The 72,089-nt window shown below is 40.2% G+C and overlaps 1 protein-coding gene across 3 annotated transcripts; it reads right to left on the bottom strand.

Moving 5' to 3' along the window:
• Window positions 1-22,432: 22,432 nt before the first annotated feature.
• On the bottom strand, window positions 22,433-67,025 carry LANCL1 (LanC like glutathione S-transferase 1). 3 transcript variants are annotated; one of them, XM_007524515.3, is made up of 10 exons: window positions 66,967-67,025; window positions 66,550-66,646; window positions 60,686-60,803; window positions 41,389-41,596; window positions 33,484-33,619; window positions 32,648-32,794; window positions 29,007-29,189; window positions 24,062-24,238; window positions 23,208-23,280; window positions 22,433-22,616 (listed from the first exon to the last, which is right to left on the bottom strand). In XM_007524515.3, the coding sequence occupies exons 2-10, from the start codon at window positions 66,628-66,630 to the stop codon at window positions 22,540-22,542; spliced, it is 1,200 nt and encodes a 399-aa protein (XP_007524577.1). In that variant the 5' UTR covers window positions 66,631-66,646; window positions 66,967-67,025; the 3' UTR covers window positions 22,433-22,539. The 3 variants fall into 3 exon arrangements, with proteins under 3 accessions (XP_007524577.1, XP_016044280.1, XP_060049955.1); XM_016188794.2 differs by having other exon boundaries at window positions 66,833-66,970; XM_060193972.1 differs by lacking the exons at window positions 32,648-32,794; window positions 66,967-67,025 and having other exon boundaries at window positions 66,550-66,960.
• Window positions 67,026-72,089: the final 5,064 nt, after the last annotated feature.

The following is a 72,089-nucleotide window of genomic DNA, read 5'->3' as shown; positions in this document are numbered from 1 at the left end:
TGCAAGGACCAGCATAAGGATCCCCACCTGCAGGGGAGTCGCTTCACAGGTGGTGAAGCAAGTCTGCAGGTGTCTATCTTTCTCTCTCCTTGTCTTCCCCTCCTCTCTCCATTTCTCTCTGTCCTATCCAACAACAATGACATCAATCATAACTACAACAATAAAACAACAATGGCAACAAAAGGGAATAAATAATAAATAAATATAAAAAATGTTCTCGTTAAATTGACTAATTTCACTGGGAAATTGGGAGCAAGGGTACCTAAAAGTGCAGGCCTGGAGTGCAAATTTAATCTAGAATTCTTCAGTTTATGCATAATTAACAATAACCCTAAGTTCTCAGACCACCAACAATTAAGAACTTCTCATATACCAGGAAATACCTCAAATATCTTAAGGTGTGTGAGAAGCTACTGTCAAATCGAATTGTGGGAACTAGAATTTAGGATAAGACCTAGCTTCTAGCTTCTGCAGCTAAGTATTATCATTCATTCATAACTGAAGCTAGGTCTTTTCATTCATTCATTCATTCATTCATTCATTCATTCATTCATTCATTCACAACTGCAGTTAGGTCTTTTCCTAAGTTCTGGTCCTCACAATTCAGTTTGACAGTAACTCTGCATTACATAAATGATACATGAATTCTTTTTAAAAATCTTTTTAAAACGCAAAGCAGAAATTGACTGAGTTTGGAGTATGGCACCAAAGTAAGAAAGCAGAAGTATACTAGAGTTTGCAGTGAGTACCTCCCTAATACTTCCTCTCCACTTTTCCAAGCTTTGGGTCCATGATTGCTCAACAATTTGTTTGGCTTTGTATGTTAACTCTCTTTTTAGTCACTAGGTTCCAGGTGTCATCAGGATGCCGGCCAGACTTCCCTGGATTGAAGACACCACCAATGTGTCCTGGAGCTCAACTTCCCCAGAGACCCATCCTACTAGGGAAAGAGAGAGGCAGACTGGGAGTATGGACCGACCAGTCAACGCCCATGTTCAGCGAGGAAGCAATTACAGAAGCCAGACCTTCTACCTTCTGCAACCCTCAATGACCCTGGGTCCATGCTCCCAGAGGGATAGAGAATGGGAAAGCTATCGGGGGAGGGGGTGGGATATGGAGATTGGGTGGTGGGAATTGTGTGGAGTTGTACCCCTCTTACCCTATGGTTTTGTTAATTAATAAAAAAAAAAGATGAAAAAAAAATCTTTTTACTTTATTATTGAAAAGAAACAGAAATTGAGAGGAGAGGGGAAGAGGGGAAAGGGGAGAGACAGAGAGAAACCTGCAGCCCTGTTTCACCACTCGTGAAGCTTTCCTTCTGCAGGTGGGAACCAGGGGCTTGAACCCGGGTCATTGCGCACTGTAATGTGAGTGCTTAACTAGTGTGCCACCGCCTGACCCCTGGTGCATGAATTTTAACTTGAGTAGAGGCAAAGGATTAACCTACTCTAGGGTTTTCTGCATTACACGAAAAAATTCCATGTCATGAAAAAGAGCTTAGTTCATATTTGTTACTTCCCTTGACATATTTTTTATTATAAATACTTAGCATTTTCTTAATTAATTTCATTATGCTTCTACATGTAACAATTACATGTTTTTTTCTTTAATTGAAATATAAGTAGTTTCTTTAGGATAATGTTTCAAGTCAATATACATAACTTTAACAAGAATATATGCCTCCAATCAGTTACTTTTTTTTTGCCACCAGGATTATTTCTGGCACTTGGTGCCTGCATATGAGTTCACTGCTGTTAGTGGCTACTTTACCTTTTTTTTTTTTTTCCTTTTTATTTGACAGGATAGAAGGAAATTGAGAGAGGAGGAGAGCTAGAGAGGGGGAAAGAGAGACACCTGCAGACATGCTTACATATTTTTTCTTTTATTTGTAAAATAGAAAATATCAACAAAACCATAGAAGAAGAAGGGTGAAATTCCACACATTTCCCACCACCAGAGTTCCATATCCACTCCCTCCATTGGAAGCTTTCTCATTCTTTATCTCTCTGGGAGCATGGACCCAGGGTCATTATGGGGTGCAGAAGGTGGGAGGTCTGGTTTCTGTAATTGCTTTTCCGATGGACATGGGCATTGACAGGTTGATCCTTACTCCCAGCCTGTCCCTAGCTTTCCCTACTGGGGCAAGGCTCTGGAGAGGTGGGGTTCCAGGGTAAACTGGTGAAGTCATCTGTCCATGCGAGTCAGGTTAACATCATGGTAACATCTGTAACTTGGTGTTTGGAATGTGTATTCCTTTGCTTCCTCTGTGTGGGATTCGGTTCAGTATTTCTTGTAAGGTGGGGTTGATTGTGGCAAATCCCTCTAGTTCTTGAATATTTGAGAAAACTGTTATTTCTCCCTCATATTTGAAGGGTAATTTTTCAGGATACAATATTCGTGGCTGGAATTCCATCTCCTTTAGAACTTTGAATATGTCATTCCACTGTTTCTTTGCCTCTAGAGTTTGTAAAGAGAAATCTGATGGAAGTCTTATAGCTCTGCCTTTATATGTAACCTCTTTCCTTTACCTAGCAGCCAGCAGAAATTTTCCCTTGTTGGTGACTTTTGATAGTTTTATAATGATGTGCCTTGGTGTTGGTCTTTTTGTATTTACAAATCTGGGTGGTCACTCTGCCTCTTGGATGAGAATGTTCTGATGGTTTCCTAAGTGAGGGAAGTTCTCAGCTAAAATTGCTCTGAAAATGGACTCTGGGTCTTTGGCTTTGTCCTCCTCTTCAGAGATACTCTTATTTTTGATGGAGTCTGCAATTTCACAAAGAGTTGCTTCAGTCTTTCTGAACCATTCCTCTCCCTCATCATTGAATTGATAGAGTGGCCTGGCTGTATCTTCTGGACTGGAGATTACTTCTTCTGAATGTGTGGATCTATTTGCTAAGCCTTCTACCTGGGCACTGGTTTTTGTTAGGGTGTCTTTTACTCCCTGGAGTTGTGACTGAAGTTCTTCTTTCAAGAACATAGTGATCTCTGTTGTAAGTTCATCTCTCATGTGTTTTAATTCCATAGTAACATGCTCTTTTAATTCTTGCTTAAATTCTTGGAGAGCCCTCATAATGAGCTCTGTGTAGTCTGTCTCTGACAGTCTCTCTAAATCTGTAATTCCTTGGATTTCCTGTTTCATTTCTGTCTAGCTGATACGGCATAGTTGGCTGTTTAGTTCTGTTTTTCTGCTTGCACATTTTTTGTGCTGGTTATTGATGGCCAGCAGGTGGTGCTATTGTGACCTTTAGGTTTTTTCCTGCTTGTATGATCTGCGGCATGTGGGATGGGGTGGTGGTGGTTGCTTTGTGCTGTCTTGCGGTCACAAATGCCGTTTTATGTTGTGTCCTTGCCTTAAGTTCAGAAGGCTAAAGCCCCCCCGAGTCAAAGACTGAGAGGTTTTAAGCCCCTGTCTCTTTTCTTCCAACACTAGGAACAATGCTACTTGTTTGCTTAAAGTGAATTGCCAGGAGTCAGGCTGTAGTGTAGTGGGTTAAGTGCACATGGCACAAGGCACAAGGACTGGCATAAGGATCCCGGTTCGAGCCCCTGGCTCCCCACCTGCAGGGGAGTCGCTTCATAAGCGGTGAAGCAGGTCTGCAGGTGTCTATCTTTCTCCCCCTCTCTGTCTTCCCCTCCTCTCTGTCTTCGCCTCCTCTCTCCATTTCTCTCTGCCCTATCTAACAGCAAAGACATCAGTAACAACAACAATCACTACAACAATAAAATAACAAGGGCAACAAAAGGAAATAAATAAATATTTAAAAAAAAGTGAATTGTCAGAATGGCATGGCTCAGAGCTCTAATTTGACTTTGCTGTCCCTCACCTGCATGCCTTTTCACTCCAACCGCATGTGAGCACCCACCTGAGGCTGCGTAACTTTCAGCTGTAGCTTATGACTCCAGTTGGGTCTCTTGTTGTATATATTTGTTGTTTTGGGAGATGAGGTGATTTGGTCCCACTTATTCCATGGCTACGCCTCCCAGAAGTCCAATTACATCTTTTTTAAGGCATCAAAAATACCTTTAATAACCACTCTTAATGACAAGTATTTATAGATTTTTGTAGGCCTTTGTTGTTACCAGAACTTCACTGCTCCAGACTGAGTTTTTCAGTTAAAAAGAGACAGAGGGGTCTACTAGAGGCTCAAACATGGGTTCTCACATGGCAAATCAAGTGAACTATCTCACTAGCTTCCTTTGTAAATCTCTTTAAAGATATTAATATATATATATATATATATAATAAATGTAATTCTGGGAAATGAACCCAGTGCTACATATATGTGAGACTAACCAGGGACAAAGTTTCAGCAATGCAATTAAAATGAACACTTTTTTCCCCCCAGACTCTATTTGTTCTCTGTTCACAGAGATTATGTAAAAAGAATCTTTTCTCTTACACAACTCAGAGTAAAATGAAAAAAGGGAGCAGTCCAAAAAAGAGTAATTCTCATATCAGTAAGACATCTGGAACTGGGAAGATTTTCCTACCAGAAATCTAAAAGACTCAAAAGACGGTGTTATCTCCTGAGTAGATACTTCTGTGTAGACGCTATTGATTGATGTCAAGGAAATAGCAGGGTCGCTCAGTCATCGCTTTAACAAATGCAGTGGTGATATCTGTTGTATTTGTACTTGCCCTGGCGAGTTTGAGTATGAGTCTTATATGTATATGTATCAGGAATCAGGATTTTTTTTTTTTCCTCTAGAGTTATCGCTGGGGCTTGGTGCTGGAACAATGAATCCACTGCTCTTGGCGTCCATTTTTCATTTTATTGGATAGGATTGGGGGAGGGGGAGATAGGGAGAGAGAAAGATAAGAGACCTGCAGACCTGCTTCACCGCTTGTGAAGTGAACCAAAGCAAAGGACACTGGGGAAGCAGTGGGAGTGAGTGAAGAGAGTATTAGAGCCCTGGTGCACCATGGTGGAAAAAGACTTCAACTGGGAGTGAACATATTTTTCAGACACTTATATGGGTAATCAATAACAACAGTTATTGATTCATGTACCCATGAATCAATAACTGTTGTTTCAAATTATCCCCCCCCATAAAGTGATTTGCACTGAGAGAGGAGAAAGGGAAGAGAAAGACATTTACCCTAATTTATTTATCTAATTGCTTCCAGTCACTGGGGCTTAGTGCAGGTACTATGAATCCAAAATTCACTGCTCCTGGCAGCCATTTTTCTCTTTCCTTCTTTCCTTCTTTCCTTCCTTCCCTCCTTCCTTCCTTCCTTCCTTCCTTCCTTCCTTCCTTCCTTCCTTCCCTCCCTCCCTCCCTCCCTCCTTCTTACATTTCTTTCTTTCCACCTGAATTTCTTTTCCTTCTTTCCCCGGTCCTTGTGTGGGTTCTTGCACATAGTACTGTGTGCACTTCAGTGGGTGCACCACCACCCCTACCCCATATATAGAGAGACTCTGTTACTAAATGACAAGAGATGTTAGAACCTGTTGAAATGTAATTTTCTCACATATAATACAAAAGATGGACTTATTAATGAAATGTGTTGATTGACTCTGGCTGTTTCCAGCTAGGGAGAGAACAGAATTAGTAGTGTTATCAATAATGCCTTTCTTTATTCCCTGTTCACCTGCCTACAATTTCTTTCTCATATTTTTGAGTGCCAATTAAGAACTTGAGGAAAACAAACTACTTTATGTAGGTGCCGTACCAATGCTGTAGGAGCGTCTTCCTAGTAACTCTCTGGTTATGAGTTTCATTTTCTTATTAGGAATTCCAAGTGTCTGCACAAGAATGTGAAAAGAGAGGCATAACTACGTATGTGAACTGTATAAAATTGCTGTTTTGTAGGCCAAAACAAGTAGAATACCAGGAAGGTGATATGATTCAGTTAAACATTACTGCAGTGGGAGAAGATTTGTCATCTGAGTAGTAGCAGCTCTCTCCAAAGAGGAAATGAAGTTGTCGTTAAGTCTAAAGCTGTGCTATGGGAGTTGGGCAGTAGCGCAGCGGGTTAAGCGCACGTGGCGCAAAGCACGAGAACCAGAGTAAGGATCCCGGTTCGAGCCCCCGGCTCCCCACCTGCAGGGGAGTCACTTCACAAGCTGAAGCAGGTCTGCAGGTGTCTTTCTCGCTCCCTCTCTGTCTTCCCTTCATGTCTCCATTTCTCTCTGTCCTATCTAACAATGACAACATCAATAACAACTATAATAACTACAACAACAATAAAAACAACAAGGGCAACAAAAGGGAAAATAAATAAATAAATAAGCTATTTTGTGTCTATAACTAGCGGCAGTGTGCATTCGCCCTGTCTTGATATATACCCTCTTCACTCTGAGAAATCACCTGCTGTATTCTCTATGGAAGATGTCATTATTTTATTTCTGATGGGAGCTGGTTTTAAGCCTGTCAAGACAAAGAGTAGCCTCTGTGATGTTACAGAACAGCTGCACCATGGGTTCCTTGGGCACTGACTGTCCCTCAGGACGGATGTAGCATGTGGCTCTTCTACTTGAGGAAGCTTCTCTCAGCAATGAGGTAGTGTGGGCTTCTTCCATGAAGAAGTGCCAGACCTTAAAATGGGAGCAAAGGGACTTGGGGACTAAAATAAAACTAAACCAAATGGTGGAGACATGTTCAATTCCTTAATTTATCTGATGAAGCCAACAGGCGTCACCATGTAGAACATTTGCTCTGGTCCCAAATGTCATTAAAGCAGCAGTGGAGCTATTTCTAGGCTTGGCTCCAGATTGATGGGGGATGAACTGACAGTGGATTTGGTTTCAGCCTGGAGCCACTGTGAGATGGTGACAGACTGCAGTCTCTGCAAAAGTCTGTGTCATCAAGTGTTGCCCAGAGTACACACGCTCCTGCAGGGGGCCCACCAGCCTCTAAGGAGCATTACTCTAACCCCAGTCCCTGTCAACTCCTACCCTATATTATCCCACTTTATCCTTTTGATACAGATGCATGCTCGCTTAGGCTAACAGTTTTGAGTAGAGTTTGATCAGTGTGTACTGGTTTAGATTAACAATCATTGATGCTTAAAGTCACAGTAAATTGCTGTAGATGGTCATTTTCATCAATTCCCTTTTAGAGACGTGGGGATTCCTTTCACAGAAATATAATTAAACCTGTGCTGAAAACATAGGCTTGTGGGAACAGAACCTGAGATGATGTGAAACCCTCTTGACAAAAAAAGACAATTACAGGTATGAATTGAGGTGTAAAAGTGAGTGTTTGGAGAGAAGCAAAGAAATAATAAATTACTGGGAACTTAAAGATTTAAGTTCTGTTTTTTTCTGAATTCTCTTTGGGAAGTTTACCGGCTCTTTTTTTCATCAAGAAATGCTTATTCATTTTTTTTTTTTTTAACTTCTGAATCACTTTAATGGGGAAATGGTGACTTAAAAGATGGGGGGGGGGATAGTATAATGGTCATGCTATAAACATTCCTCTGAATCCACCATAGGGTCTTAGGTCCCTTACTGCTCCTCCTTTTCTTATGCATTGGATCGACCTTCTCTTGGTGCATCCTGTGAGTACCCATTCATTGGGGAAACTGACGATCCTTCCTAGCCTACTGAATCCACATGGATCCCAGTCACTTTCAAAGCCAGCAATAAGCAGCTCCTGACAGCTTTCAACCTGACCTGTTGACTGGCTACGGAAGAAGGGCAAACGCTAGAAGAAGCCCCCAAATCTGCTGCAACAGATGACACCCCTTTGAGGATTCATACTGTTTTGTTCATTGCTTTGTCTCTTAGGTCCCATCTGTGAGTGAGGCCATCTGGTATTCAACATTTTCTTGGTTTATATCGCTCAATATGATTCCCATTAGTTTCATCCAAATAAATGTTTCTTACTGAATTCTGGTTCCCCCACCTTGTCTAGACACAACATTCTCTAGCTCCCAGCTATTGCCAGCACTCAATATGTTCTTTGTAATGGAACAGCTGTAAAGTTTAAGCTTCCTGAAACATTGACATGAATCTGTTTCTAAGTTCTTTAGGAAATCAAGATATATGAAGATGGGGTTCCCAATCTCCTAAGAAAGTCCAGGAAAGGGGGGTCTGATGTGGTTGAATGTGCAGTTACAATGTGCAAGGATCTGGGTTCAAGCTCCGACTGCCCTCCAGTGAGGGGATGCTTCACGAGCAGGGAAGTAGTGCTGCAGGTGTCTCTCTCGCTCCCTCCCCTCAAGTTCTCTGTCTTTATCCAATAAAAAATAAAAATAATAAAAATTAAAAAATAGTTTATAGTGTATACTTACTGATATAAGGAAATTAATATTCTTACAGTTCTCACTGTACTCTTCACTAAATTATGAAATTTAATTTTTCTCAGTTTTTCATAAAAATGTTTCCCCTAATCTATTTCTGTTTCCTGTTCTAGTTCAGGTCCATACATGACATTTAGTTGTCATGTTTTCTCAGTATCCTATTTATAAAAGTCCTGATAACTTTCTTTAACTAACCTACCTGTCACTCACCTATCTATCTATCTATCTATCTATCTATCTATCTATCTATCTATCTATCATCTATCTATCTTACTTTATACGAGAGAGAAAGTCTCATATGAAACAGAGAGGAGAGAGAGAGCCAGAGCACCACACTTCAGTACATGTGGTAACAGGGATCAAACTGGGAACCTCAGGCATTTACCTCCCACCTCTCTCAGAAGGCAGGAGAGTGCCAAGGTCTTCTCAGTTTTGACTTCCCAGCACCGGGTCCTCAGGGCATCCAGCACTGTGTAAATGCTGAATTCTGATTTAAGTCGACACTGAATGAACGCTGCTGAGTGAAACGGCATCTTCGAAGAAAGGAGTATGCTTTTTATTTTTATTTATTTACTTGTCTCCAGGGTTATCACTGGGGTTCGGTGCCAACACTACGAATCCACTGCTCCTGGAGGCTGTTTTTCCCATTTTGTTGCCCTTGTTGTGGCTGTTATTGTTATTGTTGTGATAGCTGTTGTTGTTGTTGGATAGGACAGAGAAAAATCGAGAGAGGAAGGGGAAGACAGAGAGGAGCAGAAAAAGACACCTGCAGACCTGCTTCGCTGCTTGTGAATCAACCCCCCTGCAGGTGGGGAGCCAGGGGCTCCAACCAGCTGTCCTTGCGCTTTGCACCATGTGCGCTTAACCCACGGCACTACAGCCCAACCCCGCCCCATCAAGATTTCTTAATATGGGGAGTGGATAATATAAATAAGACAGTATCCTAAAGTTTGGAATTAGCCGAGTGACTTAATTTTAATAAAGGTGGTCATTAGAACCAGTGTCCTCTCACAAATTTGGGGTGGACATAGTAACATGGAGCAAAGTGAAGTGGATAGTGTACAATTCTGCTGGGATCTAAACAGGTAATTCTTAAATCTTCCATGGAGATTAATCAGCTTGCTAAAGAATTGTTAACCCCCCACCTGTGTATCTTATTTTTGGAGTCAACATGTGCCAGCTGCTAGAGTGACCACCCTTTGTCTTCTTAATTGCTCGACATCCATCTACTTAACTATGGAATCAGAGCTCTTAACCAGCTCTTTGTCATTAAATAGATTTTGTGATCTACAGAAAAAAGGAAATAATCACAGTACTTTTTATATAGTTCCCTTGAAGTGAAGTATTTCCCACAGTAAACATGATTCTATTTGCATGACTTGAGGCTTTACCTTTGATTTAAAAAAAAATTCCTGGGAGTCCGGCGGTTTTGCAGTGGGTTAAGCGCAGGTGGCACAATGCACAAGGACCAGCATAAGGATCCCGGTTTGAGCCCCCGGCTCCCCAACTGCAGGGGAATCATGGTGAAGCAGTTCTGTAGGTGTCTATCTCTCTCTCCCCCTCTCTGTCTTCCCCTCCTCTCCATTTCTCTCTGTCCTATCCAACAATGACGACATCAATAACAACAGTAATAACTACAACAACAATAAAAACAACAAGGGCAACAAAAGGGAAAATAAATAAATATAAAAAAATAAATAAATAAAAACTCTTACCCACATGCTACATGATAGTGTTTATTCTTATTCATTACTTTAAAATTTTAAGTTAAATATATTAGATTTTACTACATGTGTTAATAATAAGAACACACAATATTTAACATGTACAGCTGCGGATTTTTATATTTCAATATAGCTTATTTCCTTTGTAATCCTACCTATTTAAATGCTATTTATATAATTTCATATTTAACAAACAGAGTCACCAGAAAGCTGAAGAGTCCCTGTTGTAGGGGTAAGGTTTAACTTACATCCTGTTGACATTTACTTTGCACATAAATTTGACAGGAGGACTTCTATAAAGCAGTAGAAAAAAAAATCCCAAACAAGTTCACTCTGGATGCTCAGGCTTCCACTTAAGAAGAGTACATACAATGCTAGAATGGTTACTGTTTTGTTGCAGAATATTTTCTTCTGCTATTATGTGAAGACTGCAAGAGAAACATTCATTCTTTGATTTATTGGACTACAAGCACAGTAATAGTTAAATTAATTTCTAATATGTCTCATCTCATTATAGATCTATGCAATAGTCTTTCAATTTTAAATTGAGCTTCAGGGAAGATTAAATACTTAGGTATTTCCAGTTTGTATAAAATTTCTAGATCCATACGAATTAAACCTCCTCTGTCTAAATGACCCTAATCATTCTAATTTAACTAGATGGAGCTTATTTTCTTTTGACAGAGCTTGTCATGTTGAATCTTATCCATGGAAATGAACAGCATGCCAAATGGGTAATAAGTATCCCAGATGTTGCCTTGCTACTTTCCCAGCAAAGTTATTAATAAAAGTCAGTTGCTTCTTGTCTTTTTATTCTCTAATATTGCTGAGAACATAAACATCCCTTCTCCCCATTAAGATATGGTAATTTACAAGTCCAGTAAATGACCTGCTGTAGAGAAAAATGACTTTATAAAAGCACCTATCCCTGGGGTCTGGCACATCAGGGACTCAGAACAATCTGAGGCTTGAGAGTATAAGGGAATGAAGGAGGACACGAAGAAGGCTCTGAGTTTGAGACTGCGCATATGTGAGTGGCCTGGGCATGTGAATAAAGGTCCTTTTAAATGGGAACAAGAATTTAAAAAAAGGGGGACTAACTATCTCAACTGTTGCTCAATTAAAAGGACCCGTCTTTAAGGTGTGGTAGAACTCCTACAGCTCTCCTGATGCACCATCTATCTGTGTCTCTGCCCCATTCCTGCAGCAGCCTACACAGATCTTGTAGGCAGTGATACTAAGGTGCTTTGGTTGGTGTCGGTGTCCATGTGTCTGTCCTCAAGGCACAGGGAAGAAGGTGTGGTTGGAGTCCTGGAAAGGAAACTGAGACCGGAGGGGCACAGAGACTGGAGAGAAATTTGGGGCATAGATAAAAGACTTGATTCTAGGACACTCTGCTGGATAAGAATGTGACTTGTAAGGTTTACTAGAATGACCCAGCTTTTCATTTGGTATAAAGTACAAATAAATTAGATATTTAGAATTGGGAAAAGTCCAGCAACAGTAGCAGCAGCAGCAGCAGTGATGACAACCATTTCTCAGTGTGACAGGAGTCATCAATCTCTTTCAATACACATGGACTTGGTGGAGTTTAGGTGATTTTTCTTTCAATTAAAAAAAACAAAAACACACCCAGGGACCAGGCGATGGCACATCTGGTTAAGCATTCACATTACAGTGTGCAAGGACCCAGGTTCAAGTCCTTGGTCCCCACCTGTAGAGAGGAAATCTTCACAAGTGGTAAAGCAGGGCTGCAGGTGTCTGTCTCTCCCTTGTCTCTCTCCTTTCTCAATTTCTCTCTGTCTCTGTCCAATAATAAATAAAACACACACACACACACACACACACACATACCCCAAACAACTTGGCTCCCTTTTACCTTATTTGCTCTCATTTTAAATTTAAAGTGTGGATAGGTTTTGTTTTTCTAGAACTATTGAGGAATCGCTTCATTTCCTTCTCAAGGAAGAGGAAAGATCTAAAGAGTTAAACATGAAATGAAATTCTGGTTCTTGGGGCTGGGTGGTGGAGTGCAGCCATTACCAAGTGCAAAGGCCTGGGTTTAAACCTGCAGTCTCCACCTGCAAGGGGGCCACGTCATAAGTGGTGGTATAGCACTGCTGGTGTGTCTCTTCATATCTCTCACCCTCCATTAAAAAACCAAAAACAAGACCCTGCTATGGTCTTTAGAATATGGTCTCTGGGAGCTCCTCTCTGTCCTTATCCAGCTTTCTAGTCCTATCCTCAACTCTGACATCATATCCCAGGCAATATTCCTAGCCCACTTGCATGTGAGCTGTCGTGCCCAGGCAAAACTTAGTAAAGTCATGGTCCCCTTGGAATATACCTAAAATAGACCTACTAGTTATTTCCAAAACAGAGACCGCAAATATCGTCTGCTATATTCTTGCCTTTAGGTTCCTGATTACTAAACACTTTGTTCTGCTTTATATCTTAATGCGTTTCAGCCACCAACCTACAGTTGCTACCATGATGCCAATCTGATTTCCCTGGGCAGATGACCCCACCAATGTATCCTGGAAACCCACCTCCCTTGAGCCCTACCCCACTAGGGGGAAGATAGAAACAGGCTGGGAGTATGGATTGACGAACCAATGCCCATGTCCAGCAGAGAAGCAATTACAGAAGCCAGACAGGATTCCCACCTTCTGCACTCCATAAAGATCTTTGGTCCATATTCCCAGAGGTTATAAAGAATAAGAAAATTTCGAAAGGAGGGGATGGGATATGGAACTCTGGTGGTGGGAATAGTACCCCTCTTATACCACAATCTTGTCAATCATTATTAAATCACTAATAAAAAATGGTCTCAGGAGACTCTCAGAAGGCTAGAAATGGACCTGCCCTATGACCCTGCAATTCCTCTCCTGGGGATATATCCTAAGAAACCCAACACATCCATCCAAAAAGATCTGTGTACACATATGTTCTTGGCAGCACAATTTGTAATAGCCAAAACCTGGAAGCAACCCAGGTATCCAACAACAGATGAGTGGCTGAGCAAGTTATGGCATATATTCACAATGGAATACTACTCAGCTGTAAAAAATGGTGACTTCACCATTTTCAGCCGATCTTGGATGGACCTTGAAAAATTCATGTTGAGTGAAATAAATCAGAAACGGAAGGATGAATATGGGATGATCTCACTCTCAGGCAGAAGTTGAAAAACAAGATCAGAAGAGAAAACACAAGCAGAACCTGAAATGGAATTGGCATATTGCACCAAAGTAAAAGACTCTGGGGTGGGTGGGTGGGGAGAATACAGGTACATGAAGGATGATAAATGACATAGTGGGGGTTGTATTGCTAAATGGGAAACTGGGGAATGTTATGCATGTACAAACTATTGTATTTACTATTGAATGTAAAACATTAATTCCCCAATAAAGAAATAAATTTAAAAAAGCAAACATTAATTCCCCAATAAAGAAATAAATTTAAAAAAATGGTCTCAAATGAGGTCATAACCCACATTTGGTAAGCCCATATTTATAATCCCACATTTGTAAAAACATTTATTTTATCATATATATATATATATATATATATATATATATAGATAGATAGATAGAGAGAGCAGAACATCATTCAGCTTTAACTTATGGTGGTGCTAGGGATTCTGGGGACTGAAGGTGGACCCTCTGAGACTCAGGCATGAAAGTCTGATTTGATACTACTGTGTATCTCCCCAGCCCTGTTTAATTTTAGACATCTAGTTTTATATTCCTCTGATTGTTCATGATTCAATTCTAGTCCACAATAACCTGATAATCTAATTTATATTGTTTTAACCATGAAGGGTGAACAAAAATTAGCACGCCTATTTTGAATCTAATACTTTACATGTCTGAATATAGCTTTTTCTTTTTCTTTCCAGTAGTGTCATTTCCTCAGTTCTCAGTGAAGTAGTGCTGCTCTGAATATAAGTTTTCTTTCATTATCTCTATTTACAAAATTAATTAACCATTGCAATTATTAAACTGAACTCTACTGCCATCTTATGGACAATATTTGTTGTTACATTACCAACAGCAATGCTCATGTTTTACTAGTTAGTCACTTCTAGCGTTTGCCCTTCTTCCGTAGCCAGTCAACAGCATCAGGTTGAAAGCTGTCAGGAGCTGCTTGTTGCTGGCTTTGAAAGTGACTGGGATCCATGTGGATTCAGTTGGCTAGGAAGGATCGTCAGTTTCCCCAATGAATGGGTACTCACGGGATGCACAACGAGAAGGTCGATCCAATGCATCCCAGTTAGTCACTAATGATAAAAACTAATCAAAGACTAGAAGAAATAGTAGAACTAAGTTAAACATAAGATGAATAGTGATCAAGTAATAAATATAAAGCTTTCTAAGTACACTTGTCTTGCTGGCTGAAACCTATTTCAATTTGGTGATTGAATATGAATATATTTACAAAGTAAAACAAGGCCCCTTCTTGCAAGGAGCCGAGGGTCTGGATGAAAAGACATATATTTAAAGAGATTGTTTCTGAAAATATTTTCATGCTAGAGTATCTGTTCAGTAGCAAAACTATTGCAATATATTCCTTGTTCCAAGAATATCTTTGTCATAGTGTTTATCAGGCAATATAGTCTTAGGGATTTCTTATGAATGTACAATGTGCATGTATGCTACAATACAATAAATAGGACAGTGAAATAGTTATACTCTTGCTTTTTGATCAAACATTAAAATGAAAGATTTCAGAGATAGTTTTGTTCTTCTATGTGTGTGTAAAACTCACTGCACCTACTAACAAAATACCTGTATTCCCTGAATCCTTCCCTCTGATAACCACCCTGGTTTTCAGTCTGAGAGAAAATTTTGCTACAACCTTGTTGGCAAGCTTGCTTGTTTTAGTCATCTTTACTTATATTCCACATGAGTAAAACCACCTGGCAGTTGCTTTTTGCCTTTTTAATTAGTTGACTCAGCACAGTCATTTCCATTTCCACCTATTTAGTTGGTCAAATAATACAATATCATCTTTTAATTTGAAGAGTAGTGTTACACTGAATACATACCCTATAACTTCATCCAGTCGCCTGCTGATGATTGTTCAGTTCGACTCCATAGTTGACTATTTTGAATAGTGCAGATATGAACATGGAGGCACAAATATCCTTTCAAATTAGTGTTTTCATGTTCTTTGGATGTATGCTTAGAAGTGACATTGCTGGATGATGGGTTATTTCCATTGTTTGTGAAATAACTAAATTTCAAATTAAATATCTACAGAAAACCTTGTGAATTTTCTTTATATGTTGTGGTCTGCAAACTTGACTCATTAGAATCGCTTTGGTGGGTTGTTGTGTCAGATTACGGGAATCCACTACTAGTTTCTGATTTAGTAAGTCTTGACTGGACTGTAGAATTTGCATTTCTAACATTTCAGATTACACTAGTTAGTGTTACTGATTTAGAGACAAAAATTTGAGACCCAGTGGTTTGAGATAACATTCATCTTATTTTGCTGTCAGGGGGCTTCTGCGCTGGGCTGTCTTTCATAGATTTCAGAGAGACAGAAGGCAAAAGGAGAAAGCACCAGAGCATCTCAGCTTCTCCCAGTGCAGGAAACACTAACACACGGAAGCTCCCTCTTGTGCCATAGAACCTGTGTGGTATTTATACGATGCTGGAGCTCGAACTTGGGCAGTCAGCATGGTGGGACACATACCTACAAACAGATCTGTGGCCCAGAATACTTTTTTTCAATTACCTGTCTCATCATCTTTCTTTTTCTTCAGACTCCTCCAACCAGTCAGAGTAGGGATGTCTGTGTATCTTGTGCAGATAGAACTGCCCGGCATACCCTTTCCATACCGGCATACATGTATTTAATGAATTTGGGGAATAAAGAAGTTTTATATTTTTTTATTTTGATAGGACAGAGAAATTGAGAAGGGAAGGGTGATGGAGAGGGAGAAAGAAATCATTGCAGCACTGCTCCACGGAGTGTGAAGCTTTCCCCCTTGCAAGTGGTGGACCAGGGCTTTGAATGTTGGTCCTTGCAAATGGTATATACGCTCCACCTGGTGTACCACTGCCTGGTCCCATAGAATGGTTTTAAAGCATTGCTCATTGCATAATTAAGTAAAATGGCATGTCTGAAGTATGTAAACAGACAGTGCCAGAAGTTTGAATTATGTCAGCTAGGGAGTGCATGTGAATTTCTGAATACTGAATCATGAGTGTTCAATCAATATTAGGCATCAGCTTCCACAGTAAGCCACATCACTATTTTTTTTTTTTTTTTGGTCTCCAGGGTTATCGCTTGGGCTTGGTGCCTGCACTATGAATCCACTACTCCTGGAGGCCATTTTTTCCCTTTTGTTGCCCTTGTTGTTTACCATTGTTGTTGTTATTATTATTGTTGTTATTGCTGTTGTTGTTGTAGGATAGGACAGAGAGAAATTGAGAAAGGACAGGAAGGGGGGCCCGGGAGAGACAGACACCTGCATAGCGGTTGGGGAGATAGCATAATGGTTATGCAAATGCCTTAAAAAAGTCTGAGGCTTTGAGAAAGACACCTGCAGACTTGCTTCACAACTTGTGAAGTGATCCCCCTGCAGGTGGGGAGCCTGGGGGCTCCAACTGGGATCCTTACACTGGTCCTTGCTCTTCGGGCCATGTGCGCTTAACCCGCTGTGCTACTGCCAGGCTTCCCACATCAGATCCCTCTCTTAATATCCCAGCTCCATCATAAAAGAGAAATCAGGCAACTGTGATTCTATTTTATAAACTGATTTATCAAGAGTCCTTTCTCTGCATCATGACTAAGTGATTCACAAATGCTTTCTCTTAACATTTATTTGGAGAGAGAACATTAGCTGCAGATTCAATGTTACAGTGGTTGTAATTTGCATGTGGATGAAAAGTTAATATCATGTAGAAATGGGAAATTTGACTGGTTGGCTATCAGTAGCAGTCCTGCTAAGATCTATTTCTCGATCCTCATTATTTCCACTTCTTGGCTTATTGTGTTGGCTGCTTTCTCTCATTACTAACCAAATTGTCAAATAAGTCCCTCAGGATGTACTAGCATGAGGCTTCTGCTGAACGGTGTTTGAATAGTTTACATAATGGGGCGGATGGAGCCAATATGTTCTTCGTGTAAAAAAGCGAATGTTTTCTCACTTTAATTGACCCATGGCTTTAGAAGAAGAGAATGAGTTTACATGGGGAACAGAATGAGAAAACAAATTATCAAGGGGCTGACATGTAAGTTTTTCTTCATTAAGTGATGCTTATACGAGTAGAAGACACATAACACTTTTAATGATGCTGAAACCACAGTGGAAACTATCTTGGGGAAAAGAAATGTCACCCAAAATATTACTCTATTCAGAGCACATGAGAAGGAAGAAAGTAAAGTTTTTTTTTTGTAATGAAAGTTAGGAAAAAGTAAACCAAACGTCTAAAGGTAAATCACAAGAGATGAATTACTTTCTCAAGTTGTATTTGTTCATGAGATTTTAATTGTGGTACAATTTAATGTGCTTATCGTTTTTCTTTTAGTAGGCAGTGGTAAACCAGGGTATAGTTCTAGTTGACCTGACCAACTGCAATGGAATGCTGTGGACAGTTAGCAGGAATATCCTACATATCCCTAAAATCTCTGGTTAGCCTCTGAGAAGCATGTCCTCTCCGTGTTTCATGGTATACATCTAAAGATGTGACACTATCATCTCTACCTATTTCAAAGGAGTTAAAAACAACTATGCGGGAGTTCGGCGGTGGGTTAAGCGCACGTGGCATGAAGCGCCAGGACTGGTGTAAGGATCTTGGTTTGAGCCCCCAGCTCCCCACCTGCAGGGAAATCTCTTCACAGGCAGTGAAGCAGGTGTGCAGGTGTCTTTCTCTCCCCGTTTCCCCTCATCTCTCCATTTCTCTCTGTCCTATCTAACAACAATAATAACTACAACAATAAAAAACAAGGGCAACAAAAGGGAAAATAAATATAAAAATAAATAAATAAAACAACTGTGCATTTATCCTTCAGATTATGAGACATTCAAACAACAAAGCAGGGGTATGAAGGACATTCTAGTCAGACATACAGAGAGTACAATAACTCCAGAAAGCAAGCAAGCATGTTATAATGTGGTCTCTGCTATGCTAAGTGAGACTGCATAGCCATGGCATGAAAAGGTGTAGTCCAGAGTCATGTCCATGCCAGCGGAACTCCTTTCCCGGTCTACAAATCCATTTCTTAAATATGTCCCACTTAACCCCTTCCTTTGTTCAAAGTTCCTATCAGAAATGGTCAGCAGGGAAATCAATTTCTAGAATTAGGTCTTTTAGCTTTTTAGATTATCATATGTATGAGATGGCTATTATATTGCTCTTCTGGAAGTCTAGTAGATGTCACCCAATTCTCTAATGATCAGATTTTAAAATACTTCTCAACAAATCTCTGTTTTCAGAAAGTACTGCAAATCTTGTTTGAAGCAACAATGAAGAAAAAAGTCAGAAAGAAACCCTTTGGGATGTGTGCATAGAGAAATAGCTATCGCTTACCATTAAAGGAAAGTATTAGATTTAAGCCAGAGGAAATAAAAAACACATGAGAAATAGTATAATAAAATTTTATTTAGAACCAGTAAATCATATACTTATATTAGGAATACATATTATCCTAATCTTCCCCTATAAGTGACAAGGTGACATTGGGGCAGGTCCCCTGAATAATCTAAACGCTTATATATCTACAGCAAAGACTAGTACTACAACAGTATAGAATGGGGTTCTCTAGCCTAATCAGGCGAAGCAGAAATGGAATAAAAATGTGTATGAGTAACAGAGGATTAAAGATGAGTTCTGTTAGCCAAGAAGTAGATGCATAAAGGTGCCCTCAATTTTTTATTTCAAAGTCAGCTAGTATAAGATCAGATACAAATTAATGTGAGGGCATAAGAGCAGAGTGTGTCTTGCAATTCAGTTATTCAAAGAAGTAAAGAAAATAGCCCTGGACCCCTTTTTGCCTAAAATTTTACCCACCATAAAGATTTCTGGTAACTAACTAGAACAAACATCACAGATGAAAAGAGAGTTAAATGACTCTAAGGATTAAAGATTGACAACTCAGATGACCAAAGCTCAACTGATGGAAATGGTTATGATGATGTTAACAGTTTTGTTTTTTTTTTAACATGAAGAAAAGCTAAACACTGCAATTTCCCATGACTGCAAGAACAGGAAGGAATGGTAGGATAAGTAAATACTGTGAGACAGCCCTTTTTAAGGTTTTACTACTTAGTCTCTGCACGGAGACAAGAAATGGGAACTACAGGAAGGTTTTTACTCATTTTAATTTTTAACAAAAAAAGAAAAATGTTGAGAAAAAAAATGATATAAGAGAAATACAAATGATGATATTCCTCCCATTAAAAAACCAAGAGGTTCACCTCTCCAGAGCCCTACCCCACTAGGGAAACATAGAAACAGACTGGGGGTTTGGATCAACCTGCCAATGTCCAGCAGATAAGCAATTATAGCAGCCAGAACTCCCAGTTTCTGCACCCCCAAGAGAATTTTGGTCCATATTCCCAGAGGAGGAGAAGTGATAGTGGAAGGTAACTAGAGGGCTGAAACCTAATTCCATCAGGACCCAGAGAGAGAAGAGGGGGCAAAGGAAAGACATTGGAAGCAGTAATAGGTGTAGCTGTGATTTAAAATGGAAAAGAGGTCAGGACCATAGAAAAAAATGGATATATATATATATATATATATATATATATATATATATATATATATTTGTAGAGAGATAGTTATAGAAATAGTAGTTAATCCATATCTCTGACCTTGGGAGAATCATTGTAGTTTCCAGAGGAATAAATGAGAACACAGAACTCTGGTGGTGGGACAGTGTGCAGTTCTACTCCTGATATCATTTAATTTTGTAAATTACTAATAAAAATAAAATAAAGCAAAAATAAACTTAAAAAACCCTCGAAACCACCACCAACAACTAAGAGGTTTAGTGCAAAAATTTCTTTCTGTCTCTGTCATGATGTTATGGTTTTGGTTTTAATTTTATAGTCTTTCCCTGTCATTAAAATCTTATCAAAATTTCTTAGATCTTAAGCATTAAGAGGATACAGATATATAGTCCTGAGTTTAACACATCTTACAAAAGTAAAGGAAAAAAAAAAAACTGGAATTGTACTGCCAACTTTATTGATTGATGACAGTAGCTATGTCATAATCTAAATATAAAAAACTATTCAAAATAATACTCTTACCTTGAAGTTTTCCCGAGGTTAAATTAATCAAGATCAGGGCCCCAGGAGACAACACAGTTGTTATGTAAAAAAAAATTCCATGCCTGAGGCTCTGAGGTGCACCGGTTCAATCCTCAGCACCATCTTAAGCCAGAGGTAAACACTGCTCTGGTCTCTTTTTGTATATTTACCTCTCATTAAAATAAAGTGAACACAATGTTTTTTAAAATAATTAAGATCAGTGAAGAAACATTGTGATCAAGTTTCCTCTGGGTAGCAGAATGTGTGTTTTGTTCTTTTTCCTTGGTTCATAACTACAGTAGCAAAATCAAATGGACTTTATTCTTTTAAGGTGGACATCCCATCGAAGGCAAATTAGCTTTACTGTCAATGTTGACACCATTGATTTGAAACATTCTAAGAAAGGCACAGCTTGCATACAGCTTACCAGTAGCACTTCGGAAATTTGAGAGGCACTACGTTGTTTCAAAGTAGCACAAGCCACAGAGGAAGGAATTAATCCTAGGAATTGAGCAGTGAGCTATTTTTTTTTCTTTTTTTTAAGATCCTATTATCAGTAGCCTTTAAAGGGTCACACAATTTCTAGTAAGATTGGTTCTTTTGGTGCCAAATGGAAAACAACAGGCAACTGCTACTCATAGGAACCAACTTACATGCAAGTTGGGATTTGGTTCAAGGTTTCTAATACAAACAACATGTTTTTGTCACCAAGAAAGCCATGGAATAGGCACTTAAAAAAAATACATAGACCCTGTTTTCTAAGGATGCAAATGTTCTAAAAAAATCAGTCAGAACATTTACCAATAGGAGACATGTAAATAAGCCTGGGGAAGGCAGCAATGGAAGGATGTTGAGGAGGAACTGAGAAGTGAAAGCATCATGGATTCTGAAGCTACCACAGAAATGCTGATCATACCGCAGAAATGGCACAGCATCTAATGAACACTAAGTCTAGGACTTGCAGAGATTGAATGCATTTGTTATAAGCATGATCACTGAATACCACCTCTTGAGAGCTTGTTTGAAGGTTCTAGCAGGGGAGTGCAGCTACTCGACTGGTTGGTCGCTATTCGGGGAAGGACATCCTCTTTGCAGCTTCCGGAAGGACGCACATGGAGTGGTGAGGGAGGAAGGGGGCACCCGCCTAGGCAGCCAGATCGGCCGTATCAACCCTGGCGATCAGTGGGGTGACAGATGTCGCAGCCAGATCTCACTCACATCCTGAATACCACCTCTTAAACAACATTTCTATGAAAAATTTAGTGCTTTTTTCTTCAGGTTATCGACTCTCTAGGAACCGTTCCCTCCACCGACTTTTCAAGTGAAGTGCTATACTTTTTTGTGCAAGGACCAACGTCCATATACATAAGAAGGTAAATATCTTATGGCTTGTAATCAGTGGGTAGCTCGAAAGCACAGTCACTGCAAAGTCAGTAAACTACAAGTCAAAGTCTGGAGGTTCAGTCACTTGAGGAGGACTCAAATCCTAGATCACACCATATTCACACAGAGAAAACTTGCTTCCTGATCTTACACCAAATACAAAGAATGAAAAATTTTAAATAAGAAGTTTAAAAATACATGAGCTTATTTTATGGAAAGTAAATAATAAACTGGTGTTAATTTTACAACCACCATGTTTTTGGAGTTTTTGATATTAACATTGGCTTATAGAGACTGGATACTTCACTAGCAAAAAAGGGCAAAATTGAAAATATGTTTTATCTATCCCTTCACTAGACATTGTGAATTTAGGAAATAATACTTAGGTCCCTAGCCCAGTTTGCAACTCTTGAAATTTTTGTCTTGGAAGCATACAGAATATTTATTTTTAATAATCCAACACTTCAGAGTCAAGCAAGTCAGAACATTGTCTTTGTGGAGGAAACAACTCAAAAACAAGAAATGGATGAGGTATGTCCTACAGTAATCTTATTAGAACTTATTAGTTCATCTACATTTGGCTTTTCTTCAGCATTTTTTAAAGCAGTAGTGATATATTAAAAAGTTTAAATAAGATTCCTCCCAAGTTCTGAAATATTTATATGCGTCCTCCTAATTATATACGTATCACCTACCTTCCTGTTTGTCAGAAATTAGTGCTAAAGTTAAAAGATGTCAAATATTTTAAAAGTAGATAGACAAAGAAAAGGAACAAGTTAAAGACAAATGAAAAAAAAGTCAATCAAATCAAGTACAGTTTGATTCTATTTCCTTGAAAAGCCACAAAAACAGCCAACCCAGTTTAGACATAAAGAAAGGGTCATGCAGTGAGTTGCAGGTGGCAGGATCTCCTTTTACAGCTCAAATGCAGGGAATTTAGCTTTTGTGGGCACCAAAAGGTCAGCCAGGAAATATATTGTTCCAGCCATTCCTAAAAGAAGAGAAAGAGGCAAAAGTTATCATTCCAGGTGACTCACATAGCAGCTTCATTTTGCAGCACTGACAATATTATGACACTAAGAGCAGTGAAGTGAGAGAAGTGGGCATCATTCTCCATTTATCTGTGTTGTAGTTTGACACTGGAGATCACTAGTGAGATGATCAGCCTTTTTATCCAGGTGGAAGATAGGGAGAGTGGAATCAGGCAAGTCATGCACCATTTGCCAGCTCCTTTACCATGGCCACCGTCCTAACTGAGCCTTCATCTCAGCTGAGATATGAGGACAGTGAGTATATTGTTTGCTGAGATGACTTTTGAAAAATGCCTACCACATGCTTTCCTCTAAAAACTGTGATTACTATTATTATGCCTATGGCTATACACGTATACCTGTTAGTATATGTAAAATCTATCTAAAACCCAAACTAAAATATTCGGTTGTTGGAAAAGTCATGAGGCATTTTTGCCTTGAAAAGCACAGGAAAATACATTATGACTTTTCCAACAGTCCAGTGTATCAGTCACCAAGCAGAGAGGAAGATGCCACCATCTTGAAACAAATAAGTATTGTGTGAAAAATACCTTCGAAGAGGGAGAAGGGGGTGTCTGGTGTCCTGCATCCGTGCTCTCCATAATCTAAGCACCATTCAGCAAACTGAAAACGAGACCAAGTTAAATTGCTGGAGTGATTTCTTCCAGAGACCCACAAAAGTTGACCAAGAAGCCCCCTAAGAACAACTCTGAAAAGTTAAAACGATCTTTAAAACAGAGAAAAAGGAGAAAGTGCAGAGAAATGGGAGGTCTGAAAGAGCATATGCACAGGATAGAATGAAAGCTGTGACAGTCATACAGTCCCAAGGTTATCAAAGATAGAAGGAGAAACGGGAGGAGGAGAGAAGTAGAAGAAAACCACAACAAAAAACAAAAAAGATACTCTCCAGCTCCTCCCCCACATAAATACTGTTGAATAGAATTACATCCTTTGAAAAGAAATCTAACTCAGTTGAATTGTCTTTAAAGGCTTTTCTTTTTTTGATTATTTATTTATTTTCCCTTTTGTTGCCCTTGTTTTTTATTGTTGTAGTTATTATTGATGTCGTCATTGTTAGGACAGAGAGAAGTGGAGAGAGGAGGAGAAGACAGAGAGGAGGAGAGAAAGATAGACACCTGCAGACCTGCTTCACCGCTGTGAAGCGACTCCCCTGCAGGTGGGGAGCCTGGGTCTCGAACTGGGATCATTACTGCCGGTCCTTGGGCTTCACGCCACGTGCGCTTAACCCGCTGTGCTACCGCCGGACTCCCAAAGGCTTTTCTTAAATGACTGTGTTTGTTCTGTAGGCTTATGGTCCAGATGTAAAATGAAGTAAATCAGGTTAGCTAGAGCCTTTCTACAAGCTCCCGGGAGATGCTTTCCCATTGGCAGTTGTGACTCTTACCTTACAGGCCCTGTAGAGATACTTCATATCCTGAGTGAGGTTGTACAGCGACAGGAAGGCATAGGCATTCCCTGCGGCGCCATGGCACAGTCCATACCCTTTCTTCAGCAGCCCGTACTGCCAGATCACCTCAGCACACTGATACGCATCACTGAGATACTGCTCCGCTTTGAACACCTGTAGTGTCAAGGGATAAAGTCTAAATAAAAAGGATATAGTAGGGGGTCAGGGGGTAGTGCAGTGGGCTAAGCACACATGGTGCAAAGCCCAAGGACCCGCTTAAGAATCCCTGTTTGAGCCCCCAGGTTCCCCACCCGTAGGGGAGTCGCTTCACCAGTGGTGAAGCAGGTCTGCAGGTGTCTAGTTTTCTCTCCTTCTCTCTCTGTCCTATCCAACAACAATAACATCAATAGCAACAATAATAACCACCACAACAATGATAAAACAACCAGGGCAACAAAAGGGAAAAAAATCGCCTCCAGGAGCCGTGGATTCATGGTGCAGGCAATAACCCTGGAGGCAAAAAAAATAAATAAATAAAGGAAGCTTTATTTAAAAATAATTATTTATTTAGTTTGGATAAAGGGAGTGAAATTGAGAGGGGAGGGGGAGGTAGTAGGGGAGAAAGAGAAACCATAACACTGGTTCATTGGTTGTGAAGTTCCCTGCTCCCTGACCACCCCGCCCCCCCCCCCCCAAGTGGGGACTGGGGGCTTGAACCAGGGTCCTTGTGCATTTTACCATGTGCTCTGTACTGGTTGTGCCACCACTCAGCCAGCGAAAATGAGACTTCTTTTTGATGTCCCTTCTTGTTAAGAAAGGAGCTGAAGTGGGAAAGGGAATGAGGAAAGAGAGAGGAAAGAAGATGGCTTGACAAGAAAAGGTAAGGGTTTTAGAACTAGAGAAATGTATTATACTGGTGGGGAAAAATTACCAAAAAAAAAAACCATTAGCTCTTTTTTTTTTTTCTTAAAATAACTAGGCATGACCTTGTTTGAAAACTATAATTCTGTGTGTGTGTTGCTGATTAGGTAACACTATTTTATATGCCACTTGCAGATATCATTAGCCACTTTGCAAAGAACACACCCTCCATTCTGTGGCAACAATGAAACCCTTCATTACTAGAAAGTTGCTTTACATGCTGAAGAAGAAACTGCCATCAATACGCAACATTCTATCAATAAATATACATCTATACAATGTCTTGTTCAATACTTGAGAGAAATATTCTGAGCAAACACCTTTAGTATTTCATTGAAAACTAAATAAACCTAAAGTGGCTAAGACCATTACATTTGTTTTCATTATATTACACTTCTTTAAAAAAATATATATATATAACGGAGAGAAATTGAGAGGGGGAAGGGGAGACAGAGAGGGAAAGAGAAAGAATAGACACCTGCATCCCTGCTTCATCACTTGTCAAGTTTTCCTCTAGCCAGTGAGGATTAGGGCTTGAACCTGAATCCCTGTACACTTAACAGAGTGAACCATAACCAAGCTCCCAATTTGACTTTAAGAAATAGAAAAATTGGTATACTGAAAGTGTAATGACTATGAGGTGGGAACATCTATGTATATAGTAAGCACATATGCAATTTGTAGATCTTGTTACTAATAGACATAGGCATCATGGTTTAATCTGCATCTTTTTCCCCTTCACATAACTCTCCCTTCTTCCCTTCCATTACCCCCCCTTTTTTTTTTTTGCCTCCAGAGTTATTGTTGGGGCTCGGTGTCTGCACTATGACTCCACTGCCACTGGTGGCTATTTTTTCCATTTTTGTTGCCGTTGTTGTTGTTATTGCTATTGTTGTTGGATAGGATAGACAGAAATTGAGAGAGGAGGGGAAGGCAGAGAATAAGAGAGAGAGAGAGGGAGAGAGAGAGTGAGTGAGAGAGAGAGAGAGAGAGAGAGAGGCACCTGCAGACCTGCTTCACCGCTTGTGAAGCGACCCCCTGCAGGTGGGGAATTGGGGGCTTGAACGGGGATTCTTAAGCCGGTGTGCGCCTATCCCACCGCACTACTGTCGACCCCTCTACCCCTTTTGTTTGTAGAAAATCAAAGCGAGTTTATTCAGTGCCTTTGCAGGGATAGGAAAGTGACTACTTCACAGAAAAAGTATCCTTTTTCTTTATTATGGCATTGATTTGCATACAGTTAGTTGGAGATGATATTTGTCTTAAGTGGCACCAATAAGTGAAATCATTCAGTACTGGTCTTTCTCTTCCTGACTTGGTGGCACTCAGGAATAAAGGACAGTAAAAGAAGATATAAGGTGTTGGAACTTGGGACTGGGTGTGGTGTACTGTACCAAAGCAAAGGGCTCAACGGAAGGTGGAAAAGGAACAGGCTGAAGGGACACTGGGGTCCTGTGTGTCTTCTAGACACCAATCAAGAGAAAATGAGAGGCTATGTCTACTATGTGTTAAAGACTATGCCTACCATAGGCCATTAGCCCTCCAGTAAAGTAAAAGAAGTTAGCATTTTCCCCCCAAATCATTTTATTGGGAAAATATGGTTTACAGGACAGCTGCTGACACTTGGGTGTAATTTATTTCCCCATGATAGGTGGCCGGCTGCACACCACTCCCACCGCCAACTCGAGCTCCTCTTTACCATTATATACTGGGCCCACAAGGCCCTCTCTCCTCCTCCGATCCCCTCCTAACCCAGAGTCCTTGACTTCGAAGTTAAGCATTTTGGTTATACATTTCAGTGCTATTGCTTCAATTCACAATGTTATATAACCATTGCTACTATCTCTTTACAAAACTTCTGCATTTTTCCAAACAGAAACTTGCCCATTGTGGTAAGACTCCAACATGACTCCAACATGACAACTCCTATTATCTGTCTCTGTGAATTGTGCTACTTTAGATATTTCCTATTCATCATCTGCTGTGTAACTGAAACCATACAGTATTTGTCCTTCTGTGTCTAGCTTATTTCACTTTGCGCCACTATTTTTAAGGTTCATAGGAAATAGTGTATAAATAATAGGCTTGTTATTTTTTTTCTTCTGTAGAATAACATTTCATCACATATATGCCTCATTCGACTACCCAGTCATCTGTTGGTGAACATTTGGATTGTTTCTCCCTTTGGGATACTGTGAATAATGTCATTATGGAACACTAATATATTTATTTCTCTTTGAGTCTTTAAAAAATTATTATCATTACTTTTTTCACCATTAAGATTATGAATGGTGCTCCATACCTCTACGGGATTCCACTAGTATTGGCAGATTATTTATTAAGTTACCCTAAGAGAGGGAGAGAATGGTAGAGAGAAGGCGAGACACCACATCACTACTCTATTGCTTGTAAAAATTTCCCATGGGGGTGAGAATGAGGAAATAGATCTTTGATGATGGGAATGATAAGAGAAAAAAAAAAGGTCTCTGAGTAGTGAGGGAAATAGCTGAAATGGTAGAATACATGCATGAGGTGTGGGTTTGAGCCCAGCAACCTTCTGCCCAAGAAGAAATAAAAGGGGGTTGGGCAGTAGTGCAGTGGGTTCAGCACACATGGCACAAAGTGCAAGGACCAGTATAAGGATCTGGGTTCCAGCCCCGGCTCCCCACCTGCAGTGGGGGGTCACTTCACAAGTGGTGAAGCAGGTTTGCAGGTGTCTATCTTTCTCTCCCTCTCTCTATCTTCCCTCCTCTCTCGATTTTTCTCTGTCGTATCCAACAACAACATCAATAACAATAATGGCGATAACAAGGGCAACAAAATAGGAAAAAAAATGGCCTTTGGGATGAGTGGATTCATAGTGCAGGCACTGAGCCCCAGCAATAACCCTGGAGGGAAAAAAAATTTTTTTCTTATGCAGATACTTCCATATGGTGGCCAGGGGCTTGGGCCTAGGTCCTCAAGTATGATAAAGTGGGTGCTATACTAAGCGAGCTATCTCTCAGCCCTTATTTCAATCATTTTGAATTCTTTGGGTTATACACAGACATGGAGTTACTGGATAATATGTTAGTGCTAAGTTTATTTATTTATTTGAGGAACTGCCAAACTCTTTTCTATGACAGCTGCACCATTTTATATCCCTACCAACAATGCCCAAGGGGTAGTCTTTCTATTTTTAATTAAGCTTCTGGGATATTTACTTTGGCCTTACCATCACTGCTATAATCTTGGCTACTCAACCTGTCAGTTAAACAGTTTTATGAAAAGATGCCTAAGATGGGACAGATGGATACTGTGACAGTGAATTATAAAATATTTAGCTCCTTTAAGTAGTTTTACTTAAAAATTATTTTAACAACAACAACAACAACAAAAGATGAGGGAAAGATACAGAGAGATAGAAATAAATAGACTGATAGACAGACAGACAGATACTAGAGCACTGCTCAACTCTGGCTTAAGGTGGTACTGGCGATTGAACCTGGGACACCCCAGAGCTTCAGGCATGAAAGTCTTTTTGCATAACTTTTTGCATGTATACCTGTCAGTAATTTTTTTCTGAAAATATCTATTTACTTAGTGGGGAAGAGTGAGAGTCAGAGCATCAATCTCATGTAAATAATGCCAGGAACTAACTGAATTCAGAACCTCTTGCATGCAAGCCTGTGCTCTGGCAGTGAATCATTTTCCCAGCTGCCATAAAAGTAATTTGAAATTTTTCAAGTTTAACATGAGGATTTCTCAATTTGTTTCTTTCTCTCTCTCTTTTTGGTATTATCTTTATTTATTTATTGGGTAGAGACAGCCAGAAATTGAGAGGGAAGGGGGTGATAGAGAGGGAGAGAGACAGAGACACCTGCAGCCCTGCTTCACCACTCTGAAGCTACCCCCTGCAAGTGGGAACTGGGGGCTTAAACCCAGGTCCCTGCATATTTAACATGTGCACTCAACCAGGTAACCCACCCACTTCCCCCCCCCCCCGCCCAATTTTTTTCTCAAACAATACAATTCACTGTACCTTATAAGCCTGGATAAGCATGTAGATTACCCCTGGGGAACCATGGCACCAGTGCACTAGTAAATCTCGACTATCACCCACGCAAGGAGGGTAATTGCCAGATGGGAATTTCAGCTGGCAAACGTAGTCTACACTGGGTTTGACCAAACTGTGTAGCTTCCCATGGCTCACTTGAAGGCTGGGCTGAAAATAAGAAATGAAATTATTAGTTCTGACAAAGCAAATGGACTCCCCTAAGTCACATGGATGAAAGTTCAATCAAAAAGTAAACATGACCAAAATGAACTGGAAGTATTTCAGAGGCTCTGGATTCCATCTGAAGTTTTCACTATTGGAACTGGTCAACTCTTGGGGCCTTATATATGTATTACAGTTTAAATGTTTCTATCTATCTATCTATCTATCTATCTATCTATCTATCTATCTGGTTTTTCTAGGTCAAAACTGAAACTATGAAAATTAAAGTTTAATAGCTGAGGCATACTTTAAAGACCATAGCAAGAGGCAAAAACACTATATCTATATATATATTTTATAGAAAATAGCGGGTCATGTTTCCAAACAAGAAGGATATTAGCAAGTTATATATGTGTAACCTAGATCCCAAACTGGAAGCATACACAGGATTTGGTACTAATACATACACATAACAACTATTTTGACATCACGAACACATTCATAGGACAAATTTACATAGGGAATACAAGTCTCCATTTTTATACAATGTTTAGTAATTACTTTTGTTCCTGTCCTTAATTTGATGTACTGCTGCTCACTTCTTCAGACAAAGTACTCAAAGTGTTGTCTTTGCTGGGCAGATGGTTGGTACTGGTGTTAAGGCACAGGTAGGCTGTGATGGTGATGGGGGAACCAGGAGATGCCGAATTTTATAGATACTACAAGTACACTAAATTCCTTGAGATGTATAGTCTCTGCTTTACCTGAAAAGTATGATTCAAGCTCAGCTTAAAATGCTAAATAGGACAGGGAGATAGTTCAGATAGACAGAGCACCAACTCCCATGACTGAGGCCCCAGAGACTACAGGCTTGACCCTTAGCGCCATCTTGTGTCAGAGTGAGTACTGCTTAGTATCTTTCTCCTTTTCATAAGAGAAAAATAACCTGAACACTCAAGTAGAATGAGTGGATTCTCTTCAAACTTAAAGGGATTGCCCAACAGGGCTCATATAAAATGTTCCATTTTATGTTGGTAAGTAGATACCTAACAGAATGACCATTAGGATTTAACATTAAATTATTTCAGGTACATGTAAATATTCAAATGGAAAACTCCCTACTTGGGTTTCCATAATTCTTGTTACAGTCAACAAAAGGAGGAGGAGGGTTAAACACCTCCTGATGAACTTCTTTACTACAAGGTCATAAAATATTCCAATCACTCACATGTGAGATTCTTAACTTTGCTTGAGACTTCAGAAGACATGAATTGCCTTTTCCTGAAGACATTTAAGAATCTAGTTCCTGGGGGGTAGGGCGGTGGTGCTGTAGGTTAAGCGCACGTGGTGCAAAGCACAAGGACTGGCATAAGGATCCCGGTTCGAGCCCCCAGCTCCCCACCTGCAGGAGAGTCGCTTCACAGGCGGTGAAGCAGGTCTGCAGGTGTCTGTCTTTCTCTCCCCCTCTCTGTCCTCCCCGCCTCTCTCCATTTCTCTCTGTCCTATCCAACAATGAATGACATCAACAACAAAAATAATAACCACAACAAGGCTACAACAACAAGGGCAACAAAAGGGGGGGGGGGGAGAAAAGAAAAGGCCTCCAGGGATGGTGGATTCATGGTGCAGGCACTGAGCCCCAGCAATAACCCTGGGGGCAAAAAAGAAAAAAAAAGAATCTAGCTCCCCATAAACAACCTTGATCCATACTCCCAGCGGGGGAGACGTGACAGGATGAAGATAAGAGGACTCTGCACTCCAGCTCCATCAGCACCCAGGGAGAGAGAAGGAAAAGGAGAGGGACATGTGGAGGTAGTTATGATGTCATGAGTGGCTCAGAGGGAAAGAGAGGAGTGAATCAGAAAAAGAAGGGGCAACTATGTATAAATGGGGACAGATAATTGTAAAGAAGATGGTTGGCCCATGTCTAAAGCTTTAGGGGAACAGTGGAGGATTGCAGTGGGGAGAGTGAAGATTCAGAACTCTGGTGGTGGGAATGGTGTGGATTCAAACCCCCATCGACATGTAATTCTGTAATATAAATAGATAAAAAATAAAAAAATAACCACAAAATTAAAAAAGACATTTAAGAATCTATGTTTATTTCTGGCAATAGAAAGCCAATGAGGAAGTGTGCCAGAAAAATAAAAGTTTAAGACTAAATGTTGAAAAACTCTAGTCATAAGAGAAGTCCAGAATAAATATAATAGTCACTTACTGCCAGTAACACTCAAAAGTATGATTTTGCACTCAAAAGCAATAATAATTGAGTTGTTTATTTTTATTTATTTATTTTTTAAATATTTATTTTATTTATTCCCTTTTGTTGTCCTTGTTTTATTGTTGTAGTTATTATTGTTGTCGTCGTTGTTGGATAGGACAGAAAGAAATGGAGAGAGGAGGCGGAAGACAGAGAGGGGGAGAGAAAGAGAGACACCTGCAGACCTACTTCACCACTGGTGAAGTGACTCTCCTGCAGGTGGGGAGCCAGGGCTCAAACTGGGATCTTTACACAGGTCCTTGCGTTTTGCGCCTCGTGTACTTAACCCGCTACAGCCTGACTCCTGAGTTGTTTATTTTTTAGTTTCCTTGTCATTGTTTAGTTATCAGGTGAGAGCTGTCTTGACACTGATTTTGCACTATAGCCAGATACTCAACTAGGTACTAATATGTGTATCTAAGCGCTCATGTTGAAAATATGAATGGAACACTTTTCTTTATGCCACATTGCACTTTGAGAAGGTGATGGGGACATCTTCAGTGCTATTTAAAATCAATTCTCTTTGCCAAGAATGCTTACTCTTATTCACAAGTGCCAACTTCTCCTTAAAGAGAGCTAAATAAGCCCCCGGGAACAATGCTCTCATAAGAATTCCTCCTCTGACCTCCCCTCCCAGGTCAGACTTACTGCAGTAAACGCTATTTGTCTTTAATAATATTTGACTTTGGATGATGTCTCCCAAGAGTACTAGATCCCAAGTATTGGTGGGTATTGCATATTTAACCATTTTTCACATTAGTTACACAAAGTCCGCTGAAAAGGTCTCTTAGTTTTGCTCTCTGAGTGAGCCTCCGGCAACCAGTGCTCATTAGTTTTCTATTGATTTTTGTTTTTACTCCTGGAGTTTGTTTCAGTGAACTGTGATTCATAATGTGGACTATTTTTAAATTCAAGGCACTTGCTAATGAGAAGAGAAGAACATAAGGCAGTTTATACAGAACTACAAGTCAAAATACTGAAGTTCACACAAGGACTGATTACTTGTAAATCAAACATCAGCTCAAACCACAGCGTCTCTTACATTCATTCACTTTCATATCCACCTTGAAAAACAGTACGGCTGTTTGTCTAGGTCAGATAATTACAAGGAGAGGTGGAAATATATATACTTGAAACACCGATTTTCCTGCCCAAGACAATATAGGCAGGAAGCACCTTGAAAATTCACCACATCACCTCTTACCTCCATCAGGAAGTAATAAATTCCTGCCAGGCCATGAGCTGCGCCCACATAATATTCTTGATACCACTCATACATCAGTGGAGTCTTTGATAGGAAGTTTCTTTTTCTAGCTAGATTTTCTCCAGAGGTTAAGATTGTTTCACAAATCTACGGGGAGAAAGTCAACCGACAGAATAAATTTTTTTTTTTTTTTTTTTTTTTTTGCTAAGAGCAGCAGGGAATGTAATGTATTGGACACCACCTTATAACCATGGGGAAGTGCAGTTTAATTCAGCACTCAGAAGAGGGGAAGACTGTAATCTCCCTAAGAGGGGAGCCCATGATGGTTTGAGTTCTTTTTACTAGCGCATGTAAGAATTCACCTGTGAACTCATTCACTCACAAAATACATCTACACCTAGGAGATGACATCTGTCCCTTGTAATTCTTCTGAAAGAATTTCCAGCCCCAAATCTAGGGACTTCCACATCTGAGGCCCCACAGATAGAAGGCCCAATCACCAGACCGATTTTATATTTAGTTTCTCTATTCTCATCCTCTGTCATAAACAAGTATTAATTTAAGAAAGAACCTCTAACCTCTGAAATCAAACAGGGTACACTTTCCACCACAAGTCACTCTCTACTACGCTTGGGGTGAAGCTGTTGGTTCTCTGATCCTGTCTGCCCTTCAGAAGTCAAGCTACGGGGTGGCGGGGATTAAAAAAAAAAAAACAGAAGTCAAGCTACACTTTCTTTGTATTCAGGGTGAAAGCAAAACCAACAGCTTAAACAGGCAGTAAATGGGAAGCTCAAAAGAAATCCTCCCCCCCCCAAAAAAAATGCAAAATGTGGCACCTGCTGAATATGGCTCTGAGGAATCTTTTCCTCTCCAAAGTGCTTGTTCACGAAGAGAAGAGCATAGATGTAGCCCATGCGTCCGTAGAGCATCTCGTTTGGAGCGTGAGGATCAATCTTATTTAGGTGCATTAGCCTGGGGATGGAAACACATCGCTAAAGCTAATCTGAAAGGGACCAAGCAGTAGTTTAAACTTTAAAATGCCACACTTAAAAATACATACATCTGAGTATCTTTGATAGTAGATTATATTTATTACCTGTTATGTCAAGTGTTTCACTGTTAATAATTAATACATTATACACACAGATTCTTCATATATATATATATATATATATATATATCTGTTATTAATCAGTCTATATTAAACATTGAATGGGCTAGGCCAGACCACAAAAGGTATTCAGTTACTCAAAAGGTTAAACCTTCAAATACATTTCTTTAATGTTTTTTTAGTATTTCTTTTCATTTTACTTGATAGAACAGAGAGGAATTCAGAGTGAAGGGGGAGATAAAGAGAATGAAAGAGACACTTGCAGAAGTGCTTCACTGCTTCCTGCAGAACTGTTTGTGAAGCTCCCCCCAGTGCCTGCAGATGGGAACTGGGGGCTTGAACCTGGATCCTTGTGTGTACTCAACTGGGTGCAGCATCACCCAGCCCCTCATATTTCTCCAATTTATGATGAAACTGACAGACAAATTCAAAGAATTTTCCAGAATACAAGTGTATGAGGTTTCTTGGACACGTCCCAATTATTCAGGGGGCATGTCCTAAAACTAGCATTTTGGCAGTTAGGGTCAGAGGAATCAAGAAGGGCTCTGGTTCTACATTTCTCTCTCTTTGTCTCATAAACAAACAAACAAGCCTGCTTATTATAGCATTTAACCTGGAGAAAGGTTTAAGTCAACAGAAAAAGGGTCATCTACTTCCATATGATTAAATGCTTGATACACCTCAGCTCCTGCCTGGGTCTTGTTTCATCTTTTCTTTTCTTTTCTTTTTTAACTTATAAAATGGAAACATTGACAAGACTACAGGATGAGAGGAGTACATTTCCACACAATCTCCCCCCCCCCCCCCAGAGCTCTATATCCCATCCCCTTCCCTGATAGCTTTCCTAATCTTTATCCCTCTGGGAATATGGACCCAGGATCATTGCGGGATGCAGAAGGTGGAAGGTCTGGCTTCTGTAATTGCTTCCCTGCTGAACATGGGCGTTGACAGGCTGATCCATACTCCCAGCTTGTCTCTCCCTTTCCCTAGTGGGGCAGGGATCTGGGGAGGTGGGGCTCCAGGACATATGGTGGGGTCATCTGCCCAGGGAAATCTGGTTGGCATCATGGTAGCATCTGGAACCAACTGTTGTATCATCTGAAATGTCTGTGCAGCAGCCTGGTCAGCTGCATTGTAATGGTATAAAGCTATAGTTCTCCAAGTGTCCCAGCTTGTAGGCTTCCTTTTTAGAAACAATTGGAGATAACAATTTCTTACTAAATTCCCAAAGTGATTTTATGATAAACATAATATACATTTTACTTATTGTTATTATTATTATCATCATTATTTTAATTGTCAACAGTTTATCACTTGGGCTTGGTGTCTAAATGATAAAGTAATTGCTCTTGGTGGCCATCTTGCTCTTCTTCGCTTCCTTTTTTGTCTTTTATTTAATAGGACAGAAAGAAATTAAGAGGGGAAAAGGAGACAGAAAAGGAGAGAGAAAGACTGACAACTGTAGCATTGCTTCATCGTTTCTGAAGATTCCCCGCCTTCCGGTGGGGAGTAGGGACTTGAACCTGGATTCTTACACATGGCAATGTGTATACTCTACTGAGTGCAACACTGCCTGGCCCTCCATAATGTGCATTTTATAAACATATTTCTCCAAATATTCTCAGGCTTGCTATTAAGCAATATAGCTTGACACCATTATATCCAAGCATGTAAAAATGTAATCTCATTCTTTATCATGAATGCAAACCAGCTCATTCAATGGATGTGTTATAATTTGTTAGTTCCATACTGACTCGGTTCATCGTCTAAAAAAAACCAAAAAAAAAACCAAAAAAAAATCACTTTTGGTTCTGGTTCCAGTTAAGAAGAAATAAAAAACATACTCTACTGCCTCTCTTATAGCTCCCGAACTTACAGAGAAATGAAACAGTCACTTGGGTATTCTGAAAAGTGAACAGTAGGAGACAGAATGGAAAAGAAGACTGGAACTTGAGGTGCTGCTGAGCAACTAGTGAGTCGACCAAGTTTTCCTCATGATGCTCCCTTAACCTGAAAGCAGTGCAGCTCATACTGGCAAGTGGGCCTGAGAAAAAGTGTTTCGGTTATGGCTCAAGTAAGAATGGGTGTTAGCAAAATGGCTCATCTGCATAGTGTGTCTGCTTAGTTGTGCACACCATGCACATTTAATCCAGCCCTCACCACAAGGGAGGAAGCTTCAGTCCTGTGGTGTCTTTTTCTCCCTTGGTTTCTGTCTCTTTCTATCTGAAAAAAGGTGACCTGGAGCGATGAAGTCCTGATAATGACAACCAAAACAGGAACAAAATAGAAAAGGAAATTGTTTTTGACTTTTTAACACTAATCATGCTCTCTGGAAGCTACTCAGAACAGTTAGTGCCTTGAGAAGTCCAATGTCATTCCTGCCTAAATAAAATTTGACTAGCTATTGTAGAAAAACTTGGTTTTAGCTGCCAATGTTATGACCTGCATTACCACTAGGTGGCAACATATAATTACCATTCTGTTATACAAGCACATTTGCACTTGGGAAGTTCAAATACCTATCAAATACTTAAGAATAAAGTATTGCTCAGATCATCTAGTTAAAAACAACACTTTACAGTTTAAAGTAAGGAGCAGAGTAGTTCATCCCTTCCCCCGATTTTGATTTAAATTACAAAAAACCCATTAGACCTGTTTGATAAATAGTAAAGGGAGTAAGACTTTTAACTGCATGTTTTCCACACTATATTCTCATGATAAAAAGAGATGCCAAGATTTATAAGTTATAATGGTTATTTCTTTCAGAAACTCTAATCCTGAAACTTATTATTGCAGATCCATTGATTTGTTTGTATATGTTGATATTAATAGCAACCAATCTTTAAAAGAATCAAGTCGGGAGTCGGTGGTACGTAGCGGGTTAAGCGCAGGTGGCGCAAAGCGCAAGGACCGGCATAAGGATCCCAGTTCAAGCCCCTAGCTCCCCACCTGCAGGGGAGTCGCTTCACAGGCAGTGAAGCAGATTTTCAGGCGTCTTTCTCTCCCCCTCTCTGTCTTCCTCTCATCTCTCCATTTCTCTCTGTTCTATCCAATAACGACAACATCAACAACAACAAAAACAATAATAACTACAACAATAAAACAACAAGGGCAACAAAAGGGAATAAATAATAAGTAACTGAAAAATCACTGTAGGAAAGAAGAGACACATCAAAACAGGGTTAGTCTGTTCCATTGATAGCAGTGTTTCCTCCTGGCGACAGTTTTTTTCTTGTATCACCAAGGAAAAATGTTTTAAGACTTTTTCCTTTTTTTCTTGCCATTGTTGGGGCTTCACAGATCCAGGCTGACACTTTTCAAATAGGGAGAAAGTGAAGAGAAATAAAGAGAGAAAGAGATAGAAAAGTGTGTGTGTGTGAGATCATAGCACTGAAGTTTTTCCTAGTGTCAGATTAACCCCCATCTACTGGGGGTTTGAACCTGGGTCGCTCACAGAGCAAAGTAGGAAGCCATTCCAAGTGAGTTATCTCACCTGCTAAGGTGTAACATTTTTTTTTAAATAAATAAACTATTTTCTTGTTCACCACTCTACAAAAGTGGAGGATAGAGTTGTAAAAAAAAAAAAAAGTGGAGGATATATATTTTCTGATCAGGAAGTCAAAGTTGTTTATCATTCCTTAGTCTCCAAATCCTATGTATGTTAAAGTTAGCCGGAAAGCTGGCCTGTTTATGTTTATTAATTTCTTAAATACTTAACATTTTTCTTTTTTATGGAGGGGTTAACTGTTTACAGTAAGTCATTGACATATGAGAACAATTTCTTTCTTTTTAAAATATATATATATAAATATATATATATATATTTATATTTAAATCTTTGTTTATTGGATAGAGACAGCCAGAAATTGAGAGGGAAGTGGGTGGTTGAGAGGGAGAGAGACAGAGAGACACCTGGTAGCCCTGCTTCACCACTCGCAAAGCTTTCCTCTTGCAGGTGGGGACCTGGCTCCAACCTGGGTCATTGCGCTTTGCAACATGTGCGCTCAACCAGATGCGCCATCACCCGGCTGCCGAGAACAGTTTTTCATCCTACTGTGATAGGTATCTACAGCACACTTTCACCTTCAAGTAGGCCCTTTCCCCCGTCATTCACCATGACCCCAATGTCCTTTTCATCTCTTCCCTTCCCCACAGTCCTTTGCTTTGGTGCAACACATCACACCCAGTTCACTTTGTGCTTTCCCTTTCTGTCCTTGTTCCTTAAGTTTCATCTATAAGCAAGATCATCCAGTATTCAGAGAGATACTTGTAGCACCACTTCACTGCTCACAAAGCTTTCCCTCCTGGGGATTTAACCTGAGTGTTTGCACACTGTATGTAACATGTGCACTCAACCAGGTGCACTGTTGCTCGTCCTCTCTAAAAGTCATTTACAGAAAATATCAGTGGAAATCTATTGTTGATTAAAATATTGCTGGACCCAATCAGGAAATGGGCTGAATACTTTAATAGATGCTTACCAAAGAAAGACAATCAGGTAGCAAGTAAATATATAAAAAGATGTTCTGAATTCTATGTCATCAGGGAAATGCAAATTAAAATAATTAAAAATTAAAATAGCAAAGGCAGATTACCACATGTCTATTAGAACTGCAAACAACTAGAAGACTGGCCGTGCTAAATGCTGGCATGTATGAAAGTGATTGGGACTCTCATTCCTTGCTGGCAAGAATGCAAAATAGCCCAGTCACTTTAGTGGTTTCTTACAAAGCTAAAAGTAATTCTTACCACAGCATCCACCAACTGTATTCCTTGGTGTTTACTCAAAGGAGCCTAAAACTTAGGTTCACACAAGAGTCTTCACATGGCTATTAATAGAAGCTTTCTTCACATTTGCTGCAGTTTGGAAGTAAGCAATATAACCCTTCACAGGAGATTGGATTAATAAACTCTGGTCCTGTACCAAATCAAAGGACTATGGTGAAGGAGAGGATGGGACAGGGCAGAGAGGCTTGAGGGGCAGCTGGTACATCATGATGGGAAAGAACAGCACTTGGGGGTAGGTGTTTTGTAAACACCGATCATGAAGAAATAAGAAATATTTATGTGGTCTGGGAGGTGGCACAGTGGTAAAGCTTTGGACTCTCAAGCATGAGGTCGTGAGTTTGATCCCCAACAGCACATGTGCCAGAGTGATGTCTGGTTCTTTCTCTCTCCTCCTAACTTTCTCGTAAATAAATAAAATCTTAAAAAAAAAAAAAGGAATGGTATTTATGTGCCAACAACCATCAACTCCTCCTCCAACAAATGACACAAACAAAAAGCCACAAAGAAATTTGGTACATCAGAGAATGAAGTATTATTTAGCACTGAAAAAAGGAATTACATTAAGCCGTAAAGAAACATGGAGGGAGTCGGGCAGTGGCGCAGTGGGTTAAGTGCACATGGCGCAAAGCGCAGGGACCGGCGTAAGGATCCCGGTTCGAGCCCCCGGCTCCCCACCTGCAGGGGAGTCGCTTCACAGGCGGTGAAGCAGGTCTGCAGGTGTCTATCTTTCTCTCCCCTCTCTGTCTGTCTTCCCCTCCTCTCTCCATTTCTCTCTGTCCTATCCAACAACAAAAGCAACGTCAACAATGGCAATAATAACCGCAACAAGGCTGCAACAACTAGGGCAACAAAAAGGGGGAAAAATGGCCTCCAGGAGCGGTGGATTCATGGTGCAGGCACCGAGCCCAGCAATAAACCTGGAGGAAAAAAAAAAAAAAGAAACATGGAAGGAACTTACATGCAAACTATTAAGCAAAAGATGTGAATATGAAACAGTTCTATCCTGAACCATTTAAACTATATGGCATTATGAAAAAAAGGCAAAACTATGGAGACAGAACACACATCAAAGATTTCTGGGGATATATAAGCAGGTGATACACAGAAGATTGTTTTAAAGGCAATGAAAATAATCTCTATGATACTTTAAAATATAGTTTTATTTCATTATTATTTTTCTCTATGATACTCTGATGGATACATGTCACTATCATTTGTTTAAATCCACAGAACGTTCACCAACAGAGTGAACTCTTGGAGGAGGCTAAGCTGTGTATATAGTTCAAGAGAAATCTATTTCCCTATTGTGAACTAAGAACTGTTATAAAATGTAAAGTTTATTTATCTATTTCGTTATTAATAAAACAATTATTCCTCCAGATTTTTTTTTTCTTTGCCTCCAGGGTTATTGCTGGTGCTCAGTGCCTGCACCATGAATCCACTGCTCCTGGAGGCCATTTTTTCCCCCCTTTTGTTGCCCTTGTTGTAGCCTTGTGGCGGTCATTATTGTTGTTATTCTTGTTGTTGTTGGATAGGACAGAGAGAAATGGAGAGAGGCGGGGAAGACAGAGAGGGGGAGAGAAAGATAGACACCTGCAGACCGGCTTCACCGCCTGTGAAGCAATTCCCTTGCAGGTGGGGAGCCGGGGGCTCGTACCGGGATCCTTTGCCGGTCCTTGCGTTTTGCGCCACCTGCGCTTAACCCGCTGCACTACCGCCCGACCCCCCAGATTTGTTATTATTATTTTTAAATAATGATTGATTGCTGCTTTACAATGCCACACAATTTTAGGTGTATATTTTCACATCTCCATACATGTAGGGTTCTTACCAAACCTACCGCAAAGCTCTAGTGCTCCTAATAAAATGACTCCCTCGTCCCATTTTCCCCACTTGCTCTCCCTTTTCCCTCTCGAAAACACCATATCCTTCCCCACAGACACTATCAGCTATTGCTTGTTTTACAAAAAGTAAGGTTAACTATGCCCAATCCAATCAAAACTCTTTGTTGGAATTGCAACTATGTGTTAAGAGTTAGCTGCATGGCAGCCAGGTGTCCTAGTAGGATTTGGGAAGAACGTTCAATAAACTCTAGAAATTCAATAATTGTATTAATATAACAATTTAGTTAATTCCAGGCTGGGGGTGTGGATCCACCTGTCACTGCCCATGTCCAGCTGAGAAGCAATTATAGAAGCCAGACCCCCCCCCCTTCTGCACTCCATAAAGATCTTTGGTCCATACTCCCAGTGGGACAAAGAATAGGGAAACCTCAAATAGAGAGGAGGGTATATGGAACACTGGTGGTGGGAATTGTACCCCTCTTATATCACAATCTTGTCATTATGAAATAACTACTTAAAAAAAAAGTTTAGTTAATTCTTCACAGTTCACAAGCTTCTAGCAGGATACCCTAACTGGTATTAAGATTGAAGATCTGCATGTGCATGCTGTCTGCTCCAAAAAAAGAAGCAGTTTTAAACCACTTAAGTGGTTCCTCAGGAGGTCTCTCTAGCCACTACATAGTGAATGATATTTCATTGAATTATTGATCTTGGATAATGTCTCAGATTAGTAGTCACATTATTAAGCTCTCAGCCTCGTTTCCGTTACTGGATTGGTGTGTGATCTGAAGCCCATCAGTGTAATTTGATCTTGCAACAAAACAGGACTATAACAATTGTTTCTTAATTACAACATAAGACTAATAAAAGAACTGATCGTGTGACAGTGGTAAGATTCATTGCTGAGAGAAAAGAAAATTTACTAAAATGTTCTTTTTGCTAGCTGACAGAAGTAATGCATTATGATGTCCAGATAATAATTCACAAAGAAACATTACCGGGCAATGCAGTCTTCTGCCTGCTTCTCATTGTTCATCTTGTGATACAACACTGCGGCCACCGCCAGGGGGCCTGCATCCCCACAAAGGAAGGTGATGGACCGCTTGCTCAGACAGCTCAGACTCTGCTTTATATATCCATGTGCCATCTGTAGGTAGGCAGGGTCCCCAAACAGATCATAAAGATGTAAGTAAAGGAGAGCAATACCTGAAAAGCAAAGGAAAAAAAAATTGCAAAGATTCGGTAGAGTCATTAACTGTCTTAACTTGATGTGCAGACCACTGAGCAGTATTGGTGACTGACAAGTTACAGTGAACATGTAAACTGCTTAGAAGTTCAGATGATCTTAGTTCTAGTTTCAGCTTTATTACTATGTAGCTCTTAGAACAAGACAAGGGCGAATGTTTTCTCATCATTACAACTGTAAACAATAATTCTAAAAACCTGTAAGAAAGCGAAACCCGGGAGTCGGGTGGTAGTGCAGCAGGTTAAGATTGGTGGTGAGAAGTGCAAGAACTAGCATTAAGGATCCCTGTTTGAGGCCCCCTCCCACCTACAAGGGAGTGGCTTCACAGGTGGTGAAGCAGATCTGCAGGTGTCTGTCTTTCTCTCCCCTCTCTGTCTTCCCCTCCTCTCCATTTCTCTCCTACCCAACAAGAAGGACATCAATAACAACAACAATAATAACTACAACAATAAAACAACAAGGGCAACAAAAGGGAATAAGTTAAAAAAAATAAAGAAGGAAAGAAAGTTAAACTCACGTTTATCTCACTAAGTCTTGTTACTCTGGCTATTGCGCTAGCATTCTCTGTGGATAAATGAAAGGCCATCTGTAGGGTTCCAGTCAGTCATTTATTTAATAAGTCATAATTGACTTAATAACAAATTCAAAAAATATTTGTTCCATGAATGAAAGAATACTGAATGGGGGGAGGGATGAACAGTGGTGTACCGTTAAGAGCACATAGTATTGTGTGCAAGATTCCAGTCCTGCTCCCCACCTGCAGGGGGTCGGCTTCACAAGCGGCAAGGTAGACTGTCTGCAGGTGTCTATCTTTCTCTCCCTCTGCCTCCCTATTCTCTCTCAATCTCTCTCAGTCCTATACAATGAAATGGGGGGAAAAAAGTATCAAATAGGAAATAAAAATTTAATTTCTCATTATATAAAAACATAATTTTTTGCATATGAGAAGATAGTATAAATAAATATATCCCCTACTTCAGTATTCTTCTAGGCAAAGATTACTAGACAATTAGTTAGCTGAGATTTGAGAAATACATTCAAGTCCTCATTCTTTTTTCCTTCTTTGGAGGACCCAGTCATTTAAGGGTAAAATATAAAAAAGAAAAGAAAATATTTAAAAAAGAGGAAAAAAAACTGCGAATAACTTTTGCTTTCGGTCTTTCTCATTTTGCTTCTTATCCTGCTTTTGAAGTCTGCTATATGAAATTGAGGCGTCTGCATGTCCTTATTCCAAATTCCTGTTATAGTAGAGAGAGCTTTCCCCTCTGCTGCAGACTGGTTTCAGGACACACTCAAAAAATGTGGAGGAGGGAGTGTGCCTGCCTGCAGCATTTTCAGAAAGCCATTTCTCCCTGAAAGTATATTTTCCATCTCATTTACCATTTTTAGGAGATATAGTGCCTCTGTTTAAATCTAAATTAATAGAGCCAATCTCTTCATGGATTTCAATGCAGTAAAAATTCAGTCTACAAAATTACTTTTCGCTGTAGTGAGGACAATTTTGAATTTAGATAGTTTCCTCATTTTGCATGGGTAATCTCCAAAGCTTTGTACTACAGACAATTCAATTTTGCATGTATAGTAAGGCCAAATTTTCATTTCCTGCCAAAGTTAATAACCTTTTCTGCTCTTTGTAAGTAGCTTGGTGTTAGTAATTCCACAAGCTGATGATCAGATGTACCAGTGCTTAAGGTTTGTAGACGCTAAGTGTCTAAAACCATGTAGATGGATAAGAAAAAAAAAAACTCATTTTCACAATTGATCAATATCAAGATCTTCTTCTAGTATTAGATCCACAATAGGTTTCAATTCTATCCATATCAAGCATCTGTAGGCAATTTGTTTAAATTCTTAGCCTTTTCATTTTGTACTCCTGGTGCCACTGCTGCCTGGAGCATCACTAATTAAGTTGTATAAGCATCAGTGACATGACTGATATCTCAGAAAATAAAAAGTGATTATATCCAAGCCCTGATTGTTTACCTTTTCAGACTTTTGTCTCTCATTATCAACAGTTCTTCTTGGCTTAAACATTCCACAAATAAAAGTCACTATGGTGTGCAATTGTAAGGCTTGATGCACTTCTCATGAAAACCATGTAATAGAAAAGTCTTACAAAATCTCACAGAGATGCAAGATTCTGTTTGATTGTCTTTGATCAGTAAAGAATTATATTTCTAGCTTCTGGGATTCTACCACCTAAATGTGCCATTTCTCTCCTCCTTGTTCTGGGCCATAGTGCCCAGATTAAGTAACTTTTGATTAAGTAACTTTCTGTGGGTTGTAGTTATTTATTTATTTTTCCCTCCAGTTACTGGGGCTTGGTGCAGGTACTATGAATGCCTATGAATCCACTGCTTATGGTGGCCTTTTTTTTTTTTTTTTCCTTTTTTTTCCTTTTCATTCATTAAGACAGAAAGAAATTGAGAGAGGAGGGGGAAGCTACAGAGGGGGAGAGAAAGACAAGACACCTGCAGATCTGCTTCACTGTTCATGAAGCATCCCTGCTGCAGGTGGGGAGCGGGGACTCAAACCTGGATCCTTACGCAAATCCAGCTTAGTACTGTGTGTTTAACAGGGTGTGCCACCACCTGACCCCCTGGGTTGTAATTTATGACGTCTACTTTCCCTGTCATAAAATACCAATGATGAAAAGGAGTGCTGCTGCCAACTAGAAAAAAAAAAATCTTGAGCAGATTAATTTAACTCAGTCTAAGTCAGAAAAATAAGACAAAATGTGTAAGTCAAACACATTTACTGTCTCATCAATATTTTATTCAGGTCCCCTAATTTAATAAGGGGGAACTGGCTATGGTCAAATGTCTTGAACCTAAACCATATGTTCTGACCTTTGACAAACATTTATGCATATTATAACTCCTCTGCATAAATGCTTAAGACTCGAGACAGTTGAGAAATAAATAAACACAACTTCAAGGACTGTGCAAAGAAAACTCACCTGCTCTCGATTGGCCTGGCCTTAGTGTATACTCTAACATGCCCAAAATGCAATATTTATCAGAATAAATATGTTCTGCATGAAAAAAGTCATGTAGTACTTCAAAGTGTAATATGCAAGATTCCAGTTCCCTGTTTTACTCTATTCCTGTGTCTCAAAGGTCACCACTGGCAACAGTCATAGCTATTTTAGCCTATTTTTATTTCCATTTCTAACAATAAGATTATAATCTTTCTCTTGATCTTCCTATATCAAATATGTTTGATTGGCATTCTACTTTGGAAGATGATTTAGGTATTGTGATAGATTGTGAAGTGGTTCTCCAAAACCTATCTCCTCTATCCTTTGACATTAATGCCCTGGCTATTAGCTCGGCACATGGTCACCCAGAAGTCTTCTTCTTATTTTTTTTTAATATTTATTTATTTATTTATTTATTTATTTATTTATTCCCTTTGGTCGCCCTTGTTGTAGTTACTATTGTTGTCATCGTTCTTGGATAAGACAGAGAGAAATGGAGAGAGGAGGGGAAGACAGAGTGTGGGAGAGAAAGACACCTGCAAACCTGCTTCACCGCTTGTGAATCGACTCCCCTAAAGGTGGGGAGCTGGGGGCTCGAACCAGGATCCTTACGCCGGTCCTTGTGCTTTGCAGCTACCTGTGCTTAACCAGCTGTGCTACCGCCTGGCTCCCAAGAGTCTTCTTTACATCAGAATATGGTCATGTGACTAGGTTCTCACTGAGGAGACATAGTGGGTGGAATGGGAATAACTTGGAGGAAGTGACCTGCCATGTTGTTCCCTTTCCATTTCATGAGCAACTGGACCAGGAGACTCAATCCAATGCAAGTGTGAATTGTTTCTTCTTTTTTTTTTTTTTTTGGTATTTTAAACATTTTTGTTATTAATAGTTCGTTACAAGACTGTAAGATGACAATGTATAGTTTCACACCAAATCCACCACCAAAGTGCCGTTTCCCCACCCTCCCACCTCCCAAAGAGAACCACCAGAGTTCTTATATGTCTTACAAACAGTTTGCTTGCTTCTGTTTTATTTGGACTTTTTTCTGTTTTGGGCAAGTTCATGTAAATCCGATTTCTAGATTCCACATATGAGTGAAACCATCTGACAGTTGTCTTTCTTCTGTTTACTTATTTCATTAAGCATAATCACTTCCAGTTCCAGCCATTTTGTCCCAAAGGAGACAATATCATCTTTGTTGATTACAGAGTGATATTCTGTAGAATATACATCCCATAACTTTTTAGCCAGTCATCTGATGAAGGGCATCTAGGCTTCTACTTTTTCGCTATTGTGAATAATGCAGCTATGAATATAGGGGTGCATATGCTTATAATGCAGCTATGAACATAATGGTGCATATGCTTGAGTGTCCACTGAAGAAATGCCTAAGAGTGATATTGCTAAGACTCTTGCATTTTTATTTGCTTAAGGACTCTCCATACAGTCTTCCAAAGGGGTTGTACCAGTTTGCATTCCCACGAGCAGTGTGAAGGAGAGTTCCCTTTTCTCCACAACCTCTCTAACACCTGTCATTTCCTGGTTTGTTGATGTAAGCCATTCTCTCAGTTGTGAGATGGTATCTCAGCATAGTTTTAATTTGTATTTCTCTAGTGGTAAGTGAAGTAGAGCATTTATTCACGTGATTAAAAAAAAAAAAGACAAGAGGGAGTCTGGCAGTAGCGCAGCTGTTAAGCGCAGCTAGCGTAAAGCTCAAGGACCAGTGTAAGGATCCCGGTTCGAGCCCCTGGCTCCCCACCTGCAGGGGAGTCACTTCACAGGTGGTGAAGCAGGTCTGCAGGTGTCTGTCTCTCTCTCCCTCTCTTTGTCTTCCCCTCCTCTCTCTATTTCTCTCTGTCCTATCCAATAATGACAACAACAATAGTAACTACATCAATTAAAAAAAAAGTTAAAGAATAGGAAAGCTATCAAGGGAGGGGATGATATATGGAGTTCTGGTGGTGGGAATTGTGTGGAGTGTATGTACCCCTCTTATCCTATGGTTTTGTCAGTGTTTCCTTTTTATAAATAAAAAAAAGTAAAAAAGAAAAAAAAAGGGTAACAAAAGGGAAGAAAGATAGAAAGAGCCAATCTATCATGTTCTTTGTGGTCTGAAAAGTCAGAGGAAACCCAGAAATATATTACTTTGATCTCGTAACTTCAGGAACCTGTTAGGTTATTCAGAATTGAGGTATCTGTCACCCTGAAGTATACGATCGCTCAATAGTCAGTCACATGTGGTTAGTGGCTGCTGCAATGGATAGCACAATAACATTCTCATCACTGCAGAAATTCCAAGACAGCACTGCTCTTAACACCAGGGACAGATACTTTCTTATATAAGTAGTTCAAAAAGTCTGGTACTGCCTCACAGTTCATCCCAGGAATCTCTTGGTTTTCACAAGTTGACAACTAATTTACTTGAAAAGACAAAAGATATATACAATGAGGATCACATATATCAACACTGTAACACGAATTCACCCTGGATTTCAGTAATGGAAGCTCTGAACTAGATTTTTCTATTCTGTTTCCTTCTGTAGTTACTGCTCTGGGAGGGGAGGGTAAACTGCTTAGGGACCCTTCTAAATCTGCAATTTCCTTACTCAGCTACTTATCCCCAGTAGTAGTACTATAAATATAGCCAGCTGTTGAGAAGTAATTAATACTAAGCCTTTGAATTTCAGAGGGATCATTAGTCCTATTCATCTTGACCAATCAAGACCCTGATGTGTCTTAAACATATACAAAGATGATAAAAACTCCAGATATATGAACCTTTCAAAAACTCTTCTCTGCAATATATATTTTAGAGATTATTCATAATTGTTCATTTATTTATAAGTCTACAGTTCTGTACTTTTTTTTTTGCCACTGTACTTTAGTTTATACGAGGTATTTTCTTGCAGGCCAGAGGCTTTAAAATTCTCATTTCATGAGCTCTGGGAGCAAAAACAATGCTTAGAATTTTTATAGATATTGCTAGAGGCATTATAAGGATTCGGCTAACACCCAAGAAAGGGCCCTGACAGTTTTGAGCAACATGAAGACTGGGGCTCCCCAAAGGAGGGGTGATGTGTTATCTATTCTGTCTCAAACAAACTGTTCCCTAGTTGAAACTTCAGAAGTTCACAAAGTTGTTTTTTTTTTAATTTTTATTTCATTGGTAATTTAATCTTGACTTACAAAATTATGAGATAACAGGGTTATGATTTTACACCCTTCTCACTATGAGAGTTCTGTGTCCCCATTCTCTCGACTGGAAACTCCAACGTCAAAGATTTGGATTGACTATTATTTATATGATTGTCTATATATATACATATATATATTTCTACTTTTTCTATGGTCCTGCCTTCTCCTTCCTAAGTCACACTTATACATATTACTACTTCTAAGTGTCCTTTTTTTTTTTTTCCTTCTCTTTTTCTCTTTCTGGGTCCTGATGGAGTTGGAAGTTTAGAGCTCTCCAGTCATCATCTTCCCCTAACATTTCTCCTTCTCTGGGAGTATGGACCAAAATTTTCTATGGGGTGCAGAAAATGTGACATAATGTAATTGCTTTTCTGCTGGATGTGGGTGTTGGCAGGTCGATCCATACCCCCAGCCTGTTTCTGTCTTTCCCTAGCAGGGTAGGTCTCTGGGGAGGTGAGGTTCCTGGACACATTGGCGAGGTTGTCTGTCCAGGGAAGTCAGGATCAGGGAATCCTTAGATTCCCTCATAGACATTATGGGCCAAGAACTCTTAAAGATCCCTCTCACTACCATCACTGTTCATTTCCATCAGGAATGTCATCATAACTCTTGTGGATCTCTCAAAGACCTTACCATAGCTATCAAGTAGTAATGGCAAAGACTGCACCTCCCTCCAAAGGGAGGCTGGGTCATCCTACTTTACCACTCAGGGAAGACTGGCTCTGAAATGAGTGCAGCCTAGAATGCTCCCAGCTGTGACCATGGACTGTGAGTTCAAACTGACAGGGATTCAGAGGTTACACAGGGTCCTATGCTAAATGTGAATATACATAGGCCCTAGGTAAGATAAATGGGTAAACAGTTAATGGTATTTATATACTTTCTTCAAGTTTGGGAGCTACTCTCTGGCCTAATTTAACTTTATAATTCTATTCTCATCTCTAACACCATGATCTCAGACAATATTTTTAGTCTGCCTGAATATTAGCTATCAAGCTTAGGCAAAAATTATTAATGTCATGGGCACCTAGGAACATACCTAAAATAGATTTCCTAGCTTCTTTCCACCCCAGGAGCTCTAATCTCCTAATCTCACTTGCTCTATCCCTACTTTTTAGTTCTTGTTTATTAAAAACTTTGTCCTGCTTTATATCTTACTGCCTTTCAGCCACCAAGTTGCAGATGCTACTATGATTCCAATTACTAAGTTTTGTCCCTTCCAGACTTATAAAATAATTGCCCAGTGATGGCAGTTATTGTATGGATACTCTGCACACAGCCTGGGAAGAGTCACAACATTGACTGTTACAACCACTTGGTCCTCAGATTGCAGCCGAATATCCTGAGCTCGTGACTGTAGTGTTACCCTGCTACTTTAATTCTGTCAACAGGTAATCAGAAGAGAAGTGACTCCACACCTTTTACTCAGCAATATTGCTCCAAACAAGGTCAGAGAAAAGGAGATTAGAGTACAAATGAGCACTCTGAAGATGTTCTTTGTTATTATTTCTTTTCTTCTCCTTTTCTGATTTCTGGGCTGACTGTCCAGCAAGGACAAGAGATTAAAATAAACAAATAAACAAACAAACAAGCAAACAAAGACATCATCGTTTCATTCTCTTTTTCATTGGGACCTGCAAAGGACTACTTTTCATTGTTAAATTAGGAAACATTCTTGGTCTTTAACTCAGATTTTCACAACAAATTTTAAGTCCTCCTTCAGCATGGGAGTTAAAAGCTTAGGTTCAGGAATCTGATGCAGGACTGAAGCCTGGCCCAATCAATTTAGTGGCTCTGTGATCTTAAACTACTCACGGAATTTCTCTATTTGTGAGATGGAAATAACAGCTATTTGTAGTTACTGTGGACCATCTGACCCCTATACTTCTTCTTCTTCTAGCGTTTGCCCTTCTTCCGTAGCCAGTTAACAGCGTCAGGTTGAGCCTGATGTAAAGTTTCAAGACCTCCTTTGAATCTGGAGAGGTGGCAGTCGTTGACTATGTGGGTCATAGTCTGTCTGGAGCCGCAGGGGCAGTTCGGGTCGTCTCTGGCTCCCCAGCGATGGAACATAGCGGCGCACCGGCCATGGCCTGTTCGATAGTGATTGAGGAGGGCCCAATCATAACGTGCTAGGTCAAAGCCGGGTTGGCGCTTGCAGGGGTCTGTGATGAGGTGTTTGTTCTTTACCTCAGCTGACTGCCAACGCCTATACTAGTTTCTGGCACATACTAACTATTTAACAGATACTCTGCCCTATTAGAATGTGAATCTCTGAATGAATGTTTAACCTATCTCATCTCTGATGCCTGACCAAAAACAAACAAGCAAGCAAACAAAAACAACCAGGGAGAACTATATTTTCATCTTTCCATTTCCTGCCTCTGTCCTCCCTGACTGGCATCTCTCAATGAGCACAACAGTGTATGTACTGCATGACATTTGGCTGCTCTCCTGAGAGTTCTGAGGGTACTTGACCCAGTTTTACCAAGCAGAAAGCAGATATATACCCCACCTCACTTCTGAGTTCACTTCTCAATTGGACCAGAGGTTTGAGGGAGATAAGATGAACTCCTTCACATCCTAACAAATATGAAGTGAGCTAAATTCAACTCCTTCCCCCTTTTCTTAGTTTGGTGTAAGTTATTATTTTAGTTTGCAATGGTGGTAGATAAAGATTCTCATTTTTCTTTCTTTTCCTTCCACAAAAAAACATAGTAGCCATCAAATATGAGTGGACCTGGCATTGTGTAAAGTGCTGAGGGCTGGAAGTAGAATGCCAGATATGGTCTCAGTCTTCCTGGCCTTGTTTATATAAAAATCAAATTGCTTAGATTTAACATTTTTCTTTCTTTCCTCTTTCTACCAGTCTATCTACAAAAACCTTCATCCAGGCACACTGGTGACATTTAACCCTGACAGCTGTTTCAAACTGGTCTATGACACAATGCTGTAACATCACTACCATATAAAACACAATCAGAAAGAAAGCCAAGTGACCCTTTTGTTATCATTCATTCAACTGGTGGTCACTATGACAGGCTTTAAGAAGCCCAGTGTAAAGTCACACCCTTAATTCCTTCTGCTTGGCCTAAGGACTTCCCCTGGGAAGCCTACGGGTATCCCCTGAAGGTGAAGGACACTTGGTTCAAGTCAGACTAGATACTGAAAAGCGGGCTCTGCTGAAGAGCCACTTACAAGGTCAAATTGCAAAGAAAAGACACCTGGCCAGAACAATTCCTTTCAAAGAAGTCCGGGATCAGCAGAAACTAAAACCCACATGCAAAAGCTGTAGCTCAGAGGCTATGTGTTTGCAGATCAGAGGGATGGCGGCATGAAACACTGTAATGACTTGCATTTAGAGCGCAAGTTAATATTACTCGAGGGATTGGGCTGCACATCCTCTTATTGAAAATGTTATCTAATACTTGAAAAGAAAAAATATATGCCAATCTTAGCCTCATTAACTTTGTGAGTTGCTTATAGAAGACTGGGTCATGTCTTTGAGAACTACAGCCCCTGGAGTCCTGCATGTATTTTTTAAGTGTGAGCTGATTATTATTTCCCGTAGGAATCCTTATAGTTAAGAAGAGTGGGGGGGGGGATGAAATTAAATGAAGGCTAGCAATTTCCCTCATCTCATTCTCTTCAAGGCAGTGGTGAGGTGAGCCATCCCTTGGGTTTACTTAACTTTTCTACTATGTGATCTGCAAGGGGAAGCAATCCTTTTCCACGGAATGCTTAATTCTGACACAAGAATACCTCATCTGCTCCATTTAATGCTTTATTATAGTAATCCTCACCAGTGTTTCCTGCTGTTCATTTTTATTAGGCACATTAAAATCTTCTGCCCTCTAGAACCCACAATCTACCTGGAACAAAACCTAGCATAGCAGGTGGGGGCTATGCTACCCGGCAAATCTTCAACATTCTGAGAACCACTTAGAAGCTTGCCTTTGGATTTGATGTTAGAGGCCTCTGTGCCCACCCTTTCCCTACACTGTTTGGGCTACATGAATATTACATACAGCAGTTCTTGATGGGGCACCTGAAGAGCCAAATGCTTTTCTGCTCCTCAATACAAGAGCACAAGAACTCTTGTAAATCTACCAAGAAAAGATGAAGGCTGAAAATGAACAACTCAGTGCTTATTGTATTGTTGGCACAAGTCAGACATCAGTATCGTGATGCATTACCCTGCATTGTACTACATTCTATGAAGGAGGTTTTCAATGACAAGAACTAAGGCTGTTGGATTCAAATATTGCTTATTAACAGCTGCAGGAGCTACCAGTTGATTTCAGACTGTGGGTGCTATTTCATCTGAGAAGATTCTCAATAAGCCTTTTCAAATATAAGCAATTAGTGGAAAAGCTTCTGTCTTGGCCCAGTTAACTGCCTTACCTGAGCCATGCTGAATACTTTAATTCACGATCAGGATGGGGGGATATCTTCTATAAAACAACATGGGGGATTTCATTTACTTAGCTGCAAATTCCTGTAAATATTTTCAAAGTTTACCGTCTGTCCAATCCTGAATAACTTTTATTTATTTATTTTTACAAAAGAGTTATTTTATTTATTTCATATGGGATAAGAATTTCACTTATAAAGAGAGAGAGAAAAGAGAACATTATTCTGACATACGGGATCGAATCAGGAGTCTGAGGCATGGAAACACCAAGGTCTACCAGTTGGGCTATTTTCCTAGCTGCCAAGTGCTTATTCTGACCTGCCTAGTGAGTCATCTTTCTCTCTTTCTTTCCAGATTACTTTCTTGTTTACCAGGCCCATCCCAATTTTTTTTCCCTAAAACATTTAAGCCTACTCAATCATAAAATATTTTATAAAAGCACAAGTGTCATCTTGTCAGTGCTTAAGTCACACCCTTTTATAGCTTATGTGTAGCGAGATCTTCACTTATAAAATGTATGGGAAAAAAACTAAACGTGGAAGCTGAGAGTAAAAGCACTCTCTTCCAGGGGTCGGGCGGTGGCGCAGTGGGTTAAGCGCATGTGGCGCAAAGCGCAGGGACCGGCGCGTAAGAATCCCGGTTCGAGCCCCCGGCTCCCCACCTGCAGGGGAGTCGCTTCACAGGCGGTGAAGCAGGTCTGCAGGTGTCTATCTTTCTCTCCCCTTCTCTGTCTTCCCCTCCTCTCTCCATTTCTCTCTGTCCTATCCAACAACGAATTGCGTCAACAAGGGCAATAATAATAACCACAACGAAGCTACAACAAGGGCAACAAAAGGGGGAAAAAAAGAAAATGGCCTCCAGGAGCGGTGGATTCATGGTGCAGGCACCGAGCCCAGCAATAACCCTGGAGGAAAAAAAAAAAAAAAAAAAGCAAAAAAAAAAGCACTCTCTTCCCTTTACCCCCATTTCTCATGAGGTAAAAGCTTAGGCTTCCTGGATTGAACCCCTAACTTGATAGTTTACTAGTTAGATAACCTTGAATAAGTACTCTGCTTCACATTGCTTTAGTTTTCTTAGCTGGTTTGGTATTCATAATGAGGAGTTGCTTTGACACTTACTTTAGCTCACTGAATTAAAGTTTTTAGAATGGTGTCTGGCATATAACTTCTGCTATATGCACATATTCACGGCTTCTAACATTCAAATGTAAATTCTAGTAATATTTTATTAAGTGAATCATTTAAAAATATTATTAGTTATTTAATGATGATTAACAAGTTTGTAAGATAACAGGGGTATAATTCCATATAGTTCTCACCAGCACAGTTCTGTCCTTTCTATTGGAAACTTCCCTATTCTTTATCCTCTGGGAGTATAAATTACAAGGATCATTTTTTTTATATTTATTTTATTTATTTTTTCCCTTTTGTTGCCCTTGTTGTTTTATTGTTGTAGTTATTATTGTTGTTGTTGTTGGATAGGACAGAGAGAAATGGAGAGAGGAGGGGAAGACAGAGAGGAGGAGAGAAAGACAGACACCTGCGGACCTGCCTGTGAAGACTCCCCTGCAGGTGGGGAGCCGGGGTTCGAACCGGGATCCTTATGCCGGTCTTTGTGCTTTGCGCCACCTGCGCTTAGCCCGCTGTACTACAGCCCGACTCCCTCAACAAGGATCATTTTTAACATTGTTGTTGTTATTATTATTAACCACCAGAGGTTTGGGGTTATAGCTGGGGTTTGGTGCTTGTAGACAACTCCATCATCATTCCCAGGGACCTTTTGTTTTTTTTTCCCTCTTTCCAATAGGGACAGAAAGAGAGAGTGAGAGAGGAGCAGAGAAAAAGAGAGACACCTGTAGCACTGTTCCACAACTTCTGAAGCTTCTCCCCTGCCAGAAGGGATACGGGGCTTGAACCCAGGTCCTTGAGGATGGTAATATGTACACCATCCTAGCTGTGCCAACAGCTAGTTCCTGAAAGAATCAGCTGTAACCTTTACCCCTGTCCTTTAACAGCCAATGATCATGAAACTGCATATTGATGATCCTCATTTCCTTATGAATCCCTACTTTTTTTTTTGTCTCCAGGATTATTGCTAGGGCTCGGTGCTTGCACTACAAACCCACTGATCCTGGAGGCTATTTCCCCCCTCCCTTTTGTTGCCCTTGTTTTGTTTTTTATCACTGTTGTAGCTATTACTGTTATTGCTGTCATTGTTGTTGGATAGGACAGAGAGAAATCAAAAAAGGAGGGAAAGACAGAGAGGGGGAGAGAAAGATAGACACCTACAGACCTGCTTCACCGCTTGTGAAGCAACCCCCTGCAGGTGGGGATCCAGGGGCTCGAACAGGGATCTTTACATGTGCACTTAACCCACTGTGCTACTGCCTGAATCCCAACTTTTAATGTTATCATTAAATTATTGAATTCTGATTTTTGGAATATTATTACAGTAGTCATTTAGCATCTATTTGTCATATTTAACAAAACAGAGCAATGTTTTATTGGCTCTTAATTACTGCCTAAACAATTTATTATTCACAGCACTTTGTTTCTGAATAAGCATGAAAGAGAAGTGAGGGGTTTGTGGTAATAATGGCTTCATTTACTAACAGGACAATTATAGGGCCTTCAGAACTCTTCCCACCTTTCTTTCCTAGGATTAAGGCATTTTACCTCTTTGCTGTGGATCATAGAAGGTAAAAATTAGGGATACAGTTTTTAAGAATAACACTATGGACAACTCTAGGTGTAAATAAGTAGTCTCTGGTGAAAATGACGTCTTAATCCTAATAAAAGCTAATGTTCAGCACAGTATTATATCTTCTGCTTCCATTTTAAAACAAAAGCTCATTTCAGGTATAAAATAATTTGTAAGGTTAGTGTCAAATATTTATTGAGATAATGAATGGCATCTCTTAACATTTCTATTTAAAACTGTATGTATCATTTTACCATTAAGTATTTATTATTCACATAGCAATTTCTTTTTTTATTTTTTAAAATATTTTATTTATTTATTAGAATAGAGACAGAGAGAAATTTAGAGGGGAGGGGAAGATAGAGGTAAAGAGACAGAGAGACACCTGCAGCCCTGCCTCAACACCTGTGAAGCTTCTCCCTGCAGGTGGGGACCAGGGGCTTGAACCGGGTCCTTGCACACTGTAATGTGTGTGCTCAACCAGGTGCACCACTATCTGGCCCCCACATGGCAATTTCTAAACACCCAAGGAGCCAGGGAAATTTCCCAAGAGTGCAACCCAGGTTTAAGTATGGCCCCCACTTTGTTGAAAGAAGTTTTGGTACTATGATTTCTCTCCCTCTCTCTACCTCTCTGTCTCTATCTAAAATAGACAGACAGATAGACCACATAGAAGATGCTTTTGCAGAAATTCTATAAAGTACCTTGTTACTATTAGTCTTAATTTTTTGCTGAAAAGACAGAGGGTGGGGGAAAACAAGAGTCCAGCCTTTCAGTTTTAATTATATATGTAATATTAAAAACACATGGCTAGATTACTATTCAACATTGCCCTGGAAGTCCTAGCCATAACAATCAGACCAGAGAAAGGAATCAAAGGAATTTAGATCGGAAGAGAAGACTTGAAACTGCTCCTGTTTGCAGATGGTACTTAATGGTGTATAGTGTATATATACAAAGCCCTAAAGAATTCAGTAGAAAACTCTTGGATATTATTGAATAATATAGTAAAAATCAATATACAAAAATCAATGGTATTCCTCTATGAAAACACTGTATTAGGAGAAAAAATTATCCAGAAATCAATCTCCTGCCCTATAGCAGGAAAGATAAATATCTTGGAATCAAGTTAACAATGGAAGTGAAGGACTTCTACACAGAAAATGAGTCACTCTTCAAAGAAATAGAGACACAAAGAAATGGAAAGACATTCTATGCTCATGAATTAGAAGAATTAATACTGTCAAAATGACCATCCTCCCCAGAGCCATATAAAGATCAATGCAATGCCTGTCAAAAGTACCAATAATTTATTTAAAGGAATAGAACAAAAGTTACAAAAATTTATCTCACACTGAAAAATCCCCAGGATTGCCAAAGGAATCTTGAGAAAAAGGTACAAGCCTAGAGGTATTACATGACAGAGATATTGTAATCAAAATTGCCTGGTACTGGAACCAAAGCAGACACAGATCAATGGAATAAAACTGAAGATCCAGAAATAGGCCACCACATCTATGGTCAACTAGTTTTTGACAAGGAGTCCCAGACCATTAAATGGAGAAAAGAGAGTCTCTTCAACAAATGGTGTTGGGAAAATTAGATTGAAATGCACAAGCAAATGAAATTGAGCCATCATATATTGCTAAGCACAAGTCAACTCCAAGTGGACCAAGGACATGGTCATTAGGTCAGAAACTATCAAATATGTTGAAGAAATTATAGGCAGGACACTTCAAGACCTATGCTTCAGAAAAGCCTTCAAGGATTCAAATCTAATAGCAAAAAGAAATAAAATAAAACAGAATAAAATAAAAGCAAAAGTAAACCAATGGGACTACATCATAGCTGCTGTATAGCAAAGGGTACCACCACCCTACAGCATGGGAGAACATAACACACCTCACACCTCAGACAAAGGACTAAAATATATAAAGAGCCCAGCATGTTTAACACACATACACACACACACACACACACACACACACACACGCACACACGCACTCTCTGCAACCCCATTAGAAGATGGGGTGAAGATATGGACAGATATTTCACTGAAGAAGAGATACTAAGGGCTGGCCAGCAGATATATGAGAAAGTGCTCAAAGTCATTGATCACCAGAGAAATGCAAATTAAAGACCACAATGAGAAACCACTTTATACTGGTGAGAATGTCATTTATCAGTAAGGACAGAAACAACAAATGTTGGAGAGATGTGAAGAAAAAGGGACACTTCTGCATTGCTGGTGGGAGTGCAAAATGGTTCAACCTTTGTGGAAAGCAATTTGGAGACATATTTGCACACCAGAAATCGAACTACCCCCTAGGACCTAGCAATTCCTCTCCGGGGGGATATAGCCAAAGGAAACACCTATCAGAAAAGATCTATGTAAACCCATGTTTATAGCAACACAGTTTGTAATCTGGAAGCAACCCAGATATCCAATATCAGATGCATGTGGGTGCAGTGGGTTAAGTGCACGTGGTGCAAAGCACAGGGACCAGTGGAAGGATCCCAGTTCGAGCCCCCAGCTCCCCACCTGCAGGGGAGTCGCTTCACGAATGGTGAAGCAGGTCTGCAGGTGTCTATCTTTCTCTCCCCCTTCTCTGTCTTCCCCTCCTCTCTCCATTTCTCTCTGTCCTGTCCAACAACGACAACGTCGATAACGACGATAAAACAATCAGGGTAACAAAAAGGAAAAAATGGCCTCCAGGAGCAGTGGATTCGTGGTGCAGACACCGAGCCCCTGCAATAACCCTGGAGGAAAAAAAAAAGTTGTGGTATAGAACAACTTTGGGAACCCATCAAATCACCGACTTTTGTTGTATGTCTTCAGCTTGGGTGTGACACGGAACGCCAGTGTTTTACTTCTCTCTCACGTTGACTATGTGTACCCGGCTGTAGTCACACTTAGGGGTGAGAAAAACAAAACAAAACTTGTGGTATATAAATGGTGGAATACAGCTGAGTACAGCTGTCAAAAATGATGAAGGCATCTCCTTTGTGTCATCTTTGGTGAAACTTGAAGATACCAGATTAAGTGAGTTAAGCCAAAAGGAGAGGGACACATATCAATACCAAATGATCTCTCTTATAAGCAGGACTTAATATATGGGGAAAGGGAGGGAAGGAATAAAGTAACATGTAGACAGGACAAGGTGTATTGTATCAAAGCAAAAGACTCTGGGAAAGGTGGGAGAGGGATGATTTCTCCACTGTAAACTAAGTCCCCTCCCCCAAAATTCAATATTTTATCTTAATGTAACACCACTATGTTGCTTTCGCAAGTCACCTGTCATCAATTCTTGTTGCATTCAAATGTTGCATAAAAAACAAAACCATGGGTGTTCCCTATCTTCACTAAATCTTTTTCATTTTCAAGGTCAAGTAGTCACCTGAGACAAGTCTACACAGAGCAAGAATGAGGCATTCTGAAGTTAAGCAGTTGAGCGCTCTTTCATTAGCATTAGGAATTGGAAGCACAGACTATGGAGTTAACTATGGTTTGATGGATGGTCCAGACACATTATGGGCTCCCCAATCTTGAGACAATAAAAGTTTGAGAGAAATTAGAAAGGGGAGGCAGAGAACTGTTTAGCCAAAGAGAGAAAACATAAACATTCTAGAGTACTTAGTTTAGAATCAGTTACTGTCCCTTTCTAGACTTTTATACTCTTTCAGAAAAAATATTTATAGTTTGACATTCCTTTTTAAGAATATATATTGTTTCATTTACTTTATGAAAGGAAGAGATACGAACAGAAAGATAGATAAAGAGAGAGAGACCAGAGTCAGGGGATTGAACCTGGGACCTCAAAGAATCAGGCATGAAAGCTTTTTGGCATAACCATTATGCTATCTTCCTGACCTCTGACATCCCTATAGTACGTTGTACCAAAATTCAAATAAAAGTCTCCCTAGAAACACCAACTAAATTTTCCATCTATCCTGGTTATTAATTATGGCCATGCCACTGTGATTCAGTCAATGAAAATTAGAATTGAAATACTGAATGGGCCTTACAGGAAGTTTTTTTTTTTTTTTTTTTTTGCCTACAGGGTTATTGCTGGGGCTCTATGTCTGCACTATGAATCCACTGCTCCTGGAGGCTATTTTTCCCATTTTGTTGAGCTTGTTATTGTTGTTATAGTTGTTGTTGTTGGACAAGATAGAGATAAATCGAGAGAGAGCAGACAGGAGAGGGGGAGAGAAAGACACCTGCAGACCTGCTTCACCATTTGTGAAGTGACACCCCCCCCCCCCACCGTAGGTGGGGAGCCGGGGGCTCGAACCAGAATCCTTACCGCTGCCTCCCCCCTCCGTAAATTCTAATGTGTGTGCTCAACCAGGTGCACCACCACGAGGCCCCATCACCATACTTTTTATTATTTAGGGTATATTCTAAATTTAATCTCATTCTGTGCCTTAGTCTTAGCAGAATCAGAATTAACTACCAGACCATATTTCTACTGTGGAATGAAACATAACAGAACTGTGATTCAAAATTTTAATTAACTGTAATAATTATGTAGTTTGCTTATATAAGCTGTAACAAACACTATGTAGCTTGTATACACTTTCAGTGTAAACTGACAACAAAGAACATCAATGCTGAAGAAGAAAATTAATTCTAAAATTAGCATTTCCCAAAGTAATATAATCTTAGACAAGCTAGCAAGAAAAGCAGATAATAAATTAACATTTATAAATATATGACCCTGAATTTGATGCTGAACAAGTTAAGGAAAATTCTTATTTTCTAAAACGCATTTTTGAAAGGTAACATAGGAAACATACAAATCTACACACAATTATGTCAATGCTATGATACAAAGCGAAATGTTTTTACTGTTCAGATGTTTATGAGTGTAGTATTCTTGGTAATAACACCACAGTTATGAATATATTATAGGAAAAGGTACTAGCATTATAATTTTATGATCTTCAACTTTAGTTTCCTATGCAACTCAGTTTTTTTTATGCTAGTTGGATTGAATGTTGGCACAGGGAAGTATTTTACTTATCAAGACCCTAGCAGAGTCAGTCCATTTTATGTGGGAATAATGACTTTTTAACAATGCTCGATTAGAAGACATTAGGAACCTTGCCTCAAAAGCCATTAGCAAATTGATCTACAAGACTTTTATGCTGAGTCACAAAATAATGAGCAATTGAAGACACCCTAAACTGCTTTGTATGCCAGTTTGCCTCAGATATTTGCCATCTTAGCTGCTTCTGAGAGCCAGCAAGAACATCAAGGAAATAAAGTGAAAGTGTATCAGCAATTCAAAGGAGTTGATGTGGGAAAACACGTACTACCAAAAATGTCTAACCAAACTTGCACTTATTTGGAATAAATTAGTACTTCCAAAGAAAATTTCATTTTTCAGCTTTTTAGCCAGCTAAGTCGGGCTTTGATGGCTTTTCCTAATGTTGACAAATGGTTAATTTAAATTGGAAATCTATCCCACTTCTCTTCCTACTGTAGCAACCTGATAATATGTGTTATGTTATGTTCTTCCTGAATGGGTGAGTTAGATGTTTAAGGTGATCACTTTATAATCAGTGGTAACATTAAATCTAGCTACCTGGCTTTTCCTTGTTTTTCCATGAATAACAAAAGTAATAGGCATTCCCGATAAATTAGGAAAGAGATTTTTATGTCTGGGTCTTATTACAATGTAGAAACTAAGGGGAAAGCCAACGAGAACTAACCATGCATCTACAACTGCTTATGCCAGCTCAGTTAACACTTCATACCTGACCAGCCAGTGTAAACAGTGCCATCCCGACGGTCTGCTGACTTTAGGCCTCTTTCCATTTGCTGAAGAAGCTCTCGAATCTTATTGTTCAAGCGTTGTGAGAACTCAGGAGTTAGCTGAAGATAGCAAAGGGAAAACAAATATCAAACAAGGTGGGCCATTCAACTTCCTAGATAGTATGATAGCACAAGAAGAAGTTACTTCATTTCTACTTAGATCACATCTTGTTCTACATGGGAGAATTGGACACTTTTCTTCTTAAACAAAAGCAGCAAATTAACAGAACTCAAATCTATCACTACATTTTACAAATAAGGCAGTATGTATTTCTATTTAATTTAAATGGTTTACATAAGAATTTTAATTAAATACTAAAATAGGCCAGTGACAATAAACTGGCTCATTGTAATTTCCAAGTAACAGAGCTCATCTATTATTTAAAACAATATTTTATTGCAATAAATGCTGTTTTAGTAAATTAAGTACAGATAAGAAGATGCTTGCTATCCCTCAGTGGAACTCTGTTTTTGATACTTAAAAAAATACTTTTTTTTTTGGGAGTTGGGCGGTAGTGCAGCAGGTTAAGCGCACGTGGCGCAAAGAGCAAGGACTGGCATAAGGACCCTGGGTTGAAGCCCCTGGCTCCCCACCTGCAGGGGAGTCGCTTCACAGGTGGTGAAGCAGGTGTGCAGGTGTCTCTCTTTCTCTCTCCCTCTCTGTCTTCCCCTCCTCTCTCTATTTCTCTCTGTCCTATTTAACAGTGATGACAATAACAACAACAATAAAAAACAAGGGCAACAAAAGGGAAAATAAATATTAAAAAAATACTTTTTAAAAATAGAAGTAGGCTGAGGAGATAGCTCAGTGGTTGGGTACTGGAGCTGTATTCCTAAGGTCTGAGAGTTCAATCTATGGCACCACCAGATGCCAGAGGTGGGCAGTGTTCTAGTCTGTCTCTACCCCTCTCTCTCTCATACACACACACAAACACACACACACACACAATTATTAAAGACACACATGTGAAGCTAAAAGAATTGATGTATATCAGGAGCCTCAAGCAGTAAAAAGCATATGCATCAAAAAATCTATGTCTAGTTCAATGCCTGGCAGAGTAAGAGTTTAATGCCCAAAGTCTGGGCCTAGATATATATTATACTTAGCTACTTAATTGAGTGATTTTGTTCAACTTGTTATGCTTCAGTTACCTCTGAGTCATTATATCTGCCCTACCGATTAAAAAAAGGCACTTATACGATCAATCGAGTTCATGTGTCATTGGTCTTTTGTATGTAAGGATGGAAACGTTGATTACTTTTACCATCTTAACCAGCCTATGGGGCGACAAGGACTAATTTGGATATGATTTTAAAAAAAATTAAGGCTGGGGTTCTAGGAGTTAGTCACACATCTAGAGTTATATGGTAGATGCCGGTGAGCTGAGAGGGCCACACAGTCAATGTTATTACCCCCTAGAGACATTAGAAATTTTTTTTTTCTTTTTTTGCCTCCAAGGTTATTGCTGGGGCTCAGTACCTGCACTACAAATCCACTGCTCCTGGTGTACTACTTACTATATGTGTGCTTAAACCAGTGCACTACTGCCCAGCCCCTTAGAAGTGTATTTTTAAAAATATTTTATTTATTTATTCCCTTTTGTTGGCCTTGCTGTTTTATTGTTGTAGTTATTATTGTTGTAGTCGTTGTTGGATAGAACAGAGAGAAATGGAGAAAGCAGGGGAAAACAGAGAGGGGGAGAGAAAGACAGACACCTGCAGACCTGCTTCACTGCCTGTGAAGGGACTTCCCTGCAGGTGGGGAGCCGGAGCTCAAACCGGGATCCTTCAGCCGGTCCTTGCGCTTTGCGCCACGTGCGCTTAACCCGCTATGCTACAGCCCGACTCCCTAGAAATGTATTTTTAAAGTCATCTTTATACACAGAATCATGAAGTGTCTTAAGAGATCATTTTATTATTGTTATTTTTGAAATGTTATTTTATTATTCTTATTTATTATTGGATAGAGAAATTGAGAGAGGAGAGGGAAACAGAGAGATACCTGCAGTCCTGCCTCACCACCACTTGTGAAGCTTCCCCCCTGCAGGTGGGGACCAGGGGCTTGAACCTGGGTCCTGTGTACTGTAATGTGAGCTCTTAACCAGGTGCGCCACCAAAAATACCACTTTAATATGTCCTTCAATGATTTTTAGGAGTTTGCTGGGATCCCCCACACAGGGATTTCACAAAGCAGTAACATTTCTAAATCTGTTGGGGGACATTTCAAAGGGACATTATTGGGTCAGTAAATAGCTCACTTGGATAGTGCACTGCTTTGCCACGCACATGACTTGAGGCAGGTTTGAGCCCAGCCCCCACCTCAAGGAAAGATGCTTCAGTGCTGTGGTTTCTGTCTGTCTGTCTGTCTCTCTCTCTCTTAATCTTTCTATCTGGAAAAGCCATTCTGGAGTGGTGAAACCCTGAAAATGATTAATGGATATTGTATTTCACCATGTAAGCATAGTAAAATCAGTTCATCTTTCTGTGTGTTGGCATCAAAATCTCATTTTTTAAAAAAGGGGATATTTTAACACTAAATAAATGAGAGCATCAAAATAATTACTACTACTACAAAGGGGATTGAGTTTTAAACTTTAATAGCATCTTTGATAAAGCAAGTAAGATTATTGGACTGTCGGAACAGTTCACTTGGATAGTGTACTGCTTTGTTGTATGTGTGACTCAGGTTCAAGTCGCCTCTACAGCACTGAAAAAAGCTTTGTTGCTGTGGGGTCTCTCTCTCTCTCTTTCTCTCTCTCCTCTATCTTAAGAAAATAGGACTATCAACCACATCTGGATGATTTATACTTATACACTACTATGACCTCTTATGCCACCTCTGAAGAAACCACATTGTCTAATGGGCACATTCTCATTATTTAACAATTTCTGCCAGGTTACAGATTCACCAAGTCCTCAAAACACATTTAGTAAGATAAAATATATTACCATATTAACATAAAAGGTGTATAAATCTCAGTTTGTTAGATGAGTATACCTACATGAACTATTTTTTCTTTTGCTCATACCTCATTTCTTATATACTATTTAGTTTCTCGTCTGGCCTTATTTTAAGAGACCAAGACTAATGAAAACACTTCAGTTTCTGGAAGGGAAATGGCTTTTCATTCGGCACACACTGCTTTTAATAAAACTGACATGCCTAGCACAGCTATATACAAGATACTGGGTACTGTACAGCAAACCCTAACAAAAGGACTTTTCAAACTTAACCCAATTAACAAATAATGTGATGATAACATTAACTATCGATTGTCTTTTTGAACCCTAAGACAGCAGGAACCTCACATCTCCACTATAGAGCCCCTACTTCCCCCAGTCCTGGAACCCTTGGATAGGGCCCACTTTCCCGTATGCATCGCCCAATCCAAACCAAATAATATTGCATCCGCCGATCACAACCTAACCAACGCAACGATTGCCATCTCAACATGCTTCACTTCAGACTGTGTCCAGAGACTTCACATGTGGAATGACAACCCTTCAGTTTCATTACTCGGGTGAGACCTTTCCTTTTATAGTACACTCTAATTTCATCTCAGGTGGTTCACTTTCTAACAAAGTCCCATAACCTAGATATACACCAGTTTCTGTGAGAGAGAGCTTATGTGCACACGTATCCATAAACTACTGCAAAATATATACCTGAAAGCAGAAGTACACTAGAGTTTGCAGTGAGTACCTCCCTAACACTTCCTCTCCACTATTCCAAGCTTGGGATCCATGATTGCTCAACAAATTGTTTGGCTTCGTATGTTAACTCTCTTTTCAATCACCAGGTTCCAGATGCCACCAGGATGCTGGCCAGGCTTCCCTGGATTGAAGACCCCACCAATGTGTTCTGGAGCTCAGCTTCCCCAGAGACACACCTTACTAGGGAAAGAGAGAGGCAGACTGGGAGTATGGACCAACCAGTCAACGCCCATGTTCAGCGGGGAAGCAATTACAGAAGCCAGACCTTCTACCTTCTGCAACCCTCAATGACCCTGGGTCCATGCTCCCAGAGGGCTAGAGAATGGGAAAGCTATCATGGGAGGGGGTGGGTTATGGAGATTGGGTGGTGGGAATTGTGTGGAGTTGTACCCCTCCTACCTTATGTTTTTGTTCATTAATCCTTTCTTAAATAAAAAATTAAAAAAAAAAACTGACATGCCTGAGAATATTGATTATTTGTGGCAGACCAAAGAGTAAGAATTTGAAGCCTCTAACAGCCCTTTTTTGTTTCTTATAGGTGCCCCACAATAGACCAACTCCTTCCTGACATCTTAGAATTAATAAATTAAGAAGGAGAATTTTCCCATCTGATGATTTTTACTGCTAAGCTCTGAACAAGTTTAGAACTGGTATCGTAGTTTCTGGGATCTGTCCAACAAACGTGTCTGAAGCAGAAAATTACATTATTATTTGAGAGTTGAAGTTTATATTTATGAATATATCCCCTACCCCTCTAATAAGAGTTAAATTTGTTAAAGCATCTAATTTATAAACAGCCTGGTCACTGAGCTACATCTGTTGATAACTTCTGTCATTAAGATACAGCATCAAGTGTTCTCTTTGCCAAGTTAGCATGAAGTAGCATGTCTGCTTCTAACAAGACAAGACAAATATGTCAGCTTCAGGACCTGCAGAGCTAAACAGAACGAGATGGTTTAAAGGAATCCACCAGACCTCTAAATGTCAGAGCTTTGCAAAGACTGGGTTGGGAGAGACAGCATAATGGTTATGCAAATGACTTTCTGCCTGGGGCTCAGAGCTCAGGGAAAAACAAACAACCCCCCAAAAAAACAATTTATTATATATTAGTATAAAACAAAACAAACAAGCAAGAAGACTAGATTAATTTTACCCCCACCCCCCACACACACTTTGGGTACCTGGGAAACTTATATCCTACAACTTTATTTCATCCTTTCTATCTTCTACCTGCATTATTGACCCAATAATCTGTAATGAGAAGTATTTCAAAAAAGAACCCTCAGGTAAAGTTACCTTGGTAGATGTGAAATCTCTAAGGCCATGTGAAATACAATTCACAGGACTGATGAGTTTAGGAGAAATAAACTGGTAAAAAAACATTTTTAATAGTATGCACACAAAGCACTTGCTTTTTCCAGCCTAACTCAAAGGTAGGATTTTTCAACTAAATAGAAAGAACTGTATCCACTCCTGGCATTTAAATTCTCCACAAGAAGCAGGAGGAAACACGGGCCTCTGCTATCTAACATCCAGGGTCTCCTTTGCACAATAGCAGGTGAAGTGCTGCCCAGTTTAACTCTTTTTTTTTTTTTTTTTTAAATTGTGGGGCTGTACTGTGAAAAGTGGTATCAGTACAAAAATATTCAGGCCAGTGGCCCAATTTTCTTCCATCACTTTCTATTTTAGGATCTCTTTCCCACACTTACTAGTTTACCCTACCCAAACTTGTATGCAGCCACAAATCAGCAAGAGCACACGTGTGGACAGCCTTGCCTATCAAAGCAAACCATAATTAATAATAATAATAATTTTTAAAAAAGCAAAACTACACGACTCAATGCACATCGGGCAATTTATAGAACTTAAATGATAGGAGTATTAACAATGACAACTGACACGTAGATACTGAACAAATCAGAGCTCACAATGTACATCTTAGCATATACTCTATGCATTTATGATCTATGTATAGGTCATTTATTTTATTGTGTTAAGGGAAGTCCATCCTCTCTTCCAAGCAACACTGAGCTCCTTTTCCAAGCATTGCACGTTGGAGGCAGGGATGCAGGCAGAGAACTCCCAAACTCACCCTCCCAGCAGCATCAAAGTAGCCTTCAGCCAGGGATTTGTTATAATCGGCATAAGGATTCGGGAAGGCCCTTTCAGCCATGACGCGAGTAACAAGCCTGCAGAACAGGGGGAGGGGAGAGAAAAACTTTGGTTGAGAGAGGGGCCCCCGCCCGGCGGGGGTGGGCTTGACACAGATTTCCTTCCAGCTCCTCGACCACCACGCGGCTTCTGCGGTCCGGCTGGACCACCGGCCCACCGGCTCACAGGCCCACAGCAGCAACCGGGTAGCCAGGGCGCCGCACCTCCGCGAAAAGGCGGCCGGGTCCAAACTGCACCGCGATGCAGGCGGCTCGCTGCCCCCCACGTCCCTCCAGCCTCAAGCTGAACCGATGGTCAGTCCAGCGCCCAGAAACCCGGCCCAGTGGTGGCCTCTCACCCGGCAGTCGCGGACAACACAGAGACAGCGATGTCCCCGCCCACTTCGGGCCCTTCGGACCAATGAGAACCGCCGCCACACAGAAGCCCCGCCCCTTTTCATTTTCAGTTTGTTAAAGAGACAGGAGTTACACTTTTTTTTAATATTTGAATTTTTTTTTTATTTAGACTGTTTTTGATATGTTCTCTCCCAAAAGCCTAGACCAGGGATAACAGAAGCAACCGATAGCACAGCTATATACAAGATGCTGGGTACTATACCCCAAACCCTATCAAAGGGACTTTCCAAAGTTAACCCTATCACCAAATAATGTGATGATAACAATAACTATCCATTGTCTTCTTGAACCTTAAGACAACAGGAACCTCACATTTCCACTATAGAGCCTATATTTCCCCCCAGTCCTGGAACCTTAGGGTGGGGCCCACTTTTCTGCATGCTGCTCTCAATTCAAATCAAATAATATTGCATCCGCGGATCGCAACCTAATCAACACAACGAGTGCCACCCCAACATGCTTCACTTCAGACTGTGACCAGAGACTTCAGGTGTGGAATGACAACCCTTCAGCTTCATTACTCCGGTGAGACCTTTCCTTTCATAGTATTCTCTAATTCCATTCCAGGTGTTCCACTCCCCAATAAAGTCTCCAAACCTAGATATAGTCTAGGGCCCCTGAGATAGAGCATAGCTTCACCAGTGCCCATAAACTAGGGGAAAAATATATACCTGAAAGCAGAAGTACACAAGAGCATGCTGGGAATACCCCCAACACTTCATCTGCACTATTACAGGAGTTGCATTTCTAAAGTATAATGGAGGAAGATTTCTTGGCCAATTGGAGAAGGGATATGTCTTAGAAAAACGTACCTGCCATTTCCTACCTTTCTCCTCTCTCTCTTTTTTAATTTTAAGGAAGCTAATTCATGACTTTATAAGAATCATATTTTTTATTTTAATCTATAGAAGAAAAATAATTGTTTGAAATCAAAATATATTCCCAATCATGGGCTGAAGTCCCAGAGGGTGATGTCTCTACAGAGATCTTTCAAATTTGTGATTTGTTAAAGAAACAGCACAATCAAAACGCCTTCAGCGTCTTTAGCTACAATGGTGCCAAAGTTTAGAGAATTTATAACTTTTTAAAATTTATCTCATTTGAAACATTAGTGAGTTTAGTACTCAGTGGGAATTCCCACAGGAAAGGTATTTTGTGAGCACTGGTGAGACTTGGGGGAAAGGTAATGAAATTCACCTAAATTGACTATAAAAAAAGACAAAGCAAAAGACAAAACTGACAGAGTAGGACTCCCATAAACATCCCACCGCAATGTAAATATCGTTGAAAGTCTCTGTAATCTGACTTTATTCCTTTAAATTTTAATCCCACCTGGTACACATTAAGCCCGTTGCTCATAAGATTTTAGATTTCTGCTTAAAAGCCAGAGTCACTCTTCTCAGTCTTCCTTCTATCTAGTTTCCATGAAGACCTAGCCAGCCCTAAGTCTCCAGTTATTAAAACACGATCCTCATCTCTCATCGTGGACCAAGATTGTCCCTCTATAGCTGCCATCCCACACTCTACTGATGTGTCCCCACCCCTCCCTCCGCTGACCTCCCCCTCCCCTCATCTCTTCCTGCTCCTGGCTTAGTCCATTCTGCCGCCATGCTGCTCAGGAGTACCAGAGGCTTCCTAGCTGCTTCCTTTCACCACTGCGACCGTGCTGTTTATTTGATGGTGCTCCACTCTATGGGGTGAGCCATCTCCCCCTAACCCCCAGTTTAGTCTTTATTATTATTATTTTTTTACATTTTATTTCTTTATTCATTTATTGGGTAGAGACAGGGAAACTGAGGTGAAAGGAGTAGATAAAGACACTGTTAAAACGCTGCTTTACCACGTGTGAAGCTTCCCTTTGCAGATGGAGATCGGGGCTTGAACCTAGGTCCTTGGGGCATGATAATATGTATGCTCAGGCAACCTGTCCCCCACCCCCACTCCCACCCCTGTTTATTCTTTATAACTGTTGCCTTCTATGGCCATGTGTTAATTCCATCACCAAATTCAGGATCTAGTAGAGATCCTCAGTGAATCTTGGATCTCTTTTTTTTTAATAGAAAGATATGTCAAAGACAACGAGAGAGAGAGAGAGAGAGAGACGAGTAGCAAAAGTCAATTACTTTTCTTTTTGCCTCCAGGGTTATTGCCAGGGCTCGGTGCCTACACCACGAATCCACTGCTCCTGGAGACCATTTATTCCCCTTTTGTTGCCCTTGTTGTTTTATCATTATTGTGGTTTTTATTATTGTTGTTGTTGCTGCTGTCGTTGGATAGGACAGAGATAAATCGAGAGAGGAGGGGAGACAGGGGGAAAGATAGACATCTGCAGACCTGCTTCACCACCTGTGAAGCGACTTCTCTGTAGGTGGGGAGCCGGGGGCTCGAACTGGGATCCCTACACTGCTCCTTGCACTTTGTGCCACATGCACTAAACCCACTGCGCTACTGCCCGGCTCCCCAGTCACTTTCCTTTATGAACTAAGGCTTGCTACTGGTTTATTCCTTGCACAGCCTTTATATGAAACATTTAAACCAGCTTATTTAAATACATTAATGGCTAATAGGGAGAGCAGGACATCACAAGACAGTACATTGTACTTGAACAGAAATGAAGAACGAATGGAAGGTAGGCAAAAGGTAAGGAAGAGGAAAGAGAAGCAAGAAAGGTCATTTTGAAAAGCAGCCTCTCAAAGACCAAATAGGTGCATGGATAGTGGAATGACAGAGTGTAGGGGTTTTCAATTTTAGCATTATTGGCAGTTTGGATGGGATGTTTGTTTTGTGGGATGTTTGTTTGTTTTCGCTATATTATGTTTAACAACAACTCTGGTCTCTGCTCACTAGATAACCTCTGGTAAAAGATATGGCATGTGATTGCATATTCTTCTTTGACGTTTTCTAGACAGTCCTCTTGGTAGCAAAAGCAAAGCATAAAGTAGGCATGCTAAGCTAGGCAAATACCTACGACTAGTTTGCTTTTCTCCTGAGTGTCACTTCTTTTGTGGAGAGTAGACTTCTTTTTCAGCTCAAAGAAGTGTAAAGCAGGAGTTATCTAAGCTTGAGTTTAATATCACCATGCTGTTGGCTTAACATCCAGCTGGGACTGTGTAATACTGAAGCAATTTTCTATTCTGTTCATAGCCCAGAATTCATGAATTGACAGGAGCTATTGCCAGTGGAGGAGACAAGAACATAAACAGACGTACGCCAGGCACACTACTGAACACTTAATTTCCCAGAGATAGTATTTCCTGTGGTGCTGGCGCATTTCCTCTCTCACTTGTCAAGACTGCTATTAGTGTGCTGACAGGTTCCTTTCTCTAAATGTACCTGCTGGGTGAGAACCACTATTATGTGAAACACAGATGTGCTGGGCTTTCCTTGGGAGATTAAAGACTGTGAATACAGAAAGTTGGGATAAAAAATATAAACATTTTGACTGTTTTTTTCTCCCTTTACACTTTAAGTTAGAGAAGGGCTCTCAGTCAACATTGTTAGCCTGTGTCTTTACAAGCAAAAGGAAAATGAGTTTCTCTTTTTGATTGCTGAAAATCTGTGCCTATATTGCTTTGTTACAATTATGAAGATGCCTACTTCTCTCTCTCTCTCTCTCTCTCTCTCTCTCTTTCACCAGAGCACTGCTCAGCTGTGGATAATGGTTCAGGGATTGAATCTTGGCCCTTGAAGCTTCAGGCACAAGAGTTTCTTTGCCTAACCTTTATACTATCTACTCCCACCCACATGCCTTTTTTTTTTTTTTTTTGCCTCCAGGGTTATCGCTGGGGCTTAGTGCCTGCATTATGAATCCTCCATTTCTGGAGGCTCTCCCCTTTTTGTTGCCCTTGTTGTTTATCATTGTTGTTAGTGATGTCCTCATTGTTGGATAGGACAGAGAGAAATCAAGAGAGGAGGAGAAGACAGAGGGGACAGAAAGATACACACCTGTAGACCTGCTTCACCACCTGTGAAGTGATCCCCGTACAGGTGGAGAACTAGAGTCTAGAACTGGGATCCTTGAGCTAGTCCTTGTGCTTTGGGCCATGTGCTCTTTTTTTAAAAATTTATTTTTTATTTAAGAAAGGAGACATTAACAAAACCATAGGGTAGGAGGGGTACAACTCCACACAATTCCCACCACCCAATCTCCATATCCCACCCCCTCCCCTGATAGCTTTCCCATTCTCTAGCCCTCTGGGAGCATGGACCCAGGGTCATTGTGGGTTGCAGAAGGTGGAAGGTCTGGCTTCTGTAATTGCTTCCCTGCTGAACATGGGCGTTGACTGGTCGGTCCATACTCCCAGTCTGCCTCTCTCTTTCCCTAGTTGGGTGTGTCTCTGGGGAAGCTGAGCTCCAGGACACATTGGTGGGGTCTTCAATCCAGGGAAGCCTGGCCAGCATCCTGATGGCATCTGGAACCTGGTGGCTGAAAAGAGAGTTAACATACACAGCCAAACAAATTGTTGAGCAATCCTGGACCCAAAGGTTGGAATAGTGGAGAGGAAGTGTTGGGGGGGGGGGTACTCACTGCAAACTCTAGTGTACTTCTGCTTTCAGGTATATATTTTGCACTAGTTTATGGGTATGTGTGAACATATGTCCTCTCTCACAGAACCTGGTCTATATCTAGGTTTTGGGACTTTGTTAGAAAGTGAACCACCTGGGATAGAATTAGAGAATACTATGAAAGGAAAGGTCTCACCCGAGTAATGAAGCTGAAGGGTTGTCATTCCACACGTGAAGTCTCTGGACACAGTCTGAGCTGAAGCATGTTGAGGTGGCGGTCGTTGCGTTGATTAGGTTGCGATTGGCAGATGCAATATTATTTGATATGGATTGGGAGAGGCATGTAGGAAAGTGGGCCCTATCCTAAGGTTCCAGGACTGGGGGAAATATAGGCTCTATAGTGGAAATGTGAGGTTCCTGCTGTCTTGGGGTTCAAAAAGACAATGGATAGTTATTGTTATCATCACATTATTTGGTAATTGGGTTAACTTTGAAAAGTCCTTTTGTTAGGGTTTGCTGTACAGTACCCAGTATCTTGTATATAGCTGTGCCACCAGTT

Source organism: Erinaceus europaeus, chromosome 7 (assembly GCF_950295315.1).
Source record: "Erinaceus europaeus chromosome 7, mEriEur2.1, whole genome shotgun sequence".
Taxonomy (NCBI): Eukaryota; Metazoa; Chordata; class Mammalia; order Eulipotyphla; family Erinaceidae; genus Erinaceus; species Erinaceus europaeus.
This window is presented reverse-complemented; position numbering and strand designations above follow the sequence as displayed.

Excerpts from the sequence above, each read along its gene's own strand:
- LANCL1 (XM_007524515.3), bottom strand. The coding sequence starts at position 66,630 with ATGGCTGAAAGGGCCTTCCCGAATCCTTATGCCGATTATAACAAATCC. Across the intron at positions 33,620-41,388 it reads GCAGAAGACTGCATTGCCCG|GCTAATGCACCTAAATAAGA; the intron begins GTAATGTTTCTT and ends TTCCATCCCCAG. Across the intron at positions 32,795-33,483 it reads CTCAGAGCCATATTCAGCAG|ATTTGTGAAACAATCTTAAC; the intron begins GTGCCACATTTT and ends TTCTCCCCGTAG.